Source organism: Hydractinia symbiolongicarpus, chromosome 6 (genome assembly GCF_029227915.1).
Source record: "Hydractinia symbiolongicarpus strain clone_291-10 chromosome 6, HSymV2.1, whole genome shotgun sequence".
NCBI classification, from domain to species: Eukaryota; Metazoa; Cnidaria; class Hydrozoa; order Anthoathecata; family Hydractiniidae; genus Hydractinia; species Hydractinia symbiolongicarpus.
Window position 1 is genome coordinate 17948383 of NC_079880.1, and position 56210 is coordinate 18004592.

The window sequence follows — 56210 nt, forward strand, 5'->3', positions numbered from 1 at the left end:
ATGGTTGAAACCTTATATCGATTTTAATACCGATCTGCGTACCAAATCAACGAATGACTTCGAAAAGGACTTTTTCAAGCTGATGAACAATTCAGTCTTTGGTAAAACTATGGAGAATCAACGTAGACACAAAGACATACGCTTGGCTACCAAGAAAGAACAATATGAGAAGGTGATGAAGCCCAACTTCAAGGGTGCTATCTGTTTCTCGGAAACACTGATGGGCATAGAGATGTCCAAGATCAAGATCAAACTGAACAAGCCAATCTACCTAGGCCCGGCGATCCTCCATCTATCGAAGATGGTTATTTATGAGTTTCACTATAATTACATGAGACCGAAATATGGTGGGGATGTAAAGCTTTGCTACGTGGATACAGATTCATTCGTTTATCATATCAAAACCAACGACTTTTACAAAGATATCGCCGACGATGTAGCTTTGAGATTTGACACATCAGGGTACGATAGGAGAGATTGTAGACCTCTACCATTAGGTTTGAATAAAAAGGTCATTGGGCTGATGAAGGATGAGTTAGGTGGTAAGGTAATGAAATTCTTCTATCGTTGATTTAACGGGTATGATCTATTCTTCTGACGTAAAATGGTAAAGTGCTAAGGGATTTTGTCCTAACATCGGCATATTCCTATCTCTGTTTAAGACGTTCTGCTGACGCCAGCATTGTAAATCCAAAAAATAGCCCGTTAAAACGCGAAAAATTTTTTTCAGAAATTTGTATCCCTGTTACCTTCCTCGTATAGAAGCGATGATCAAGAAAATGTATAGGATCATGTACTTTTGAGAAACAGTTGCAGAGATATTAGGGTGTGAAAGGTTTTTGATGACGTTTTGATCCCGTCTATTCCGAAACAGATTTGGGAACCCAGGTTTGTGAAAATAACCCAAATTGGTCCTAGGTGGTCCCTAGTTACCTACGCGGTGAATAATCATTGACGTCACCACCTCGTTTCCAAGTTATTTGGCCTCAAAGTTTCAAGTGCACTGCAATGGCTTCAGTAATTTAATATACTTTCCTTTGACGTTAATATTGTTTTAACGTTAAAAGTTTAGTAAGTTACAGAACAATTTTATGGGCGATGTTTTACAGACTTTATCAAAGAAAATGGTGTAGAATATAATCCACTTTGCAAAAGTCACAGACAGACAGAACTGGCGTATTATTATAGACTAGTCGATAAGGCCCGTGGAAAAATCCACTTAGGCAGAAGGACAATGGAAAAAAGGTTGTTTTACATTTTTTACTGACGTCAGCAGTGCAATTACAAAAATTTTTGGAGAAATTTAGTTTATTCGTTGCCTGTACTCTGCAGAGGTTTAAACGGTGACTAAGAAAATGTATATGATCATGTCTTTTTGATAAGCGGTTAATGAGATATAAAAGGGTTTTAAAATTTTGCTGACGTCAGCAATGGCCAGTCAAACCCCCAAAAGTTTTTTTTTAGAAATTTATATACCTGCTGCCTTCATTGCATAGGTCTTGAAACGCTGATCAAGAAAATGTATAGGATTTTTGACAAACGGTTGCAGAGATATTAGGGTTTAAAGGTTTTTGGTGACGTCATCAACCCGTCCATTCCGAAACGGATTCGGGAACCCAGGTTTGGGAAACTTACCCAAACTGGTCCCAGGTGGTCCCTAGTTACCTACGCAGGAGATGAAGTCAGTTATTTCCACCCGTTTCCAAGTTATTTAGCCTTAAATTTAAAAGTGCGAAGTAGTAGTAGGGAGTGATTATAGGTACTTTTCTTTCCTCCTACACCTTTACCCCCCAAAACCTCGCTTCCACCATTTCCACCACCACCTCCATCCAAAATCGGTAAACCCGACGTCATCCGAAAATAAAATCCGAGAAATACCGATTCCGATAATACGCATGCGCAATTTCTGGTTGGAATAAAATGTACCTATAATAAAGGGATGAATTTTTTCAAAAAGGCAATCAGTAAACTATATGATACAGTATCAGCACCAGTAGCGCCAACTCGCGAAGCTCTCGCTAACCAAATAAGGAGCGTGAAGGATACCGTTAGTTACTATTATAACAGGGTCAGGGATAAATTTTCAGGAACACCAACTCTCCACGATGAGGTTCAACGGGTCACCATCGAAGATGAATACAAGGAATTGAGGACCTCAAACATATGTTCGGGAAAGAATCTAAGCATGCCACCAATACTGATGTAATTGAGGATATCCATAATATTTTTGATGATGACGCGGAAATGATAGAAGACGGAAACCAAATCAAAATATGGCGATTTAATAATAACCTTAACCAGCCATTGACGGAGGCCAAAAAAAAATCACACCACACGTAGACATGCGTGTGAAGGTGGTATACAGCTTTAGCTGCGAAATTTACCGAGGCGGTGGAGATGTGGGCAATTACCACAAAACAGAAAGCTCCGGGTCACACTCAAGCATGGCTGAAATCGAGGCTTTTATGGATGAATGGGAGATGAAGCGCCTGGATCTGGAAGATGCCGAATTTTGGACGAAAGCCTACTTGCCACCAGATAGAACATACCAGGAGCATATGAAGGTAAAATAATATTCAAGCACGTTCAGATCAAGATAATTTCTACAAGGGAAACCCTACTTGGATGTGGACCTTTGCCAGGCTGGTTGCGCATCAAGAGGTGCATTTATAGTTTTGACAAGACAGACGAAAGAACGGACAGCCTATGCTTTTGGAGATGCTTGGCCGTTCATTCCCGCGAGAATCGAAAGCAACGTGAAAAACATATTACGCAAGAGGCCCTCAAATTAGCCCGGGAGTACTACGAGGACCATAATCTAAAGAGGGAGGATGTACGTGCTACGAGGCTCGTGGATTTGGAAGGCATCGCTAAAAGATTTGAAATTAATATCAGAGTCTTTGATCCAAAAACAAGCAACGACAAGGCCCCATGGCGTCTCGTCTATGGCCACAATCAATACAAAAAAGACTTAGACACGATCAATATTGGTATGCTGCAGGGTCATTGTTTCTATATCAAGAAGATGGATGTATTGACGCAGCATTGGGAATGCGAGGTTTGTACACAAAGATTTACCAGATCCGAAAATCTCACACGACACAAGAATAACGAATGCGAAGGCATCAAGACAAAGATCATTTGCAAAGGTGAAAAAATCGAGCGCATGCAGAGTAGCTCTGAAAAGGTATTCTATCCCGATAAGGGTTTCAGTTAAGCGGCATGCTAATGGATTGAGGCCATGTCAGAGCAAACAGGCCGACACATCCACCACGCGCTTTGTGGACATGGAGGAGAAAAAAAAACAACGAAATAAGTGTGTTGGCCTCAGAAAGAAAGCCATAAAAATGTATTTTATAGATTCTGGGATTGTAGAAAATAAAACTTTTTGGAAAACTATTAAGCCGTTTATAACCAAAAGAAGTGGTTTGAACAATGATAACATTATGATTATCAAAGATGGTGCTCAGATAACCAATGACAGTGAGCTTGCTGAATTATTTAATGATCACTATATAAACATTGTAGAAAAAAGCAGTGGAACCAACCCAATATCAATTTGTTATCGAAATTCCTTAGACAAATAGAGACTAATTAATGAGATAATTAAAACATACGAGAGTCATCCGAGTATTGTCAAAATTAAAGCCTGCAATGAAAATATAATTTTTTTTAACTCTGAGGAGGTAGATGACAACACAATCAAAAATCTTTTTACTAATTTAAACATAAATTCCTCTCCAGGTAGAGACAAAATACCCCCAAAGCTTGTGAAGTTAGCCAGTGAATATCTGATTGGCCCATCGAAAAATGCTATAAACGTCAGTATACGAATATCACGGCTGTAAATGGCATGGATGACCATGTCAACCACAGCGAACCAACGTAGATAAAAATAATTTCAATCGTACCAAATTTAAAAAAGACCACATTCAGAATTTAGGCTACAATCTTGTCACTTCATGGGAGTGTGAAAATCCGCCCAAAATTAAGAGGGTATTCAAGAAAAAATTTCGACCATATCCCCATTTTATAACATTTGATTTCGAGGCCCTCCTGGCACTATTGAATCAGCAGCAAACGCCTGATATAACATATATCTCCAAGCATATACCTGTAAGTGTAGCCATTCACGATAGTCTGCAAGAACATCCAACATTCATCATGAATGAAGACCCAAAGGTGCTTGTGCAAAAATTCGTTGAGAAACTGGAGCAAAGACAAATGAGGATTGTCCAAGAAGTCCCAAGCCAGATGATTTCGATATGCTCCCGGAACAATCTCAAAATGCTTGGCATGAATGGATAAATGGACAGTGATAGGCTTTAACAGTGGCAAGTACGATATCAACATGATAAAGCGGTATATTGTCGAACGAATTGCGGATGATGATAATATCAAAGTAGCGAAAAAGGATAATGATTACATGTTTCTAACCACCTCGAGGTTCAAATTCATCGATATAAAAAATTTCCTCGCGCCAGGTCTGAGTTATGAAAAATGGTGCAAGTCATTGGATTGTGATCTCAAAAAATTAGTGTTTCCGTACGAGTGGTTGTCCTGCTACGAAAAGTTGAACCATGTGGGCCCAGTCAATCATGAGGCGTTTTATAGCACACTCAGTGGTAAAAACACCCTCTCACCCGAAGATTACCAGACGTTCAGAAATGAGTTTTTAAAAGAGAATGCGTCACGATGCTGGATTGGTTAGCCGAATACAATATGGCGGACGTAATACCATTTATCGAGGCCGTCGACAAGACCCGCAATACATACTACGAGGATTAGATTGACATTCTAAAAGATGCAGTGAGCATTCCGGGTGTTTCGATGCGGTATGTACTGAATAAATCCTTGCAGTTGAACCATGATATACAGCTTTATGCCCCAGGTGATCCCTGTAAGCATAAATGTGAGGCTCGTTGCACCAAAGCCCGATGCGAGGATTGTAAACAGGTTCAAAAAGATTGTACATCTTGTACAAAGAACGAGGCATATGAGCTCCTGCAAACTGGCATGGTAGGTGGCCCCGCGATCGTATTCTGCCGATACCATGAGAGTGATGTGACGGGTATTCGCTCACATATTTATACTGAGCCAAACAAGTGCAAGACCATACTGGGCTATAATGCGAACATGCTCTACCCAAGCACCCTGCTGCAGGACTTCCCTTGTGGGAAAGAAAAGCTTATAAAAATGGCAGATCCTGCTGGAGAATTAGATAATCTGGCGCAGAGCATTATAGACGGAGATCTCTTCGGGTTTGCCCAAGTTGATAGAGAAGTCCCTACTGAGTTGTACGACAAGTTCAGTGAGATGTCACCGTTATTTGTAGTCAGGGAGATCGCTGACAATCAAATTCCGCAGCATATGCACGAGTATTTGACAAAAACCAAACGAAAACGTATCCCTGGCACTAGGAAGCTCCTAGGGGTTATGAAGCTGAGAAGATCCTGCTTTGTACGGACCTGCTTAAATGGTATATTAATCATGGGTTAAAGATTACGGCTTGCTATAAAATACTTAAATACTCACGGGGTAAACCATTCGCATGGTTCCCGGAAAATATCGCGGATGCGCGTCGTCAAGCTGATAAGGACCCTGATAAACGTATTGCGGGCGATACAGCAAAATTGAAAGGGAACTCGTTCTACGGGAAGATGATAGAGGATTTGGCGAGACATAACAATACCACTTTTACACAGGATGAAAAGGTAGTAGATGCAGCAATGAGAAACCCATATTTGGAGGATTTAGAATAAATTGGAGAGGCATACGAAGTAAGACGGAGTAAACAAGGCGTTTCCATTAATAGGGCGTACCAATGCGGGATATATGTATATCAATTGGCCAAGCTGCGGATGCTCGAATTTTACTATGACTTCCTGGATAAGTACGTAGATCGACAAAATTACGAGTACATTTATATGGATACGGACTCCGTGTATTTTGCAATCTCTGGCGATAATCCACGTGATGTTGTTCGCTCGGAGTTACTCAAGCAGTATGATGAGGATGTTAAAAACTGGCTCGTTACCGACAAGCATTCAAGCCGCACCGGAGGGTATTCAAAGAAGAATTCATAGGGTGCAGAATGATTGCATTGACCGCCAAGTGCTATTTTGTCGAAGAGTTAGAAGGCACTAAACTCTCCTGTAAAGGAATGTCGAAAAGGCAGAACGAAGTAACATGGTCAAGGTACATGGGAGCACTGAAAGGCGAGCTAGATACCGCTAAAAATGTAGGCTTCCGGGTGCATAACCAGGGGATGATCACGTATGAGCAAAACAAGCTGGGGCTATCGGCGTTCTATGATAAGAGAGTTGTACATGAGGATAACATGCACACCTCCCCGCTGACGCTGTAAATAGTGAGGTTTCCATGTCCAGAAGTTTTGTGAAGCACTACTACACAAAATGTAACAAAAAAACAAAATGGAGAAAACCAAGAAATGCACACAATGCAAAAAGTCTTTATCTTTTGATAATTTCAAGATCAACAAGCGTAATGGGCAACGGACAAAACAATGTATCAAATGTATCGATAGTAGGAGGGCGTCAGTGGAGCGGAACAAATGCCCGCATCAAAAACAGAGGGGTCGTTGTAAGGAATGTGATTTCCCGGGATATATGCATGACCTTATCATGACCAGGATTCACAGTGCCCTAAACCGTGACAGAGAGATTTATTCCACCGAGTATCTGGGGTGCGGTATTTGCACTTTCATTGGTCATATCCAAGCCCAATTCAAAGACGGTATGAACTGGGGCAACCGAGGGTCCTGGCCACAGAATCCCTATTAAATATAGAGATAATGGTGAATATCCAAGCGAAGAAGTTCAACTCGCACGACTCCATTACACCAACATGCAACCAATGTGGATCGCGGAGAATCAAAAGAAAGGTTATCGATATATATATGCTTAAAGTCGGTCGCGTTGAATAGGTTTTTTTTCTTCATAACTTCAAGTAACTCCTCTTCAGTATGAGTCGGTAAAAACAAGAACAAACTCATTTGCCTCATCCATTCAGAAATGTTTATCATTTCTGAATAATCAAGAGATTTTATGTATGATGAGCAAAAGACCTAACCGGTGATGCGTGAATTTTTAACACAGGTAATAATCAAGGTGATACTGAATAGCTATATACAAAGCTTGATATATAGTAAAATTGTGGTAGCAGGCTTGAGGCCGTTTTCCACTCAGCGGAAATTCCCGAGCGGGCAGGAAATTTGCAGCAAATGTGCCGAAAAAAAATCAATTCCGGCGGAAAAATTGTCTACGAGAAGGCGAAAATGAAAGTTCAAAATGTTGAACTTTTTCCGCCCGCCAAAAGAGACATTTGTTTTTTAACCAATCAGAATTCACCTCTGAGGAGAAGAAACTTCAAAATGGCGTCTGGATCTCTACCAAATGCTGTGACACGTTTCTACGAACAGCAGAAGCAGCAACAACAACAACAGCAAGATCGTCAACAACTGAGACGAGAAGAGGGGAATGCTTTTATTCCCAGAGCAGCTACAGCTAGCAGCTTACAACAAACTTGGTTGCTGCAGCAACAACAACAACAACTTCAGCAACAACAACTTCAGCAACAACAACAGCAACTTGATGAGCAACAAGAAGATGGCAACAATAATGCAGCTTTTCAGGAAGAAAGCTCCTACAACAGCGTCGAAACCGACCACTTGATAGAGAGCAACTTGAGATATGTTGAGCAATTACGCAGAGAGGCCCAAAATGTATAGCAGCCATATTTGTTCATATTCATTGCCGTGCTCAAAATTTCCCGCTCAATGGAAATTGAAACTGAGAATCGCGCGGGCGGAAATTTCCTGCCCGCCCTCGGGAATTTTCGCCGAGTGGAAAACGGCCTTTAGACCTGGCTGAAGGGTACGGATAGGCGGGCGAGACCATGCCTTACCTGGAGGCGGCCTTCTCGCCCCGGTTTCCACCACACACTGTGCCAGTCGGGAAAAATTGTGCCAGTCGGGAAAGAATTGTGCCAAAATGCCGGTTAAATGTCAGTGCTAGGAACGTCCTCTGAAAGTGCTCATTTAAAAGGTGGGTTTCGTTAATGCGTAGTACAAGCACGACATTCTGTATAGAGTATAAAGAGCAAGTACGCTAAGCCTGCAAAGCAGGACAGCACTGAAAAACACCTCGGATATGGAAAACCAAAGGCTCTGAGTGGTATACTCGCAGAATCAAAAGTCCTCTGGGTTCAAACAACAAAACACCCAGAGGGTTCCCTTACGAGGGTTTTGTTTTTATGCCTACTATGTTTTGCAATAATTCTTCCATACATCTTAATCATCCTCGGTTATTTGAAATATAGACGAGTACTAATAAAGATGTCTGAATTAGCTGATATTTTTGATGTTGTAGATACTCCAGCTGACGCGCTTGAAAAACCTGATAAGCGTCAGTTTTTAAAAGATGCTCGCAAATCCAAGCCCCATCATTTACCGAAAAAATATACCGATGCGTTTTTAGACAAAGCATCACCCGAGATTATCGAAAAAATATACAATGATTTTACTGAAAGAGAGCTTGTGGAAAAAGTGCAGAAGACTGCTAGAGCCCTACAAAGTCACGCGATAAACCTATATACGAAAGTAATAAGTAATGTTGTACCGCTCGATAGTCCCGAGGCTCCCCGTCATGACTTAGAAAACGACCCCGTTATTAAGGAAAACATGGTTGACTTGGGTATTCTCGTTTATACAGCCTTTGGTCGATTCCTCGCGCCTCTTTTAGTTGCTGCGCACACGATAAATCATACTCAGATCTCAAAGTCCAAGATGAATGAAGATAAGGTTGATGAAGAGCAAGAAAACAATGAGAAACAGTCTATCAAAGATACATATGGACAATCGTGAAGTGTTTGAAATGGGAAGTATCATAGCAGATTCATTAAATAATAGCAGAATAAAATCGCGGTACACGGATTGGTGTGGTATATATGGTGACTGTTTCGCACACGGTCTAAGGAATGGATTGAACGATTATCAAATATCCTCGCCGGTGAGAGCACACTCTTCATAGTTGATGACATGATCACGGATGAATCCATGGATAAAAAACGCCAGAGCCTGCTTGAATTAGCCATTAGCGGGAGGCACAGGAAGCATTCGTTATGGCTGTTGACTTAGAGTTATACCGCAATTCCCAAAAACCTGAGGAGACAGAAAAAGCAGTTGTTCATGTGGTACCCGCACGAAAGGAGTGACATGAAATTGGTGGATGAAGAGACAAACATAATTAACGACTGGGAAGCGATCAAGAATCAGTTAAAAAAATCCAAACATGCCTGTTTGTATATTAGGCTGGACCATCCCAGAGCCTGGAGTATATTAGAATAAATAAATATGTCATACATACATCAATTAGAAAAGCAACTGGATGCCTGCCACCAAGAAATGGATAGGATACCACATTTGGAGCGGAGCCTGGAGGCTCTTGATGAAGATCTTCGTGATGTACTGGAAAGGGTAAGGTATCAGAGGAACACCATGTATTTCTTCATATTAATGTCAACTGTTCTAATGACATACATCCTGGTTGGAATATAATTGGGAAAGTTAGATATTGACCGTTTCAAAATATTTCAATATATAATTAAGCGATAAAGAAAAATGGAAAAGTACGTACAGAGTCAGCAATTTACAAAGTATTACGATGTGACGGTACCGGTTTTGCGATGCTGTATCAATGCAGGTTCCACTACCGGTTATTGTTCACAGCGTTTGGAGAATTTTAGATTTAGAGATGACGAGTACTATGAAGGTTTTGTATATCCGGATGATGACGAGCTTTTAGACAGAATATATAGATGAGGATCTCGAGGTCGATATTGAGGACCGGGGTATGCATATTGTTTCAGCTGATGTGAACAAGTGGGGCATGCTCTGCTACGAGATCATCAAGGATAAGGACCTAAGGCTCTCGGATCTAGCAGACCTAATGAAAATTGGCGACATACTCAACATTCAAATCGAAGATAGGGCATTGGTTGACATCATTGACCTTGATAGCGAGTCAAATGTTATCAAGGGAAAGTCTATACGTCTTTTTGCTCCACCAAGCATCGGTCGCGCGTGTTTTAGCATCACCATGCTCCTCGCCGGGTTGCAGCAAGTACAAGTATAGGCCATCATCAGGTAGAGGCTTTTCTTCAAGATGGCCATCGCTTTTCAAAAGCGGGACTTCATCGAGCTTAATGGCTTTCGAAGATTTCATGTCGATCATGACTGTCTTGGTATTATTTATGCTTTTGACGATAGTGTACAAGTGTTTGACCCATGTGGTACTAGTTTCGTTAGAGGCAACTCTTGCGCATCTTGGGGTTTAAAGAGTCTCTCGGCGAGTACTTTGTTGCAGCTTTCGACAAATGCCGTGAAGGTATGATGGTACCGGGTGGTAGCCCGTTTATGCCTTATGTTTTAGCCTGTGAATACAGCTCATTGGGCTCACCCTCCACCGTGACAGAAATCTTCTTGATTTTGGGATTGTAGAATTGCTCATTGACACTCGTATAAGCCTTGGATACTCCGGGATCGACGAATAATAGTAATATACCCACCAAGGATTTAGCAGGGGTATCGACTTGGAGATTGTAGGATGTATCACTTTTCTTTATAGCCACCACTTTACTCTTCAATACTCGTTCGTATGGTAGGCCGAGGCGGCTGTATCGCGACATCATAGCGCTCGCCAGATCCTCATTTACTAATTTTTCCAACTCGAGCGAAATGTTAGAGATTTTGTATGTAGCGTCAGCTGCTTTGGCTGCGGTTGAGCCCGCGGCTGGTGTACCGGCATCCTTGATGACTTAATCGTATGAAGCGAAATGTAGAACGAACTGTAGCCTATCGTGGAATCCATGTTGATAAAACGGGAGATCTCTCGTCAACTCGAACATTTTCCCCAACGGAATACAAAAGGTGTTTCCATACGCCGCGGTTATAGCACGCTCCTCATTTGTTCCTACATGGTCAGACGCTTTTTACCTGTAAAGCGCGAATTGTCCCGTCATTTGGATTGATTCCCTCCAAAATCAGATTGTTCTCCCTATTAAATTTCGATATCCAGAGATTACGGTAGACACTGAATACATTATAATCCGCAATATGCTGGACCTCATTCCCATTCAAAGTAATACGTAGGTCACGCACCAGGGTCTTCCCAATATTGTTAACGATCGTTCTTTTCGTGTTGGTGCCGGTCAATTCCATATCAAATGGTAGTCTGATACTCCCAGGAAATATAACATCATCCCGACCCATGTTCGGTATTTTCACGTAGAGATCCTCATTTTGGCCAATCGTGGACGGTACATGACTCACTTTAACCCGTTGCCTCTTGCTTTTGACAGCGAGCATAGCCTTGACTTCCTGATAAGGGTTTAGTCTTCCAAAAACACTCATTTATTTAGGTAGGCTGATGGTTGAAATAAATGGCTGATAATCCGGGATATGAAGATGACTTTACGCCAGAACGAGATATAGAAGACGAACCCGAAGAACTTAGTAGCGAGAACGAGATCCTTAGACCTGAGGATATTCCCACTACACCTTCACGAGGTGACACCACGACGGCAAGGCATGCGTTGATGATGTCTAGAATTGATGACTTATATGAAGCCCTTGATGAGGAGCTAGGGCAACCGAATGCCAGGCATTACGATAGATTTAAAATAGAAGATAATCAGCTTACCTACGATGGTGTAGAGCTCACGAAACAAAATGGTGAAATTAGGAAAACTTCCGCGATAGTGAGGGATCTAGGCGTGGGACGATTGCGAGCCATTGGATTCCCCGACTATGTTACACCCAACAAAACCAGTAAAAATATGGCACAGGGACTTCTTAACGAGATTGTTCACGTTGAAGAAAAGGCTGATGACATCGAAATGTTGCCGCTACTCGAGAATGTTCTAGATGAAACGAAGAGCCGAATGAAGGAGGATACTTCATTTACTGAAGCCTTAGATGAACGTGAAAGAAAGGGGTTTAAACGCGAGCTTCAGACTCCCAGCGGGAAACTGAAGAGGTTAAAGACAAAGAAAGCTACACCAGGTGTATCCGAGGAGCAACAAAAAATTTGGGATAAGGATATACACAATCAGCTTAAAGCGATTAAGGAGTGCCTCATGAAAATAGCTGGAGATGACACATCGCTAAGGGAGAAGCTGACTATTCTCTTCAAAGAGCAAGGACCCGATCAGACGGTTACTCGAATTGAAATAATGAATGGGTTGTACAAGATCGAGGATTTAGCGAGTATCGTCAACAGTCAAGCACAGGGCAAGGTACAACTTTTTGTTCTGAAAAATGGACTCTGCATGTTACGTGTTAATGACGGGTACACGGTGGTGATTCATCGACAACTGCAAGAGCTCTTGGTCCTACCCTATGATCCCAGTAAAAAATACTATATGAAGGGTGACTACGATTCATTTTATGGGACTGATGTATACCAGCGACTGAGGCTTGTTTGCCCTCAGTTAGATGAGGATGATTGCTTGCTGGGTGGTAAAAAATCATAAATTCTAGCCGTACTTCCAACAAAAGAAAATGCATGGGGAGACATCTTTACGTGGACTTTTAATACACCGATATATCTTCCTTTGAATGGCTGCACCGATCGCCTTGAGTTCATGTTGACGGCTGAATATCATCACGATAAGAACATTTCGTTCATGGGTATAACGATGCATTTACTTATAGAATAAACATGACTGACATTACAAAGCTTTACCCGAGCCTACCTTCTGCACCTATGGAGGGGGAGGCTGATGAAAGTCAAGTGTATAGACTCAAAAAAATCGAAGAAGTGGATCAATATCTACGTAATGAGATTAAAGAGCGGGAGAAGCTCGCCAAAAAGTTCAAAATGCACGGTATGTGGGTTAGATACACCGATCATGGTCTGCTGGCCGTAAGTGTCATTATTTCGGGGGTCGGGATTGGTAGCATGCTATCCGGAATTGGTGTCCCATTGGCCGTAGCCATGGGTGGCATCACCTTAGCCGTGGGATTGGGCCAAGCAGGTCTGAAAAATGCTGGTAAGAGGTTAGATGTCAAAAGCAAGAAGCACGAGGGTATAAGATTGCTGGCGGAGACCAAACTCAACTCCGTTATCGACCTTATCAGTAGAGCTGTGGAAAATGGGGTTATTAGTGATTATGAATTTAGCTTAATTATGCAGGAAAAGCAACGCTATATGCTGCTCAAGGAGCAAATACGTCAGACAACCAGAAAAATCGTAGAATCGCTTAATGAACGAGAGAGACAACAGCTAGTTGAGAAAGGGCGTGAGGAGGGCAAACAAGAGTTTATGAAAAAACTTCAATCTGTTCAACATGTAAGCGGTATCTAGATGAGCCGCCGACTTATTCATAATTTAATGTTTTGTACAAAACACTAAATGACACCAAGTAATTCACCAGTAGTTGCATCAATCATAAAATCACCGTCGTATATTACAGTTCGTTTTTGTTTCGCTTCCAAGCCTCTGATGTACTCCTCTAGGATCTTCATTGATGCAATATCGACACATAGCTTGCAATAAGGACCATCGGTCTGCATTGCAGTATCTATATATTTTACTTTGTGAATAGCAGCGATAAGATCAGATTTCTTAAGGGTTGAATACCCACTTATCCCTAATTCTCTCGCTTCTCTTTTCAAATCGTTCATGTCTATTACACTACAGTGAACCATTCCTCATCATCTGAATCAAGGTGTCGCGTCCTGGATTGTTGAACCAGTTTATACTTACACTCTTCTAGCATAACCTACAGATGGTTCCTATTCCCTTGACGATAGATACTTGATAGCTTTAAAATGCAGATGCAGTCGCAGGCCTGCTTCAGCGGAACTGCTTGATCATGAAAATCAGTATTAATCTCCCTATTCCATTCCTTTACTTTGGTACTAACATAGCCTTTCTTAACTGGAGGGGTAGTGAATTCATTACCGTACAGTTTCTCTATCCATGTCAATATACTCTGATACCTTTTAAGCCATTCAGGATGATTGTGTAAGTTAAATGACATCGTAAATGAGGAACTATCATCATAGCGGGATGCTTCATTGCTATATAGCCCCCCCCCCCTGGTGTTCTGATTAGTAGGGCGGTAATTCTATTATCATTTTTATAACCAATCACAAATCTAGCATCCTTGCCTTTATTGGCTTGCATTGGATCGCTAAGTACAATGTTTTCGATCTTTATATCAAAGATGTTAAATGCAGCTAGGTTGCTATAAAAAGCCGTTGTTTCAATATCATTTCCATAAAATTTAAACATCCCGTTTATTTATGAAAATTAGACTCTAACTAGGGTTTTTACAAGGACAGCACCCACCATTGTACGCGATAAACATCATGTAATGCTGCCAACACAGGGTTTCCCCGCATATAATTAACCTCCGTCCACACTTGCATCTATCATAGTTATCGAGATCAATCCCACATTCATCACAATACTCAGTCATTTATTTGTAAAGGCTTCGGGTAACCATGGCTCTGAAACGATCTGGAACATACTCGAACATCAAGGGATTGCGTTCAACGGCTCTGATACACATTTCTAATGTCTTGAAATGGTTGGGGACATACTTGAGCAGCCATGAATCCTTCCTAGTAGCCTTGATACACATGTCTTTGTTTTGCAGTGATCTGGAATAGAACAGAGATACCAGGGGTAGCGCTCAATGTCTCTGATATTGAGCTCTTGATAAATATCCATATTTATTTTAGAATAATTCAGGGGACATGATAATTTTTACTCATGTTCTGTATAATATGAGTATATGCTATTGCGCATGCGTATTATCGGAATCGGTATTTCTCGGATTTTATTTTCGGATGACGTCGGGTTTACCGATTTTGGATGGAGGTGGTGGTGGAAGTGGTGGAAGCGAGGTTTTTGGGGGTAAAGGTGTAGGAGGAAAGAAAAGTACCTATAAGCACTCCCTACTACTACTTGCAATGCAATGGCTTCACTAATCTTAATATACTTTCCTTTGACGTCAATATTGAACGTCAAAGTTTGGTAATTTACAGAACAAATTTATAGACGATGTTTTATAGACTTCATCAAAGAAGTTTTATTCACTTTGCAAAAGTCACAGACAGACAGACAGAACTGGCGTATTATTATATAGATAGTCGTTGCCCGTGGAAAAATCCACGGAGTCGCCCGTCCTTTATATTTACCCGTCGCAACAAAGTGGATAAAAATATATCGCATTTGATATTCGTGTTTCCGTAACATCATTTTCTAACTCAGCGGGGGTCCGCGCAGAGACAGACAGACGATGGCTATTATTATAGAGACACTAGTCGATAAAGCCCGTGGAAAAATCCACTGAGGCAGGATAAAAATGGAAAAGAAGAGTCAATTGAATTTTGATGACGTCAGCAACCCATCTACAAAAAAATAAATAAGAACCATGTTTTCACGTTGCCTCTATTGTGTAGAGCTTAAACTGCTTATCAAAAAAATGTAAATGATCATGTGCTTTTGATGAGCGGTTAATGAGATATCAGGGTTTAAAAATTTTGCTGACGTCAGCAACGGTCCGTTAAAGCCCCAAATTTTTTTTAGAAATTTTTGCGGAGCGATTAAGCTTCGCAGGCGAAGCGAAATTGTGAAGCGCGTTTGCTACCCGCGAGGTATACTAAGAGAATTATTGAGATTCTCAATATTTCGATAGAAAAAAAATCATATAAAATCAGGGCAAAGAAATAGGACTGATATTTTTTCACGAAAAGGTAGGTTATTTTTTTGTCTACTAGAACAAATAAGTTTGGACCGAGCAGCTCTAATAAAAGTTAGCTAAAAATGCCAATATATTGGCTTTGTACCCCCTGCCTCCGTCTTTCGTACCCCTTTCCCCGTTATTTCCCGATTTTCCGTTTGCCGGGAGCGAAAGACTGGGAAGTACACTCAAGCAATCAGAAAACGACTATTGGCTAATTTTAATACATGGAATCTTTATTATTTACTTGCGCGCGCATCTAAGTGATTATGTAATGGCCAATGCGCGCGCAGAAACGGAGGTAAAAATGTAAACAAACCAAGCAATCGCGGAGGAAAACGTTCAAAACAAACAAAATTCACAATAAAAACGCAAAAAGGCAGAATTTCAGATTTCAACATTTATTCACTATATGTTTAAACCAGGCTATACTGGCACAATTTTATTTTAACATTCACACAAATAAAAATGCATTCAAAGCTTGACTTCTTTGGCGTACCGCTCCGAGCACAGCATCTATGCGCAATCTTTGATGTCACTTTTATGCTTGTTTAGCAAAGTAATTTTCAGAAAGGGATTATACAAGGTAGACATCTAATCTATGCTTTGAGAAAGCGATCGTTTAACTATAATTTGTTAAGTTTAACTAAATTAACGAATAAGTTTAACTAAATTAACGAATGGTGCTTTGCACGAGCACGAATGATGACATAAACCCTCGAGAATTGAGCATTCGTCTCTTTCCATTTTTCCATTTTAGTAACTATGATTTTTTCAAGGAGTATTGGCTATTCATGAATCCTACAACACAGCAGCTAGTCGATCTTTTTCCTTTTTTTCGCTTTGCTAGGCTTGTGTTTTTCTGCACTAATGTTTCGTTACTTCCATTTCTGCGCACGCACCTTTTTTGGATAGCATTACGTAATGTTATTTGATGCGCGCGCAGGAAAAACACGGCACTATGACTGAGTGTATTATCGTGTGTTTTACAGACCCAACACAAACACATAGTTTATACCAAGTCCTGATAATAACTGGCATAGCTGGCATGCTTTTTCTCTTAATATTTCGAGTTGGAAAGCTTGTACCTTTTCTTCGAATGCGCAAAAACGTATTATATTTATCGCTTCATTAAAAAGAAGATTTTAAAGTACCAAATGATCAGCTTGAATTGGCATGTTTGTGGTATCCTTTTCATGCAGCAGAAGAAAAGTGAGTTGCAAAGGTAGCTATGGATGATTTTAAAGTTAATTTACGTTTTTCCTTGGTTTGATGTAGCTAGCTAACTAAATTACTTTATAGTTCCTGAGGCCACCATGGAAAATATTTTTTGCTGTCATCCTTTAATCAAATCATTAGTTAGCTATCTCTAGCTACAGTCAGAAAAAGAAAATTCAATCCACAAGTATTAACAAAACTCTTTCTTTTTAAATTTTATTATATTTTTAAATATTTCCTAAAACTCACGTTGCTTCTTTTTTTTATTGCATCATGGAAATAAATTCAAGTCACCAATCTAAAACTAACAGGAAAATACACCTTTTTTTCTTTAAGGTATTTGCTCATTTCTGGTTAAAAACTTTTGTACTGTTGCTACTAGCGTCTTTTTACTGATATGTTCTTAATCTGAACTATTTTATCAAACAGTGCGTTTACCTGGAAATTATACTTTGTTTACCTATTTTTGCATGTTGTTAAATTCTTCAACAGTCGAACCTCGCAATAAATTTTTCAAGAAGTGAGCTATGTATAACGTGTGAAGTCACAAATTACCCAGTGGACTTTTGTTTGATAATGGTGGTGACCGTTAATGTAATTATTGTTTTCGGAGATTAAGTTTGGACATATATAAAAATATTTTAAAAGAAAAAAATTTAGGGCTTCATCATTTTCTTTACACATCTAAAAGTGGTTAGATAGATAGATAGATGTGCATATTTTACATGGCTAGCCTCACAAATATCGAGGGATATACCCTGTCTATTATTTCCAGGAGGGGCCATGGCTTAGATGAAGAGTCCTAGAGAATTTAATGCTCATTTTGAGCGACGCAGACCCAATTAGGGCCCGCGCTCTACTAGACAACTCCCGGCAACATCCAACGGCCCACACAGTGTGCCATCTTCCCAATTTCCCTCACATGGCTTGGGTTAACCCGGGGCTATGGTAACATTCACTCGCCCATGTGGAATCGCCGTCAAGAGGAATCGAACCACGGTCTCCCGCACAGAGTACGAGAGCTATAACCACTAATCTACGGCGCCACGGTGATACACGATCCGATTAATTTAATTCGATTTGTCGAAATTATATTTAGCGTTAAAATAAAATTGAAACTTCAACTAAAAATTTAAGAAAACGTTAGAAACGGAGTGTGTTATTTGTTACTAAACGAATTTTGGCTACGGCAAAAAGATTATTTTAATGCCTTCTGTTAATATGCTCCACAGAGCGCTTCTTCCAACATCCATTCACTGATAAAAATCTCGTTAAATTCTTTTTATCTTTTTTTGAAGACTTGATTTTTTTAAACGTCCTCTAGTACTGTTTATTTTTCCTATAGAAACTCACATTTTTCTGAACGCACATTTGATGTACATATTTAAAGCATTTTGATTGTTAAAAACCTTTCGAATAATTGAAAAATTTGAACCGGTCCGACTTTTTAAAAATTGAATTCGACAAGTCTGAACATGCCGAAAGCATACGATTTTTACATGATACACGATCCAATTTGTCGAATTCGACTAATCGAATTCGATTAATTGGATCGTGTATCATTGCCTTAACCTTATTTAGTATGGGCTTTTTTGACCCTTGTAAGTATGGGGGGAGGTGCATAAAGTGCCCGCGGGCTGTAACTTTTGTTCGGCAGGAGGCGGATCTAGGATTTTTTTCTGGTTATATTTTTTGGCAGAGTAATGTCAAGGGTTGTGGTGTTGTACGAGGTAAATCGGCCGTTTTGTGTTTTTGCTGTAAAAGGAGCTAATATTTTCCCAAAAGTAAGGTTTTTAGGTATTAAAAATCCTTCCTAGATTAGAAACTAAAATTTCTTTACAGCCAAATAAAAAACAGTAATCTCCGTAGTTTTAACACTTTATCCTTGTTAAAACATGCGGATGGAAAATGCGTCCGTTTAGCAAATTAGATTCGAAACAGGGTTAGCGTTTACATAGTTTCTTTGAATGACATACTGGTAATAAGTATCATCATCTAAGCATCTTTTTACGTTTTACGCACATAATACGAGTACAAGTAATAAGTAGGCTTTATTTCAAAATATGCAAGAAGTCTAATAACTAACAATACAACGAAAATTACATTACAAGACAATTTTAGGAATAGATAGTCGACAGTAGTGCAACATAGAAATATTGTTTGGAATACTATAGTCTGTGTTAACAACCTGCAAATGCAAAAAGAAAACAGCATATAAAAGTATGAAAACTTTCCAGTTGGACTGTGTAAGATAGCAACATAAAGAGTATATAGTAATCACCTCTTTATGAAGTTAAACAGTTCAATATTAAGGTTACTGGTGTAGTTTTGCACCAATTTCTATTAAGCAATAATTTTAATGTTATGAAATTCCCACAACAGTAAGGCAGTTTATTAAGCCAGAAAAGAGTTACAAATTAGAAAAATAACATCAAAACATTTACCATGTCTGTATATTATTTACCCTCGCAAGTCCCTGTCAACTATGTTTGAAAAATATCTTAATACTGGAAAATCTTTAGGAAAGTTTTAGTAACTATAGGCCAATTCTGAAGATTCTCATATAAAAAGCAACATAACAAATCCTACTCATAATCATATGTAAACATGACATTTTCATTAGTTTACAGTCTGTAACAGAGCGTTCTTTAACATGCAATTCTTGTTTCGATCTGTACTGTTTTATGTGAAAATTATTTCTATGATTTACTTGAATATTCACAAGTCATTTTGATTGATTTTTTCACCAATTTTGTTGATTATACCACATATATATCCATTGTTTACAGTTTTCCAATATATATTATAAGGATTCAGAACAAATCTTCTGTGTTCTTTAATTGATAGTGATTTTCGTTGTCAGAAGAATATTCATCATAGGTACTAGGGTGACATCAAAATATCTTATCCTAAAACAAAATTATATATGTTGTATTGCTCAACAAGATGAGAATAAGAAATATTATAAAACAAACTTTGACTATTCTTAGATTAGGTATTGCTTCATTCTTTTGTTTTTAGCAATTTTATTACAATTCAAAGTAACATGGAAATGTTAAAGAGATCTTCTCATGTTCTTAAATGTTTTGAAATAAGCATATGCTGTATATAAAATGCACTGTTTAAAAGTTCCCACAAAGTCAAAGTTCTTAGGGACAATCACAATAAAAAGTATATGCTAAACGTATAAATTTGGCGGTGGGACGATGTTGAGGCGTCACACGAGAGGGAAGTGTTTGTAACAACAAAAATTTTGATTTGAATTGATATCTTGATATACGTTCAAACTAAATAAATACAAAATTACGGTAAATATCCAGTTCAAATTTAAATAAAATATTTGACATAGAATAGCTAATACTTACCAGCTGCCCAGTGTAAAGTACTATGAAAATGTGTGACAAGTGTAAACTTATGTGAAATTGAAGAACAAGCTATATCACTCATAGAAATATTGTGTAAGTAAGATCATCATCATTGTTGTGCATTGAAATATTGTGCATTGAAACTCAAAAACTTGATGTTGACTAATCAAGAGCTGACTGAAGAATGACAAAAAAGGAGTGGCAAAACTTATATATACATCACACCAGGTAGGCATGGCAACCAAAAACAAATATGGTAGCCTGGATGCTGATGATTACCATGGTGTGTCACTCAAACTAAAATATCACTAAATAATTATAAATATAAATATAAACTTTTTTATAAATTTTGTACTTTTTGAATTTTAACTTTACATTCCCCGCCAAAAAGGGAAAAATTTATATTATTAATTTCATATCGATTTCATTCGCCATGGCTCCAAGTTCAGCAATAAAATCACACTCCTCGATCGAATGAATAACCACAAGGCCACGAACTGACCTATACGTCTCACGTAACATATTTTCGTTATCGTTTCTGTATTGAATCTTTGCTTTTCGAGGTAAGCCGTCCGATCCATATTTCAGATGCTTGATAATACTATACGTGTATCGATTTGATAAGGCTGAATCGTGTTTCGTGAATAATATAATGTCACCTACGTTGATCGAATCACTTTGAAACCATATAGATTGCTTCATTAACTTAGGTACATGCACTAGAAGCCATACTTCAAACCATGCGTTGAATATTTTTTCATTTTCCTTGATGATCTTCGTTGGGTTATCACAGAAAATTATTCCATCTGGACATTGCTCGTTGTTACGTCCCAGTAGTAATCTGTTAGGTGTAATGAGATCTATGCATTCAAAGTCTCCTGTGATATCTCCTACAGCAAAGGGTAAATTATTGATCTGATTAGCAATACTTGAAGCTAAAGTTTCCCACTGTAGTATCGACAATCTGTGATTTTGTAGATTCTTCTCAATTGATAAATTTATCTCTCTAATTTTCCGTTCCACCTTGCCATGCATATTGTGCCCTTGTACCAGACACATCAAATTCAACCCGAGCTTTTTTCATTAATTTTGATTTGAGGTTGATCCAATCCAGATGCATCTCTTTGCAGCCTTTTACAAGTTGGCTGCCTTCATCACAAAGCACACGTTTTGGGTACCCGTGGTCACAGGAAAATCTTGTGAATGCTTGAATGAAGGATGTCGTTGAATAATCATCCATAACTTTGATTTTCACAGCGGATGTGGCACAACAACAAAAGACAATTAACCATATCTTTGTGGTTGTACGCTTATGTTGTGGCGTATAAGACTGATATGGACCAGATAAATCTAATTGGGTAAAATAAAAGGCTAGAGCAATGGTCATGTTACACGAAGATATCGGTCCCATTGCCATTTCAACCGTTCGTTTGGCAAGATATCTGCAGCGAAGGCATGATCGTTTGATATGTTTGATGAGGATTCTTCCTTCAATGATATGTACCTTCTTGAGGACATATCGATGTGTTGTCTCAACACCAGAATGTTTTACTGTTGTGTTATTCCAGTGCACGTCTAACGATATACTGAACGCTATTGGTGAAAATCTTTCAAGTAAGGGAACGCAAAACGTAACTGAAGACAAATCTTTCATCACATCTGTAAATGTACCAGCAATTTTCACTTCTTTATCTGGTAGAATTCGCCCTGTATATAGCAGGATGTTATCCTTTTCTGTCGAGATTTTTTCATACTTTGATTTGCTTAAGAAATGGTAGACTTCTTTTGTCCCCTTTTCAAAGAAATATCTTTCGGCGGCTTTGATTTCTTCATCACGAAGCACAATTGAATGAGGCTTGGCTTTTTTGTTGACTTTGATATGATTAATGAGGATCTTGCAGAATCTGATCACGTATGCCATGATATTGATGACCATGGTGAATTTGTGCCTGAGGGGATCTAGTAGGTATTGTGAATACCGATAACGCCTTCTCATCTCTTCCAGCAGGGTCGCTGAAATGTTAGAGGCAGTCATGTGATGAACCCAAATGATCCTTTCCTTCTTCACCTCCGACATTTGATGCTCCGACAACCTCAATTCGGCCGTAGATTGCGCAGGAAACTTATCTGCTGGTAGATGCATCCAATTGAGACCATTTATCCATGTTGATGACTGATTTACATTTTCAATGGTGGCACCACGTCTTGTACCTATATCAGCTACCATATTCTTGGATTGTACGTAGCTCCATTGATCTTTCGATGTAAAACGATGTATCTCCAAAACACGGTTCCTCACCCACTGTTTTAACGGCTTCTCATCGTTACTGATCCAATGAAGAGTGATCTGACTGTCAGTAAACTTCTTAGTAGATTTGACAAGATTCTTGAATGAGCGTTTGACAATCTCTCCGGTATGAGTGTTCAGAAGTGCAGCATAAAGTTCTGCCCTGGGAAGTGATATATCCTTGGGTACAGTTCTTGTCCTTGATAACACTAACTGACATGAATAATTGCCATTCTTTCGTAAAATACGGGCATAAGTGCATACACAAACAAGATGTTGACTGGCATCTCCAAAGTCGAGTAATTCTATATCCATACTTACAGCATCTTGAGGAATAATTGTGCGTTTGAATCGAATGTTTCCAATTTCCTTCATCATTTCAAAATTTGACAACCAAATCTGACGAAGGTCATCAGGTAGAACATCATCCCAATGAAATTGCCGAAGACATAATTCACGTAAGTCTAACTTCAGTGAGGCTACGAGTGGAGCGATTTTTCCAGTTAGGTCATAGATTTCTGCAACCTTCAATATACAGTGTCTTCTGGTTAACTTTTTAGGGATGATATCAGTGGCACCTTCTGGCTTCTTTCCCCTTAACTTCTTTGCAAAATTGAGTTGAGATATATTCAATGATAGCTCATCAGTTTCCGGAAACCATTTCATTCCTCCAACCATGATTGATTCACCATCATCTGTAAGATTGGGAAGTGGTTTATCTCCAGAAAAGGTAACTCCTTTCAAGACAAAACCACCAGGTTGAATAACGTATTCCAATTGATCTGCTCGCGAATGTGCTGTATTGACCTCATCTTCCCCAGTAATACAGTCATCGACGTAGACGTCTTCATGAACAATTCTGTGTACTTCTGGGAATTTTTCCTTGAACGTATTTGCGATTTCTCTGAGTCCCTGCTCAGCTTGGTTACCGCTTGATCTTATCCCATAAATGAGCGTTTTGATAACTTTTTCACATGGTATTCTGTTTACATCGAGATTTTCCTGCCAAACATACCTTTGGTAGCACCAATGTTTCTCGTGAAGTCGTATCGTATTGTACATTTTACGAATGTCTGTGTGAATACCGATCTTGTGGGTTGACCAGCGAACGAGAATCTCTTGAAGTTTGTTCAGATTGTTACTACCTTTTGCAAGTATGTCATTGAGGCTGAAACCAGAGGCTGTAGGGAATGATCCATCAAAAACTATACGACATGGTGTGGTTACTGATGTCATCTTCCAGACAACTCTCCATGGTATAAAATTTTGAATAATGTTATTATTGAGAGCAAACTGCGATTCTTCAGAAAGATTATGAACATATTCCACAAATCCAAGCTGTTGCAGTTTTGACTCTGAATCTATGATGTCAGCTTTATCTGTGGGATTCTTTTCCAACTTTCTTAACTGTTGATAGTAAGTCTTGACTGCGATATCCTTATTTGGAGCCAATTTGAGCTCGGGATTGTCGATGAATGGTAAAGTAGCTGTAATCATTTGACTTTTCAGATCGATGTCAATGGACTCGTTGATGATACTCTGCTCCATTTCTTCTCTAATGCTGATGGTTTGTTGATGTGATGAATTCTTGCATTCTTTACAGTTTCGACAGTTAATGCATCTATAGGTTATCTCTGAGCCAGTGGTCTCAACGTCCTCGAAATGTTTCTGTATCTTGGATGGAAGAGTTGGAAAAGATAGATCAGGATTGACTTGAACACCCATCCTAAATAGCTTGTACTGATTGCTGAAGAAGGAAGATACTTCAGACTCCGTGAAGAAACTTTGATGAATGCAAGTAAAAACAGAGTGCGGTCCACCAATGATTCCACGTCCTCCACTTGCATTGAAAAATGGTGACTCATAAATTGCTAGACCAGAGTGGAGCTGATAGACCAACTTTGGATGGTAGCGTAGGTATTTGATGCCTATCATAAAATGAACGTCACCACCTACAGTTGATGATGGTTTAGGAAGTAATGATGGATCTCTACCAGACGTCTTGTATGAGGAGCAGATATCGTTGTATGGTTCTTCTAACGGATATTGTGGAAAGGTACCAGCGATATTATCCAAGCAAGTACCAGATAATGAAGCCATTTGACCTTTAAACAAAGGAATTTTGACATTATATATTCCATGTGTGGATTGAGTTGTTGCAGTACCAATGCCACTGATTTTTATTGACTGAGATGATTCCTGCTGGACATTTGAAGAACCAAGTGACTTGACTGCCGAGTACTTTACAATAAAATCACTACATCCATTATCGAAGAATATAGTATATTGTTGGTTATTGATGATGATTGATTGCAGAAGAAATATGCCATGATTTAGTGCTTTCTCTTCACCAGATACACCATTTGATTTGAAACACTGATTTATGAAGGACAAACTGATATTTCGAGCAAATGTTGGAAGACTTGAATTTCGTACACATCGGCTTTTGAATTTCTCTAGGAGATCTTTGTTGGCTTGGTTATCCTTGTGCTCGTCACATACAAGAACATGTTTTCGTACAGTATACTTCTCATGTGAGTCGTGCTTACAAACGAAATCGTGTTGGCAGCGCCTTTCCTTGTGTTTTCCTGATGAGACATCTGCTCCGGGATAAAGACACTGATAACAGTATCCCTTTTCCCTGAGCAATGCAAATCGATTAGCAGGAGTGAGCTCAGCAAATTTCTTGCATGTGTAGTATTGAATAATACGACTACCATTTGGACCTGAAGTTGATACATGATCGAATTCACCATCATGAGCTTCACAAATCGAACAGGTGACTACAGATGAAGATGAGTTGAAAGCTTTCTTCCTGTCTTTTTGATGATCTTGTGTCCTTGAAGCTTTGGATGATGAATTGCTGTTAGGTCCAATAAGATTGATCTTCTGTTGTTGAATTCGTTGTTCTTTCTCGAGGAATTCTACCAGTTTGCACCATGTGTCTTTTGGAGGTACATCTTCATTGATTGCTAACCATCGCGACAAACGAGAGTCACCAAGAAGTGAAGAGATCTGTTGAATTCCATTACCATAATAGAGATATTCCTCGACGTGATGTTCTTCAGCCAATGACATGAGCTCTTTCATAAGATTAACAATGTTGCTTAACGCAAGTGCAAGATTGTCTGCATTTTTTGAACGGGAGAGATGTTCCATGTAAGTAAGTTGATTCAATTTTTTTGATAGCATGTGTTTAACGTTACCATATGCAAATTGAAGTCTCTTCCAAATCTCGTTAATGTCTGCAAGGCTTTTGACCATGCTGTATGCTGGATCCTTGAGATAATTATTTTTCAGCAGATCAGGTAACAGATGTTTTGGTGTGGATTCTTGATGCAGCTTATTAAAGTTGGGTTTAAAAGTGTAAAAATCTGATGAGTCTGATGTGCCAGAAAATTTTTCCAAGTGTATATTTAATTTTGATGCAGTGAACAATTTTTGCTTGTACACATCACGACTTTGCAGTAATGAATGTAACTTTCTTGCATAATTTGATTTGATTTGAATCAACTTTTCGTAACTATGACCAATATTTTGAACATCGAGCAATACTTCAGCTGTGTTGAATGATGTCTGAAGTATCAGTTCATATTTTTGTGCAATTTTATTGACAAGTTCATTTTTAGATGACAAATCTGTTTTCATTTGTAACAATTCAGGATCAGTTAAGTCACCAAGGTTAATAGAAAAATCAGTGATGAGTTCAGATAAAATTCTTTGTAGATCAGCAATGACAAACAGCTTTGAACATTCTTTACGAGAAGCTTCATCGTTTTTTTTCTTTATTTGCTGAAGGTCGAGTTTGGATTTGCAGTCCTTTGAGTTCTTTATGTACTCCTTGACGTTGATAAGTGTACAGGCAATTTGACGGACTAGATCTTGGGTCTGATTTTCAGCTTTGAGAAGAATATCATATCGCCTAAGTGATGTTCGTAATTCCTGTAACTTGACAACTGCAGCATTAACATCTACTGTACTATCAGGTGTTATGGGATTCTCGTCAATTATGTCTTCAATCTCCTGAATCAAAATATTAGCTTCAACTTCGTTGTTGGAAGGCATTTCTATAATTGAGAGTTGGTCAAGTTGTAGTGAAATATTGGCTTTCTCGAGCGCAGATAACTGAGAATTGTAAGTTTCTGGGATGTGAGTTTCTGGAACGTAAACTTCTTCTTCGCGACGAATAACACGTCCAGTTGAATTGAGTTCACGATAATCAATTCGATTAAGGTTACGTCTTGTAGATTGATTTCTTGAGTTGTCCAGTTTGAACAATTACATCAATGACAACTTTAATTGATAAATAATGAATATTGATGATTACACAGAATGATTGACAACTATCTCAAACGATGATTGAAGAAGTGATTAATAATTATGTTGAATATGAAATTGTACATAGTAACTTCAGCTTTTAAAATCTGTTTGAATGTTGAGGCGTCACACGAGAGGGAAGTGTTTGTAACAACAAAAATTTTGATTTGAATTGATATCTTGATATACGTTCAAACTAAATAAATACAAAATTACGGTAAATATCCAGTTCAAATTTAAATAAAATATTTGACATAGAATAGCTAATACTTACCAGCTGCCCAGTGTAAAGTACTATGAAAATGTGTGACAAGTGTAAACTTATGTGAAATTGAAGAACAAGCTATATCACTCATAGAAATATTGTGTAAGTAAGATCATCATCATTGTTGTGCATTGAAATATTGTGCATTGAAACTCAAAAACTTGATGTTGACTAATCAAGAGCTGACTGAAGAATGACAAAAAAGGAGTGGCAAAACTTATATATACATCACACCAGGTAGGCATGGCAACCAAAAACAAATATGGTAGCCTGGATGCTGATGATTACCCTGGTGTTTCACTCAAACTAAAATATCACTAAATAATTATAAATATAAATATAAACTTTTTTATAAATTTTGTACTTTTTGAATTTTAACTTTACAAACGAAATAGAATCCTTTGACGTTTAAGTATATCTCATACAATGAGAAAATGAGTAGGTCGGATTTTTCCTAGGGATTTTCAGATAGGAGCAATTAAATTTGTTCCCTGGACTAAAAAACAGTATAACGCTACTCAACATTGTTTGCAGACCCTTTTATACCACATAAGCCAACTGATGGCTTGTTCTCTTTTTTTTTAATTTCCAATCAATTATAAAGCACATCAATTAAATATGATTGGATAGATAAAAAGATATCACGGCATCCAAAGGAAAGGAAAAAAAAATCCCGTTTTTTTTTCTTCGACTTGTCGACTCGGGTTTTTATCACCGCAAGCAAGTCAGTCGGAGGACGCAAACATAACGTATTTTAATGGCAGCCTTACTGTACTGTGCGTGGCTACCATGTGATGTTAGATAGATAGATGTGCATATTTTACATGGCTAGCCTCACAAATATCGAGGGATATATCCTGTCTATTATTTCCAGGAGGGGCCATGGGGTAGATGGAGAGTCCTAGAGTATTAATGCTCATTTTGAGCTACGCAAACCCAATTAGAGCCCGCGCTCTACTAGACAACTCCCAGCAACATCCAACGGCCCACACAGTGTGCCATCTTCCCAATTTCCCTCACATGGCTTGGGTTAACCCGGGGCTATGGTAACATTCACTCGCCCATGTTAAATCGCCGTCAAGAGGAATCGAACCCCGGTCTCCCGCACAGAGTACGAGAGCTATAACCACTAATCTACGGCGCCACATAACCACTAATCTAATTTCTAAAATTTATTATAATGGAATTAGATGATAGCAAATATGGCTACTTCGGGTATTTCAAAATTTTTTGGCTACCTTTGAGCTATAATAGTGCTCACAAAAAAAAGTACACCAACATCACTCCAATCAAAATAAGTTCTCCAAACAATACTCTATCAAAAAAAATTTACCTGATATTCCTAGTTTGGGTAGAACTTGAAATATCGTGTTCGATTTCCTTGCAACCACATTTCCAAGACGAATCCAGGTTGTCTTTTTCAGCCATGTGTCACCGCAGCTTATCGCCAAAGGAACTTGCTATTTTGGGCTTTCGTTCATCCGGCATGGTTTATTTCTCTAAAAAAAACTGACCAAGCTCCCTCTCTTTTCCACGGGGCCTAAAATTTCATGTTTTTTAAAGATATTCTTCGCCGCGTCCGCATCCCTTGAGCGCAGGAAGCCATTATGGAATTCGGAAACCACGCGTGATTTTTAAAAAACCCGGCGCATGCGCACACTTTCCTTCCATCGACAGATGGCCGTGCATCACAGGAAGTGATGACGTCAAAACGAGACAATGGTAGAAGAAAATATATCTTTCTTGGAAATTCTCTTTTTTTATCTTTTTTAAAACTATTTACAGTACTAGTCATTAAGGTGGTGCTCCTAAAAAATTGTGGTTTTAATATTTTGGGCGTATTTTATGCAGAATTTCCTGTTCTTTCAGATGGTGTATGCATTAATTGCCTTTTTTAACGGAAAACGCTGCAAAAACTTTTTTACCTTAGCAACGTCCCTAGCAACCATATTTTAGACAGAAATTGACCTTTTTAAGTCTCTTTCTCTGTACCTTTTTGGGCGCTTTTATTAGGGTTTATCTTATTTGCTTTTCGGATAGTTTAGCAATACTCTGTAACCACATTTCGGCTGTTTCTGATGACACGAGCAGTTCTAGCGTTGTTACTAGCTAGCTGACTGTTTGGTTGTGAAAATATTTACTTGTCCAGAAAGTTGTATAGTTTTTATCACTAGAAATTAAAAAAAGGTTGCGAAGCATTACGCAAGTTGCAAGCAAAATCGAAACTAGCCAATAGTTGACCCTAGTGCTTTTGTTTCTCTTTGATATAATACGACGAGGTGCTTACATCTTACTGCAGCTGATATCTGGGAAATACACCAAAACTGAATATCATAGACGTAGAAAACCCTGGCGACGAGGTTGTAAAATAAACTCTCCGCGGAACAACAACAACTCGTTGTGCAAAAGTAGTGATTTTTTGGCAAAAATACAATATATATATGCGGAATATTTCTTTTAAGAAGGTACGAGAAATTTAGATCGCGCGAAACTAAACATAAACGATAACTAAGAAATTTCGTAAAACCTCTTTTTCACAGAATTATAAGATTAAATATTGACAATAATCACAATATTGTCAGTGGTGGCCGACGTAAATCCAACATTGATGAAGCTTTTAGCACTAAAAATCCATGCAAAGTTATACTTTTATAAAGTTAAAACCCTTATTTTGAAAGAAATGCAATACATCGAGTTGTACAATCCGTAGTGTGCAAAAATGTCACGAATTAAGGGGATGCGCATCGTAAGGTACTCTTTTAACCGGAAAATAATACTCGGAACACAGATAATAATAGAGACTTTCAGAGACAAGAAGGCGCACGAAGCAGCATGTGTTTTTTTTCACTTAAAAATAACGGCACTAGTTATGAAAACCGATTTCTTGAAGCCAATGAATCTGTTGCAATAAATTTTGTAAACTCACGAGAAACAATAAACAAAAACAAACATCTATAGAAACGAAAACAATTTATTAACTTTATCAAGATTTATAAAACAGCTTCAAGTTTTTGACAGAAAAACAATAACAACGCGGGATGAGGTTTCGCTTTCTTCTTTTTATCTCACATATTGAAAGATAACATCTCTCGCTCATTGTACGCAATCTAAAAAGAAACAGAAAACATTCTTATATAGTATATTATATTATATATATAGTAAAGTCTTTAAATACATTAAAATCCAGTGCCTTTGAGAGACGATATTTAGAGCTAAATTTCTAAACTACAAATATATATCTTTTTTTGGGAAAGAGTGCTCAAATATTATTTACTAAATACAATATGATTGATACATGCTTGATAGAATTAATAAAGTCATGCAACTCTGTTTACTTTGGGGGTTGTCTTCTTTTGGGGATTGGTAGTTCAGTCGGTAGAGTGTTCACTTCATATTCATATGGGTTCAATCCCATATAACAGCTGTTCCTTAATGAACAGAAATTTAAAGGGTTTTTGTAGCTCAAATGGAAGCTTTTTAGCATTCTAGAATCGTCATGTTGTCCCTCCTGGAACAATTGACAGGGTAAATTTATTGCAATTAACGAGGCTAACCACATAAAATATAGATCACTACTTTTTGTGGCCAAGACAACAGAATTGAAGGCACTGTTTTCCATTTGGAAAGTACAAATTGTACTTAACAATTTGCTCAAGGTTGCCCTCACACTTATGGCTTTTTTGGCCAGTTTTTTTTTTTATCTTTTTTAAATATTTTATATATGTCCAAACTAAATCTCACAAAAACAATAATTACATTAACGGTTGCCACCATTATCGAACAAAAGTCCAACTGGTCATTTGTGACTTCACACATCGTACATAAGCTAACTTCTTGAAAAATTTATTGCTATAGGTTTGACTGTTGAAGAATTTAACAAGATGTGAAAGTAGGTAAACAAAGTAGAATTTCCAGGTAAGGGCACCATTTGATAAAATAGTTCAGATTTAGAACATATATCAGTAAAAAGACCCTAGTAGCAAAAGTACAAAAGTTTTTAACCACAAATGAGCAAATACCTTAAAGAATAAAGAGGTATTTTCCCGTTAGTTTTGGATTGGTGACTTAAATTTATTTCCACAATGCAACAAAAAAAAGAAGCAACTTGAGTTTTAGGAAATATTTAAAAATCGTGTAATAAAATTTAAAAAAAAAGAGTTTTGTTAATCATTATGAATTGAATTTTCTTCTTCTGACTGTAGCTAGAGGTAGCTATCTAGCTAGCTAGCTAATGATTCGATTGAAGGATGACAGCAAAAATAATTTTCCATGGTGGCCATACGCACCAAAAAGTAATTTAGTTAGCTAGCTACATCAAACCAAGGAACGTAAATATAACTTTCAAATCATCCATACCTTCGCAACTCACTTTTCTTCTGCTGTATGAAAAGAATACCACAAACATGCCAATTCAAGCTGATAATTTGGTACTTTAAAATCTTCTTTTTAATGAAGCCATAAATATAACACGTTTTTGCGCATTAAACGTTCAAATTAATATAATGTGCCTTCAAAAGGTAAATACAAGCTTTCCAAGTGCAAATATTAAGAGAAATAGCATGCCAGCTAAGCCAATTATTATCAGGACTTGGTATAAACTATGTATTTGTCTTAGGTCTGTAAAATACACGATAATTCAATTTAGCCGATAGCCGTTTTCTGATTGCTTGAGTTTACTTCCCAGCCTTTCGCTTCCGGCAAACGGAAAATCGGGAAATAACGGGGGGGGGGGGGGGGTTACGAAAGACGGGGGGTAGGGGGGTACAAAGCCTATTTACTGGCATTTTTAGCTAACATTTATAAGATCTGCTTGGTCCAAACTTATTTGTTCTATTAGACAAAAAAATAACCTACCTTTTCGAGAAAAAATATCAGTCATATCTCCTTAAGCTGATTTTATATGATTTTTTTTCTATCAAAATTTTGAGAATCTCAATAATTCTCTTGGTATACTTCGCGTAGCAAACGTGCTCCGCAATTTCGCTTCGCTTGCGAAGCTCAATTGCTTCGCAAAAACTTCACACTCTTAGCAGTTCTTCTTAGATACTTTCAAAGTATATATATTTCGTAACAAATTGCTGGGGAGATGTCTTGTAATAAACAAAATTCTCAAAGAAAGAGGCAAAGAAAGCCCCCTCAAAATAGACACTCAAAAAATGTATGTGCAATGGAAATTGTTACAGAAGTTACTCCAGAGTTAGAATGTTCTAGTTCTAAGAAACTAAATACAAATGATAAGAGCATGGATGTACCTGATGATAATATACAAAACACAGACTATTTCATCCTTTTTAATTACTCAATTAATTACTCAAGTTTTATTACGCCACTGTTAGTTTGTCCCGAATGTAAACGTCATCAACAGTTATATTTGATAACTCTGAAAAGCGAATGGGACTGGTTCATCACTTGGAGTTTATGTGTATGACATGTGAATGGAAGGGCTCGTTATATTCTTCACCTCAATGTAAAAGGCAAACTCGCACTCAAGGTCGTCAAATATATGAGGCTAACGCAAGAGCGGTTATTGCGTTTCGAGAAATTGGACGCGGCCACCATGGAATGCAAACTTTCGCACATTGTATGAACATGCATAGCATTGGAAATGCATCATTCCATAGCTTAAACAATGGAGAAATTTATCATGCTTATGATAAGGCAGCTAAAGCTAGCATGAAAAGAGCAGCAAATGAACTTCAAGGTGAAAACATTAATGGTCCAGCGAGAAAGCGAGTAAAAATTGACGGCGCTTGGCAAAAACGGGGGCATGCCTCTCTAAACGGGGTTGTAACCGCTTTTGTAGATGACAAAGTTGTAAATGTGGAAGCATTTTCGAAATATTGTCAAGGTTGTAGGATGTGGGAAAACAAAAAGGATACACCAGAATACAACCGGTGGAAAGCCGATCATGTGTGTCACATAAACCATACCAAATCATCCCGTGCTATGGAGGCAGCTGGTGCAACAAATATGTTTTAGATAGATAGATAGATGTGCATATTTTACATGGCTAGCCTCACAAATATCGAGGGATATACCCTGTCTATTATTTCCAGGAGGGGCCATGGCGTAGATGGAGAGTCCTAGAGTATTTAATGCTCATTTTGAGCTACGCAGGCCCAATTAAAGCCCGCGCTCTACTAGACAACTCCCGGCAACATCCAACGGCCCACACAGTGTGCCATCTTCCCAATTTCCCTCACATGGCTTGGGTTAACCCGGGGCTATGGTAACATTCACTCGCCCATGTTGAATCGCCGTCAAGAGGAATCGAACCCCGGTCTCCCGCACAGAGTACAAGAGCTATAACCACTAAACTACGGCGCCCCCGTTTTTTAATCGTTCTGTGGAGAAAAATAATTTAATCTACTCAGAATATTTAGGAGATGGAGATACATCTTCTTTTAAAGAAGTTATAGATCAGGATCCTTATCAAAATTACAACGTTCAACCAATAAAACTTGAATGCATTGGACATGTCCAAAAAAGACTCGGAACTCGGCTGCGGAATATGGTGAAGTCGCACAAAGGGACAAAAAAAATAGTGTTAGTACCTGTTATGGAATAAAACTTTGTATATCTATTAGCACTTACGTTAGTAGCTACTCAATAAAGACAATTTGGATTGACATTGGACAAAATGACCTATGACGTTATCATATGACAATAGAAATAAAGAAATAGGAAATTACAAATATTCTGGTCTGTAAATTACCAATATTTTGGTCTGCAAATTACACAGTATGCATGTCAATATTGTATGATGACTTTTTGTCACTATCACATACATAATCCCATATTCACACAACTGGTTAGTTTAGAAAGCATTTATTTTTAGCACTACCATAAAAAAGTTGATACCACCTGTCAAAAAGGACAAAGTGACATTGACAGGACAATTTTTGGAAATATTTTTTTTTATTTTCCAAAAGTCCAATAAAATTTAGGAAAAGTCACAAAATTTCAGGTAATTTCATAATCCAATATTTTATACCCCCCCCCCTCCCCCATACCAAATAGGGTTAACCCTATGTTTTTGCATTGTGTTTTTGGGAGATTAAGTTTGGACATATATAAAAATATTTAAAAAGAAAAAAAATTAGGGCTTCATCATTTTTTTACACATCTAACCCTATGTTTTTGCATTGTGTTTCATGAGCTTACAATAATATGGTATAGCTAAGTTATGATACGTAAAAACTACTCTTGAATGACCCTTTAAGGATGTGAAAAGACATAATAGACATTAACCAAATTTCGTGTTGTTTCGTAACTTTTGTGTTCAGTATGGTACATTAGTATGCGTGTGAGTTTTACAGTCTCAGGAAATCTTTTTGTGGTGCATTATTATTACTGTCAAATGTTGAATATTTTGAGTTTTTTTTATATTGTGGCAGGGGTTAATTTAAAAATTTCGAATTTTCGGAACAAAATAAATAAATGAACTTGGGAAGAGTTCATTTATTATTTTTTGCAATAAAATAAACATACTAGACTTATTAATAAATTTATAAAAAGAATGGCACTTGCCACCTATACTACTCAGTAAATAAACTTATAGACAAATTTTCCTCCTCTAAAAGGAATAGACCTATTTCAATATCCATTTCCATTCCGCAAAATACATAGCCGGAATAGACATACTAACATAAAAACGAGGTTAGTTTAGAGACAATTTTAATTTTCAAGCGAACATCACACATATAGTCTGTTTACCTTTATTATTTCTCAAATTAACTTGTCAAATGGTCAAATTATAAACTTTTAGTAAAAAATAGAACATGGCACTTATTTTATACCCCTTGGGCTTATTAAAATTACTGGTTTATATTTTTTTCTAGTGTTTACCTAGCTAGCTATTGTTTTTCTTATGACTGTGGTTTGGATTTTTTGAAAAATCTGTAAATAACGTTATTACTTGGCTATCCCTTTCCTCCAAAGTCTATTCTAAGCATGTTGGGTATTAGACTAAATATTGGGCAATACAATAACCCAAGATAGTACTTATAAGTATCCTTGAGCTTTGATTATTTAAAAATCATGGTCTGTGAGAATGTTACGGTTGCAGCTACAGGTAATTGTTGTAGTTTTTTAAATTCACAAAATGTTCTGTCAATAGGTAGTATTGCCAGTATTATTATATTTATAAGTTTTGCCAGATTGTTATTCCACGTCAAGTATAACTATGGGTATTGTAATTTATTTGTATGTAAAAGCAAAGATAAAAAATTTATGTATATAAAAATAATTTTCTTAAGGGGTGCTCTTCTTAGACAAATCTGATAGAATTAACATAAAAACTTTTCTGTATTAACTTGTTGAGTTTCTGAATTTAATAATAATAGATAATTGTTGTAGTTTTTTAAATTCACAAAATGTTCTGTCAATAGGTAGTATTTCTATAAGTATTGCCAGTATTATTATATTTATAAGTTTTGCCAGATTGTTATTCCACGTCAAGTATAACTATGGGTATTGTAATTTATTTGTACGTAAAAGCAAAGATAAAAAACTTATGTATATAAAAATAATTTTCTTAAGGGGTGCTCTTCTTAGACAAATCTGATAGAATTAACATAAAAACTTTTCTGTATTATACTTGTTGAGTTTCTGAATTTAAGGTACTGTAAGGGGGCAATAGATTTTTTATACAGAAAACTATGTATTTTAATGAAATGATAATCAATAGGCATTTTTGGGGGGAGAGGGTGATTCCTTCAAAAGCTAAGAGAATTGTAGATGAACAAACCGCTCACGGTTTGTTTCAAGTCACATCTTGTGTCAGTGCAATAATGTTTAGCCAGGTAAGCTGGGCAGCTCTACCTTAGATATGTTTAGTACTTGATCGATTTACCACAATAACTTATAACCTATAAGTTATATGGCCTAAGAAAGTTAAGAAATTTTTAAATAAAATAAACAGCCTTACATGTTCAAGAAATGATAAACCTACAATACTAATATGAATCTGAACAGACAAACCAAAACAATAAACAATTTGTGATTACTGAGTACACTGGGTTGAGCCAAAATATGTTTATTATAAATGTATATTAAATGGAAAGGTTAAAGTGTATTAGCAGGGGAGTGTGACAATAATAACGATACATAGCTGGGCAGCACATCATTTGAGTACAAGCTAGCTATAACATTCAACCTATAATATCTAGCTATGAAAAGCTGGGTAACTTTTTTAGGAAAATAATTATAACCTATACAATTATAATATATATAAATTATAATTATATAAGTTATATGAAGTTTGAGTAAACTAGGTAAACATTTTATAATTTACAGTATAGAATATATAAGCTTTTTGTAGGAGTAAGAAACAAGAAGTTTGTTGGCTAGCTAGCTATAGCTAGCCAACATTAAAGTTGCCATAAATACACACTTAACATCAATAAATATTCATAATTTTTGTCACACTACCACTACTAATACCCTCAATATACTTTTATCCACTACGATCCTTTCAATATGGCAGTTGAAAATTATAAAACCAACATTTGTTTATAGCTAAGGTCAGGACAGCTAGTAAACAACTTGGCGTCCTTAACTTTATCTAAACTAACCTCGTTTTCATGCAATGTTTTGATTTTTTGTCACCACGGCTAATCATGAAAATGCGATATTGAAATAGGTCTATTGTGAAAACGATTGATAATTTTGTCAGAGGAACATTGGATTGTAAACCTTAAAATACTTTTCAGCCAAAACCAGTGTATTTATTAATTTGTTTTTTATTAAGTTACAGTTAAAAGTTCTCGTAATATCAGCCTGTTGTTTCTTATGATCATGTTTCTTATTATAAAAACACGTTTTTTTGTTTACAATAAGTCAGACAAACTGATATTTATTAGAATGAAACTAGGCCTTGTGTGTGCACTTCTATGTAAAAAGGCGATTGTTGTAACATGTAAAATTTCGGTGTGATTATGCCTGTAACATTAATGATGTTTTGAAATAATTTTTGTCATTTTCTTATGGGTTCTTATGGTTTTTTTTTGTTTTTTAGGTCATCTAGCTACACCTCGGAAGGCTGGAAGTTTAATGTATAGACAAGAATGTAATCTAACTACGTGCAAGACGTGATTAAACAAACAAATTAAACCCTATATGATGTTGCCATTATTATTTTGTAAATTTTTAGATTTTTAGATTGGATTCAAAATCACATTTTTTATTTACAAAAAGTGGAAGTTAATTTTAAATGTTTTGTATTGTTAGATTGCTTTCAGAAATGTTCAAAATCCACGCAATTAAAATTTCCAAAAGATATATTTTGTTTTATTGCACCCGTTTTCGTCTGATTTGTTCTTGCGTTGTTTTAGTGCCTACACAACTTCCGAATTAAGTCCTACTTTGTTCTCACTCATGAAACTTTACGGTAGTGTAAAAAGAAGTGCAAAAAAATTCAGATTCTGGTTTGTCCTTTTTTTCTAACAAAATTCTGACTTAGGTTGTTAGTTGTAAAAACAGTTTTGTTCCTATTCATCGAGAAATATTTGAGTTCTGTCCTTATAGAGTTGTTCTTACAAAAAGAGCGCGTAGTCCTGTCACATTCCCTAAAAAATTCTAAAAAATATACCAGAACAGGTTATTTAAATTGCTCAATTAGTTCTTGCAATTTTCCCGAATGTGGATGGCTCCCGAAATTAAATTCATCCTGGCTACAGCAGGGAGGGGGAGGGTGCTACTAGCTTCAAGGCCCATATCCCCGCGAACATTGCCGCCTCTGGTTCTTGATGAACAAATTTTGCTTGCAACTTGCGAGAATGCTTCGCAACCTATTTTTAATTTCTAGGTATAACTGCTGCCTTCATTGTATAGATCTTGAAACGCTGATCAAGAATGTATAGGATCATGTAGTTTTAACAAACGGTTGCCAGAGATATTAAGGTTTAAAAGTTTTTTGATGACGTCATCAACCCGTATATTTCGAAACAGATTTAGGCACCCGGGTTTGGGATTACCCAAATTAGTCCTAGGTAGTCCCTAGTTACCCACGCGGTGAAAAATCATTGACGTTATCACCTTGTTTCCAAGTTATTTGGCCTTAAAGCTTTAAGTCCACTGTAATGGCTTCATTAATTTAATATAGGATATGGACGTTAAAGTAGTGTTATTGACGTGTTATTAAAATTTAACATTTGAGACATACTTTTTTCGGCGACATCAAAGGAAAACGACGATATCCACTATGACCGTCACATACACTCCGTATTATTATATAAGATAAAAAATAAAAAAATTTACACTGCACTTAAAACTTTGAGGGTAAATAACTTGGAAAAGAGAGGTGGTGACGTCAGTTATTTTTCACCGCATGTGTAACTAGGACCTACCTGGGACCAACTTAAGTTTCCAAAGCCTGGGTTCCTGAATCCCACTCGGATGAACGGGTTGATGACGTCACCAAAAAACCTTTTAACCACAATATTTTTGTAATCGTTTGCCAAAAGTATATGATCCTATACATTTTCTTGATCGGTGTTTCAAGATCTATACGATAAAGGCGACAGCTATACGAATTTCAAAAGAAACTAGAAATTAAAAAAGGGTTGCGAAGCATTACGCAAGTTGCAAGCAAAATTGAAACTAGCCAATAGTTGACCCTAGTGCTTTTTGTTTTTCTTTTATATAATACGGCGAGGTGCTAACATCTTACTGCAGCTGATATCTGGGAAATACACCAAAACTGAATATCATAGACGTAAAAACCCTGGGGACGAGGTTGCAGAACAAACTCACCGCGGAACAACAACAACTCGTTGTGCAAAAGTAGTGATTTTTTGGCAAAAACACAATGTATATATATATATATATGCGGAATATTTCTTTTCAGAAGGTACGACAAATTTAGATCGCGCAAAAATAAACAAAAACGATAACTAAGAAATTTCATAAAACCTCTTTTTCACAGAATTATAAAATTAAATATTCATAATAATCATAATATTATCAGTGTTGGACGACGTAAATCCAACATTGATGAAGCTTTTAGCGCCAAAAACCCATGCAAAGTTATACTTTTATAAAGTTATTTTGAAAGAAATGCAATACATCGAGTTGTACAATCCGTAGTGTGCGAAAATGTCACGAATTAAGGGGATGACCGTCGTAAGGTACACTCTTTCAACCGGAAAATAATACTCGGAACGCAGATAATAATAGAGACTTTCGCGTTAACGATTTCGGAGATAAGAAGGCGAACAAAGCAGCTTGTGGCTTTTTTTTCACGTAAAAATAACGGCACTAGTTATGAAAACCGATTTCTGCTGCAATGAATTTCGAAAACTCACGGGAAACAATAAACAAAAACAAACAATCTACAGAAACGAAAACAATTTATTAACTTTATCAAGATTTATAAAACAACTTCAAATTTTTGACAGAAAACATCTCTCGCTCTCATTATACGCAATCTAAAAAGAAACAGAAAACATTTTTATATAGTATATTATATTATATATATAGTAAAGTCTCTAAATACATTAAATTCCAGTACCTTTGAGGGACGATATTTAGAGCTAAATTTCTAAACTACAAATATATATCATTTTTTGGGACAGAGTGCTAAAAAAGTGTTTACTAAATACAATATGCTTGATATAATTAATAAACTTTGTTTACTTTGAGGGTTGTCTTCTTTTGGGGATTGGTAGTTCAGTCGGTAGAGCGTTCACTTCATATTCATATGGGTTCAATCCCACATAACAGTTGTTCCTTATTGAACAGAACTTTAAATGGTTTCTGTAGCTCAAATAGAAGCTTTTTAACACTCAAGAACCGTCTATGTTGTCCCTCCTGGAAAAAAATTGCCAGGCTAAATTTATTGGAATTAATGAGGCTTACCACATAAAATATAGATCACTACTTTTTGTAGCCAAGACAACAGAATTGAAAGCACTGTTTTCCATTTGGAAAGTTGTATTTAACAATTTGTTCAAAGTTGCCCTCATACTTATAGCTTTTTTGGCCAGTTGACACGCATACTAATCTACCATACTGAACACAAAAGTTACGAAAAACATGAAATTTGATTAAGGTGTATTATGTGGTTTTACATTCTTAAAGGGTCATTCAAGAGTAGTTTTTACGTATCATAACTTAGCTATACCACATTATTGTAAGCTCATTAAACACAATGCAAAAACATAGGGTCGTAAAGAAAATGATGAAGCCCTAAATTCTTTTTATCTTTTTTAAATATTATATATATATGTCCAAACTTAATCTCCCAAAAAAAAACAATTACATTAACGGTCGCCACCATTATCGAATGGATTGGTGACTTAAATTTATTTCCACGATGCAACAAAAAAAGAAGCAACTTGAGTTTTAGGAAATATTTAAAAATTGTATAATAAAATTTAAAAAGAAAGAGTTTTGTTAATACTTTATGAATTGAATTTTCTTCTAGACAGGACTTGGTATAAACTATGTATTTGTGTTCGGTCTGTAAAATACACGATAATTCAAATTAGCCGATAGCCGTTCTCCGATTGCTTGAGTGTACTTCCCAGTCTTTCACTTCCGGCAAACGGAAAATCGGGAAATATCGGGGGGGGGGGGGGTACGAAAGACGGGGGGTAGGGGGTACAAAGCCTATTTATTGGCATTTTTAGCTAACATTTATAACAACTGCTCGGTCCAATATCAGTCACATCTCCTTAAGCTGATTTTATATGATTTTTTTTCTATCGAAATTTTGAGAATCTCAATAATTCTCTTGGTATACTTCGCGTAGTAAATTATAGTAAATCTTCGCGTAGTAAATAATTTTCTCTTCGCTCGCAAAAATTTTTGTAGTTTAAAAAAAATTTGCTGACGTCAACAAAAATTTTAAACCTTTGCATCTCCTTAACCGTTCGTCAAAAGTACATGATCCGATACATTTTGTTAATCAGCCTTTTGAGCTGTGCATAACAGAGGCAATTTGTAAACAAATTTTCGAAAAAATGTTTTTGTGTATTGACAGGTTTTCTTAGGAATTGTAAACATTTCTTATACCAAATAAACAATAACACAGTTTTTACGTGCGTAATGTTTTCCTGACACCCTTTCTAAACTGTACTAACAATACAAAACTTTTGCCGTAGTATTACATCAAAACGTGTGTTTTTGGTATCTCAACATTACTAATTTTGCAGCAACTACAGTAACATTGTCCAACAGAGCAACTTTGAATTTTATATTCCTATCAAATCCATTGTCCTTCAATGCTTTTTTGATGCCATATTTTGTACGCTTTTAATTCAGGATCGGTGGTATTTTATATTCCCAGAGGAGTCTAAAATACGGTTTACAAACTTTAAAACTTAATCTTTATTTGAGAAAATTTGGATGATTGGTTTTCAGACGAATGTGATAACAAACTTATAACAGAATAAATACAGTATAGGAGAGCTCAAGGCATTCCTTTCTTCCAAAAGAAAGTTTATCAACGTTCCAACCCTTTATTTATACTTGCTACTCTTTTAATTCTAAAAGTCGGAGCCCATTCTTCTGAAAAAAAAAGGTTTTCAACTACGCACAGTATAAAAGGCCTGGTGCCTAAATATCCACCTTTCCTCGTCAGAAATGTGTAACAAAAGGTAACAAGGTGAAGTAAGATTTACCTAAAAGGACCAACTGGTCACAAGATATTTGCATTGATGTCCAGTTTCCTTCGCTCTCTTTGTACAGTATAAAGGTCTGGTGGTCACGTCGGCAAGTATTTTTCAACGTGGCTTTTTTTAAAGCTAGATGTAACTTGAACTTACACGGGGGTTTGTTTTCATATTCTCCCTTAATTTTACTGTTATTCGTTTATGGGAGCTTGCGATCGCAAACAACATATATATTGCCCACATAAGACACAAGTTTGTCAACGTAAGACAGGTAAATTGCATTTCACGTGAGCAATTTTTTGCTTGTGAAGTTAATTACAAAAGCTAAAGGAGACGTTTTTTTTGTGGTGCATTCAGCCTCGTGTAAACAACTTTTGAATTTCTTGAGAATTCTTTAACTTGTCCAAACTAAGAGTAATAAAATATTTTCCGTACTTGAACAATTCCATTAGACCAGAATATATATTGCACTTTTGAATCTCACCAAATGGGCTTGAGAAAGTGCAACCATGTCTGCTACAATAAGGTGAATTTGATTTTTTCTCTCATTTTAAAACAGGGGATACGCAATCCATTTTGTTGAATTGAATTTATATAAATTCAAAAAATGTGATAGCTTTTTCCTTTCTTTTTTGTTTCAACTTGCTGAATCCAATTATTCGAATTCGATTTTTCAAAAGTTAGACATTTGGACGCCTAACAACTTTTTGGATTTGTCAAATCAGTTTCTTCACAATACATCTAAAAATTGCAACTTTAACTTTCAAAATCACACTTTTCAAAATGAAATTCAAGTTTGAGGAATTTACTCAAAAGTAAATAATTAAATAATCAACAACAGATTAATTCAGTTTGTGCTAAAATTGTTTTCCTAGTACAAGAGCTCCCAATGGATCACACTTAACAATAAGGAACAACAATTTCTTGACCGAAATTGATATGCATGCTACATCATTTTAAGCTTGGTCAACTAGTCTGCTTCCGTGGCTATAAGAAACAAATGAACCAACCAAGTAGCCTGAAATAGCCCTTAAATTCACCCATGGAGAACAAGTTAGAAAATTTGAGGCAAAACAAATAAATGTATTAACAACCAAAAAGGAGAGAACTAACTGAAATTTACGGAGACTTCGCTGAGTCAGCTAAACCCTAAATGTTCCCAAATTGACTCACAAACTTACCCATGGAGAACAAAATTAAAATTTTGCAGGGCAGTCTTATAACATTTGAGGAGTCAAACCACGCAAAAACTTACATTAAAAATCAGGGCTCACCCATGGTCAGCCGACCTCTTTGGTCCTGATCTCAGAAGCTCTAGAGTGGGTCACAAAATCACTCATTAGGACCATGGCTAAAATTTGTCACACGTGTCCCTACAGCTGTTGTGAATTAGAATACGCAAAATGTACCTTAAAAATCGAGGCTTTCCCCTAGTCAGCTGCCTTTTTTGGTCCTGGTCTTTAAAGCGCTATAGTGAATCGCTAAACCTTGGCCGGAAAATTATTGCATTAAACCTTACAATTTTATTATTTATAATCATATTTTCTATAACAGGGGCGACGGGTGCATTAGAAACAGTCAGTTTTCATTTCCGTTAAAAAAAAAATTCAAAAAGACATTAATTGGAGTTAGCAGGATTTATGTGAATATTTTCGTTTTATAAACACAATTCTGATGTTAGTTATGATTACAAATTCTGGATATGGAACCATTATTTGTATGGCATAATGGTTTTATTTATTTGTTGATGGTGAGATTGTTTAGTTTTATCTAATCTTTGTTGATGTTATCTCATTTAAATTTGGAACCGTGGAAATTTGGAAATTTAAAATTGAAATTGAGATTTCAATATTTTGATTTATATATTTCGCTATATTTAGCAACGTGAACAATTGTTAGAGGCGGAAAAAAGCATCAGCAAGAAAAGAAATCAAGGTGGAGACGACAATAAGATGAACGTGTTTTTTCTTTTAGAAATTTTTCAAGCTAATTTTAAATTCAAATTTTGCAATAACACTTATTTATGTAGATAACGAGGAGACAAGCAACGTGGAAATAAAGAAAGTCGTCAATACTGTGTCTGTAGGTTGGTTAACTTTTTTTGCATTCCATTTCAGGGTATTTACAAGGAAATAAACGTCGTAGGAAGGAGATAAAAGGTTCATTCCTAAATAGTTTGCATTGTCTTTAGATGTAATCTTCGAAGTTAATTTCTTTAATCGGTGTTTACAAGACAGACTTTAGTGAAAGTCGATAGCATAATCTAAGATTTTACGTTACAACTTTTGAGAGAGAAAATGCTGCCTGCAATTTTAAACCGTTGAACCAATCATTTCATTTAGCAAAAAAAGTCTTGTGAGATGCCGTAATGCTTTAGAAAAAGGATGCGAATCTAAAACATGGAGACAAAATATTGAAAAGCGTAGTCCACAACAAAAGTAGTTATCATATGAACTGCTATCGAAAATTTGTTTCTCTACCAAAAAACACAGATGTGAGGAAGAAGAAGAAGAGCACGTCACCACGAAGCCGGTATCAATGTCAAGAAGAAGTTGTCAAAGAAGCTCTATTATATCATCCTCAAACGGTGTCTTTAAGCCTGTATGTATTTTTCGTAACCAATCCAGAAAGAGATCAGGTGGTAAGACGCTCGATTTAAAAACTGCAGCATCCAATGAGATAGAAAACAATATCGAGAAATTTACACAATGGAAAATAATGAGGCGATACTGAGGAAAATAACTTACGTGCACTTTGTTTTAAAAGAAGTTAGGCATCAAGACCCTTGCAGAGTCAAATACCAAAAAGAGGCCGAATGCATCAGATTGGCTGATAAGAAGTGCAGGGAGTACTAAAGAACGAGAAAGATAGATCTTGATAGTCACACAAACGAGGCAATCATAATTAGCAAGCAAGTATATATTTTAAAAGATATACTACAAATGTATCAGTTTCTTATCCGAGATGGAGAAGAGGAGTTTAAGTATTCTACTTCAACGGCGACTAACTTACAAGAGAAACTGATAAAGCATTTTGGAAAAACGCCTAAAATGGATAAGATCAACAATGTGCAAAAAACACTTGTTTTTCATTTGTGCTTTCCGTGTTAGAGGAATTAAAAAAAAAAAAAAATCGTCATACAAGACATTGTTTTTAATGCAACATCTGGAAAAAAGAAAGCAAGGAAGCATCTAGAGCTTGAAAACTCCTTAAAAATGTCTTACAGGTAGTCGATAAAATCGTTGAAATCATGAACAGACTTGGTTACTGCGCAAGTTACCATACGATAGCGGAGGTTTAAACAGCGTTAATAATTGGAGCAAAGAGAAAAGGCAAAATATTGCAATATGGGTTGAAACCATTTAGAGGATCAGGACTTGGTGCAGCGTGGAATAATTTCGATAGGTTTGTTAAAACGTTGAATAGGAAAGACACCCTCCACGATACAGTTGGTATTATTTTTCAAAGAAAACCTAAAGATCCTTCGTTTTTACATACAGAAAAAGAAATTTCTTTTTACATTCTACCGAATCTTAAGCGTAAACGGGCATATGACTCAATTGGAATTCGAGTCGAGCCTTATCGAAAAAAGGTTATAGAACTGCCCAGCAAAATTTTAATTTTGTTCTCCGTAGGTAAGTTTGTAAGCCCATTTGGGGACATTTAGGGTATAGCTGACTTGTGAAGTCTCTGCAAATTTCAGTAGGTTCATTTTGTTTTGTCTTAAATGTTCTATCTTGTTATCCATGGGTGAATATGAGGGCCATTTTGATGTACCTAGCTTGGTCATTTGTTCCTTATAACCCCAGGGGGCAGAGCAGCTGACCAAACTAAAAATAATGTAGCAAGTATATACAAATCAAATTTATGGGTAAGTGTAATCCGTTGAGAGCTCCTGTACATTTTTTAAATGTTATTTTTTTCAGGTCGGCCGTTATACATAACACAAAGTTTTATGAAAAAGCCAAAAATGGGCAAAAACTAATCACATTAGTTTCAGTGCCTATATTCGGTATTCCTGAAAAAATACGAAATAAGGTAATATATAGGTAGCAAATGTTTTCTTAATCTTCTTTTTGTTTAAGCTGCTTTTGCTGGCTGTACGTAAAACAAACTTTTGTATTATACGCCAGTATAAATAGGGTTAGAAAAAGGGGTTTTTTCAATCAAGAGAAGGACTAATTTCAGTTGGCTAACCATTACATAGAAAGAACCATCTGTCTGTTGAATGTTCTGATAGTTATAACTCCTCACTAAAATATTGAGACAATGGCACTCGGTCATTTTACATAAAAACATTAACTCACGCCATGGGTAAGCAGCGCTTAAATATCTTTTTAAGGAAATTCTCCACGTCAGAGTCCACAGAGGATCGGAAGTTGAACAAATGGTCATACTTTTGTAAGCAATAGTTAGCGAACTCTGAGAGTTTGGACAAAAAAACATCTATTGACAGGTCAACTTTGACACGTTTAAATTACGGGAACCTGGCACCATATTTATTGTAGCGTTGAACTGGAAATTTGCCACCCTATCTCAACGTATTCTATGGAGGATTGTAGCTGCTAGCTTTTCTATAACTAGCTAGTAAGTAACAGCTCAACACAACATAATTTTTCACTATTATCAATCTGACTGGTTAAAGGTATCAAAAAAGCTATTTCTTACCTTATATTTTTTTGCTGTAGTTTATTGATTACTTTCAAAGATTTAACACGTAGAGCAGGACTTTTTTTACCGACCACCGTTTTCATCGACTCTAATTTTTGTCAAGATTTTAAGTTTTGATATTTCGGTTCATGTTGAAAGTGTTATACATAGCAGAACTTTTGGTGCTATCAATTTTTGTGCACAAATAAAAGTGTCCGCTATTTTGAGGTCCTCGTTTTCTCGCTTTAGTTTGGCCCACGGTCCATTTATCTGAGAACATGGGGAAAAATGATGCCATAAATATAACTGTGTATATATAATTTTATTTATAAAAATCTTTTTTTCCTATTCGCTAATTTGAGAGAATTCCCGGTAGCAAAGTTCGTTTCGTGTAACAAGACTGACCACTATTTGCTGTCTGTTATTTAGAGTGTCTTTTATCAGAATTTGAATACGTCCGCTTTTTGAAGTGTCTTTTTATTACAAAGTCGACTGTGCACACAAACAAGAATTGTTAATTCCTTTACATATATATTTTTTATACAGTTGACAAGTATTTTCGAAAAAAGCCGCAAAAAATGTCAGTGAATGTTAGTGACTTTAAAATTTGTATCAAACTTTTTTGTCAATTTTTTACCAACAAGGTAAGCCTCCGCCCGATGATGTATTAATGGTAAGAGGAATAATACTGACTTATAATGTATACACAAATGGCTGCAACAAAAGTGATCCTTTTTTTTCTGAGGTAACACAAACGTTTTTTTAGGACCCGGTAAGACCCTAAAGGTGATTCCTAAATATCAATTACTAAAAATATTAGCACTTAAAAAATTTCCTTCGGAAATTAAACAGGCATGAAAATTTTGACTTATTCAATGTTCTTAATTTTAGACATTTTAAAACACTTGAATAAATATAAAATATATTCTACAAATCTTTATCAGTATAAATAATAACGTTTAGTTCAATGTGCGTCGAAATATCAATTTAAAGCTTCCACTTCTTTGTCGGGTAAAAAAATCACAAATTGTCCATAAGAAAATGATAAACAAAAAGTCGAACATAGGTAAAATTTCTAATCATAGGTTTCCAGTTTCTCATGAATGATAATCTACAGCTCTACTTTTCCATCCTTCTTTTTCTCGTTGCTGATATCGTAGGGATCGATAGCAAATTTCACCAGCGGTGTTACTGCTAGATTGCCTTCGTATAACAGGAAATCCTTTTCATCTTGCATGATGTACATAATGGAAGGAAATGATGTAATCTAAATATATAAAACAACTGTGGATCATTTTATGATATCACCTTTTATAAAGGTAACATCTTAAATATTTTCGTTAACGCGGTAGAGCAAGCCGGACCTTAAAGCTTTTACACAAAAAATCCTAAAAAATCAGCACTTTTTTTGGATATTAACTCCTAAGTCAGCCGTGAACATTATCAAGTTTGGAGACAGAAACTGCGTTCTTAATCGCTTGCGGTTAATATCTTTAAAATTCCGCCGTCTTTTTCAATCTATTATGCCCGAGGTTAAAGCTAATACTTAATTTTACCACCGATAAACAAATACATTATTATCGCTACAGCAACTATTACATCTGGATTACATATTTTCAAAAATTACCTTATACTTTGAACAGAATTCGGAATCTAATACGCAATCAACCTAAAACAAAAGGACGATGAACAAACACTTCAAATCAAGTTATTCAATTCACAACCATCACGTTCTTCAACTTTTGTCTTGTTTTTGATTTTTTTGTGTAACTAAAATTTGTAAGCCTGCATTGTGGAGCTCAAATACAGAATTAAAGTAATTTTTTACTCATTAAGTTTAAATAAACAAAATTTACCCTATTTATGTGAATATTTCTTTATAGCTCCTAAAAATCCATTTCAACATCTATCAAAATTTATCAACTTTCCACATGTTCTACTTACAACATCTATCAAAATTCATCAACTTTCCACATGTTCTACTTACAACATCTATCAAAATTCATCAACTTTCAACATGTTCTACTTACAACATCTATCAAAATTCATCAACTTTCAACATGTTCTACTTACAACATCTATCAAAATTCATCAACTTTCCACATGTTCTACTTACAACATCTATCAAAATTCATCAACTTTCAACATGTTCTACTTACAACATCTATCAAAATTCATCAACTTTCAACATTTCTACTTACAACATCTATCAAAATTCATCAACTTTCAACATGTTCTACTTACAACATCTATCAAAATTATTCAACTTTCAACATGTTCTACTTACAACTGTTGATCAAAATTATTCAACTTTCAACATGTTCTACTTACAACATCTATCAAAATTCACCAACTTTCCACATGTTCTACTTACAACATCTATCAAAATTCATCAACTTTCAACATGTTCTACTTACAACATCTATCAAAATTCATCAACTTTCAACATGTTCTACTTACAATATCTATCAAAATTCATCAACTTTCAACATGTTCTGCTTACAACATCTATCAAAATTCATCAACTTTCCACATGTTCTACTTACAACATCTATCAAAATTCATCAACTTTCCACATGTTCTACTTACAACATCTATCAAAATTCATCAACTTTCAACATGTTCTACTTACAACATCTATCAAAATTCATCAACTTTCAACATGTTCTACTTACAACTGTTGATCAAAATTCATCACTTGTCAACATGTTCTACTTACAACAGCTGTGTCATCAACTGTCAACATGTTCTACTTACAACAGCTGTGTCATCAACTGTCAATATGTTCTACTTACAACAGCTGTGTTGACATTGGAATCCCATTGTTTTAATGACTTTGATACTTTACTAAACGTTTCCAAATGATCATTGGATGTTTGAAACCTATAAAATAGAACATATTACTGAAATAAACGAATATAATACCAATATCATTTTTTGACTCGGCAGCTTTCTTATGCATCAATGCAAACAGGTTAACTTAAAATACAGACTGTTAGCAGAGGGAGCGTATATTTGTTTTGTTTTACTCTGGCTGATCCCAGAAAGATTTCTTCTTGTGACTCTCCAATCTTAGAGAAATAAGATGCAGATAGAAAAAGAGGATAATAAATAACATAATTTAAGAATACTCTCTTTATTCAGAAATAAAAATCTCTTATAATAATACAGAGACTGTGTCTGTTTGTAACAGGCAAAGTGGATGTGTTCATTTTCCTTTGATGTTGCCGAAAAATGCATGTCTAATATGTTAAATTACGGCGCGACGTCAATAACACTACTTTAACGCCAATATCCTATCTTAAATTAATGAAGCCATTACAGTGCATATAAAACTTTGAGGCCAAATAACTTGGAGACGAGGTGGTGACGTCAATGATTTTTCACCGCGTGGTTAACTAGGATCACTTAGGACCAATTTGGGTAAGTTTACCAAACCTGGGTCCCCAAATCCGTTTCGAAATGGACGGATTGATGACGTCATCAAAAAACCTTCAAACCTTAATATGTCTGCAACCGTTTGTCAAAAGTACATGATCCTATACATTTTCTTGATCAGCGTTTCAAGATCAATACAATGAAGGCAAAAGGTATACAAATTTCTCAAAAAAAATTTCGGTTTTGACGGGGTTATCCATTGCTGACGTTAGCAAAATTTTCAAACCCTTATATCTTCTTAACCGTTCGTCAATAGCACATGATCATATACATTTTCTTGATCAGCGCTTTAAGCTCTACACAATATAGTCAACGTGAAAACAAGGTTCTAATTTATTTTTTGTGAATGGGTTGCTGACGTCATCAAAATTCAAATAACGCTTCTTATTACAAGCTCGTGAGCTTGTATTAAAACGCAAATTTGTCCTACAAGAATGGAAATTTTTGCCTCTCTGAGCACCGACACGGGAGTAGTCGTGTGTTCGAATCTCATCTTGGTCACTATTTTTACTTTTTTTTTCTTTTTACTATCTTGCCTGCGAGGGTGTGTTTCCAACTCGTAACTAACTAACCAAATGGTCAATCGCAACGTCACAGATTTAAACTTCGTAACTAAACTCTCTAAGTACTTGGAATTCATCTAAATGACATTTCAGGCCAAAATTGGTATTATTTTCGACAAAATTTGGCACAGTTAACAAAAAAATTATGATTGTGACATCATAATTTGGATTTTTGTCACCTAAATGTCATTTTAGGCCAAAATTTGTCTGAAAATTAAAACTACTTTATTTTCGACAAAGTTAAAAAAAAAGTATGCCGAACATGATGGTGCCATCAAAGTTTTGCTTAATGTCATTTAGGCCAAAGTTGGTCCGAAAATTAAAACTGCTTTATTTTCGACAAAATATAGCACAGTTGACAAAAAAAGTATGCTGAACATGATGGTGACATCAAGACTTTGATTTTTATCACCTAAATGTCATTATAGGCCAAAATTGGTCCAAAAATTAAAATTACTTTATTTTCGACAAAATTTGGCACAGTTAACAAAAAAAGTATGCTGAACATGATAGTGACATCAAAATGTTAATTTTTTGTCAACTAAATGCCGTTTAAGGCCATAAACGTTTCAATCGCGCAACTTTCAGCCATGAATGATAGGCTGTATTTTTTGTTAGCAGAAATTGTAGAATTGGGTTGCATTTTCGATGTTTCATAGTTGTGCATTTTTAATAGCGAGATTGCTTAAGCACCTCCTGCATCTTGTATATTGTTTAAAAAGATAAGTGTTGAAAAGATGTATTTAACTAACTGGTAAAGTAAAGGTGTTTCCAACAAAGTTTTCCAAAGTGAATGTAGGCAGAGTTGAGGTCTCCCCAAATGCCTGGAAAGTAGTCTGCAAAAAATAAAATTTCCACAAAAATACGTAAGAGAAAAACGAAGACGCTACACCTTATATAATTAATGACAAGAGCGAAATTCTTTTCGCTACGCTAATGACACGCCAACATAGTGAAATATGATTTCGGAAACACTCCGGAAAACGTAAATTTTTCGATTCCCTGCCTCTTATTTGTCTCCGCGTCATAAGCGTACAGGAGTGACAGTTCTGGTAATATATTTTTTTAACTAAAGCCATTTCTTTTTTTAAACAATTAAGATCGTATATTATTTTTCTTTATTTTTCTTTTTCTCACTGAGTGACTTTCTTATACCCGGTCCTTTTTTTTGAGGGGGGGGGGGGATTACTGAATTTCGAAAATTTTAGGTGCAGCTTGTGGTCTTTCTTCTTCCTGTCAGTCGGTTAACTCCAGGCTGACCCAACGAAAATTAAAATTTTGAGGAATTTTTCGTTCAAGAAGATCTCACAAATCAATTTTGCAAAATAACTGCGTAGTGCGTAACAAATATTATTGCCTGTCCGAATAGCAAAATATGTCGTGTCTAACTTCGTAACAGAAATCACAATTTGATAGACAGCTTTTTATAAACTTTCTTCGCGAGGTTGTTTACGTGTATCATACGTCTTGTTCATTTTTATTTTGCCTCAGTGGATTTTTCCACGGGATTTATCGACTAGTAATAATAATAATAAAAAAATTCAAAGTTACTCATCTTAAGTAAGCTCTGAGCTAAGATTTTCTAAGTCCGTACGTAGAAATGATTTTTCGGTGGTTAAGACTAATCAATGACAACTTATTGCTGCATGATAAAATCAAAGGCTGGCCGGCGTCAATGTGCAACAATCAATACATCCTATAAAAACGCTGTGCTATGTACGTTAGATATGTGGTTCTTACAGAACGTACAGAAAACTAGGTTGGAATGCTACACAGGAAGACTAGTTCTTTTCACTAGATTGTGCTTCACAATTGTGGTTCCAGTAAAGGTAAACCATACTTTTGGCAAAGCAACCAGCGGAATAGGTTAAGCTTGTGTAGGAGTACGCCGGGAAAAGTTTGCTCTTTCCATTTCATCCAATTTTTCACATGTGACTGTAAAATTGTGTCAAATAACAATACGTCTTTTCTTACCATTCATTGTGAAAATACACCAGATGTGGATTCAGCTGAATCTTGTTGGAGAAAATGTGACCGTCAATGTATTGCACCTAAAATTAATGTTGTGCGCTAAGTAACTAGTTGTAAATGCGACAAGTAGAGTTGCTACCCCAACACTGATCTTACATCTATATACACTTTTTGTAAAAACCATCTAGCAAAAGTTGTAGTCAAACATTAAGAACTATAAGAGCATTCCAGGATTCTTCAAACACATCTAGAAACAGTTATTTGATTTTTTTGTTATTTCATCTGATGACATTTTACAAATAAGATGGGGACAAAATTAGACTTTTTTGAGAGTTGTTGCCTATTCCGCAAATGTTCGCTCAAAATTATTCCACAAATCATCATTCATCATCATTCTCGGCTTAACGTCCGTTTTCCATGCTAGCATGGGTTGGACGGGGTATATTAATGACCCTCTTCCAATCTGATCTAGACTGTGTTAGATCTAAACTCAACTTCCTCTGTATCAAGTCTGTCCTTATAACCTCCTGCCAAGTCTTTCTCGGTCTGCCTCTGGGCTTTGCCCCAGGAACTATCAAGTCACTACACTTTCTTATCCAATTATCCTCCTCCATTCTTTCCAAGTGCCCCAACCAATTCAATCTTCTTATATGGATAACATCTTTAATACTACGGAGACTTAGCCTGCTTCTTAGCTCATCTGAACTCTTTCTGTCTCTCAGACTGGCGTTACACATCCACCTAACCATTCTCATATCATTCCTTTTTAAACGGTCAAGATCTTCCTGCTTCACTGCCCATGTCTCACTACCGTACAACATAACACTTCTTGCACAGGCCTCATACAACCTACCTTTTACCTCAATTGACAGGACTCTTCTAGTCAACAAAGGAAGTAACTCTCTGAACTTTTTCCAAGCAGAACCTATCCTGTAAGTAACACTTCTTCCAACACCCCCTTCACTGCCCAACATATCACCTAAGTAACAGAAGTTCTCAACTATCTCCAACGAGCCACTGTTGTACACCATTAAAGCTGGAAATACTTCATTCTCCATAATCTTACCTTTGTAACGCTTGCATACAAACTGAATGTCAGCTCTCAACCTTCCACTAATACTACTGCACTTTTTATGTACCCAATGCTTGCAAGTCTGACAAAAAATTGAGTTACTACCAACCCCTTACCTGCAAACTCTACAAGGCCACTTTCCAACTACAAGGTCACACTTGGCTGTAATGCTACTAATCATGACTTTAGACTTTGCTGTGTTTACCTTTAGCCCTTTCTCTTCTAGTCCTTTCTTCCACTTCTCAAACTTTTCAACAATTCTTCCATCGACTCTGCTATGAGAACCAAATCATCTGCATACAATAACTCCCATGGACAACCTGTTCTGAACATCTCCATCGACAGCGCTTCTAAGACTAGAACAAACAACAAAGGACTAAGTACAGAACCCTGATGTACACCAACATTTACACTAAATTCATCACTAAGTGAATCGTTAATCCTGACACGACTTCTAGCATTGCTGTACATAGACTGTACCATCGTAACTGGCCACTCATGTACACCTAATTTTCTCATAGCCCACCAAATAACTTTACGTGGTACTCTATCAAAAGCTTTCTCTAAATCTACAAAGGCAAAATAGAGATTCTTTCTCTTTCCTAAATACTTTTCCTGAAGCTGTCTGACTAAAAATCTGTAGTGCTACGCCCTGGAACAAAACCAAATTGCATCTTATCTATATTAATTCTTTCTCTAAGTAACTTATCAATCACTTTTCAATAACTTTCATTACTTGATCAACCAACTTCAAACCTCTATAGTTACCCCTTTCTAATGCATCACCCTTGCCCTTGAAACAATTCACTATTACACTCGACTGCCACTCACTCGGAATAGCACCATCCTTTATAATCTGGTTAGCAAGACTTGTAATAAGCTTAACTCCAATATATCCAGATGCTTTTACCATCTCTGCAACAATACCTGATACTCCTGCAGCCTTGCCAATCTTCAATTTCCTTATAGCCTCCACTACCCATTCTGTCTTGATCTGCATAGCTGTCCCTTCTACAACATCATATCAGACAAATTATCCTCATCCCAATCAAACTCAGTGTTAAGCAACCTCTGATAATAATTCTTCCAAGCTACCCTTTTTTCCTCCTCTGTGCTAGCCAAAACACCTTCATCATTACGTATACACTTCTCACCTACAACATCTTGGTTAGTCTTCTTCATTTGCTTTGCTATCTTGAATACCTCATTGCGCTGGTCTTCCCTTCTTAACACATCTGCAAATCTGTTTCTCTCTGCTTCTGATTTTGCCTTATACACTGCTGTACGAGCACGACGCTTAGCTTCTAAGTAAATATTTTTACTACCACCCGACTTCCACTCTTTCCAAAGTTTCCTCTTTTCCTTTATACACTGGTCAACCTCATTATTCCACCACCAGGTCTGTCTATGTCTAGCTGGTCCTTTCGTCCACCCACAGGTATCATCAGAAGTTTCTAGAAGACAATTCTTCAAAGTAGTCCAAGTACTTTCAACATTGTCACTATCACATTGACCATTGTGGGCTAACTGCTGAACTTTTGCACTAAATTGTCTTGCTACAATCTCTTCCTTCAGCTTCCAGACTTTACGACGGAACCTGTACTTTCCCTTGGCTTCTTTAACACTCTTCAAGATATTATCACAAACCAGCAACCTATGCTGGGAAACAAACTCTTCCCCTGATATAACTTTCACGTCCTTCACCACTTTCTTGTCTGATTTTCTAACCAGGAAGTAATCTATCTGTGTCTTACAACCACCTGACACATATGTTATCAGCCTACTTTGTCTCTTACGGAATGATGTGTTGCAAACCACCATGACCGTTGCCATTCTAAACTCAAGCAATCTCTCCCCTTCCCTATTTCTGCTCCCAAATCCATAGCTTCCATGCACACCTCTATAACCTTCAGATGACTTCCCAACATGACCATTAAAGTCGCCGTCCACCATGACAAGTTCAGTGTCTCCAAACTTTGATGTGACTGCTATTAACTCATCATAAAACTTATCTTAATCTTCCTCACTGAGTCCACACTGTGGAACATAAACTGACAGAAAAGTGACAATCCTATTACCTATCAAAAACTTTATCACTATAATACGACTATTAACACGCATAACATCTATTACTTTTCTACCCACTTCTCTGCAACGAATATGCCAACTCCTCCATATCCATCACTATTATCAATCCAAAAAAGCTTATACCTTGCCCTCCTACCTTCCACAAATCTCACTGAAGCTCCTCTCCACCTGACTTCCTGAACACAACACATATCAACAGATCTACGTTCTAACATTTCAACTACTTTACCTGCTCTACCTCTCAGAGTACCAACATTTACACTAGCCATTCTCAACCTAGTGTTATCTACCTTGTGATGTGATAGCTGGGGAGCATCTGTCCTACCGTGCGCGACACCTTCACTCCTTAGAGTTCCAGCCCCGTTTACGCAGTTTGTCTGATCAACTATTCTTACGACCATTAATAAAGAGTTTTGGCATTGTTTTACAGCTGGATGCCCTTCCTAGCGCCAACTGTTCACAGACCGGACTGGGTGTTTTTTAAAGTGACACCATCACTATGTGGCATTTCATGGGACTTCCACAATCGCCCCTTTAAACTAAGGTATGGTGGAGGACGTTCAACTCCTCTCTTGTCTTTTAATGAG

General features: G+C 36.6%; 1 protein-coding gene and 2 long non-coding RNA genes across 3 annotated transcripts; 1 reads left to right on the forward strand and 2 right to left on the reverse strand.

Annotated features, from left to right (window-relative positions):
* Positions 1-19944: 19944 nt before the first annotated feature.
* On the reverse strand, positions 19945-27500 carry LOC130647290 (uncharacterized). The gene is made up of 2 exons (XM_057453088.1): positions 27236-27500; positions 19945-27157 (listed from the first exon to the last, which is right to left on the reverse strand). Exon 2 carries the CDS (start codon positions 26707-26709, stop codon positions 21364-21366), a length of 5346 nt encoding a protein of 1781 aa, XP_057309071.1. The 5' UTR covers positions 26710-27157; positions 27236-27500; the 3' UTR covers positions 19945-21363.
* Positions 27501-30179: 2679 nt separating this feature from the next.
* Positions 30180-31900, reverse strand: LOC130647291 (uncharacterized). Its single transcript, XR_008982841.1, has 2 exons — positions 31583-31900; positions 30180-30333 (listed from the first exon to the last, which is right to left on the reverse strand). It is a non-coding gene; the product is annotated as an uncharacterized LOC130647291 (long non-coding RNA).
* A 2363-nt stretch (positions 31901-34263) lies between these two features.
* LOC130647901 (uncharacterized) lies at positions 34264-37707 on the forward strand. The gene is made up of 2 exons (XR_008982901.1): positions 34264-35300; positions 37245-37707. It is a non-coding gene; the product is annotated as an uncharacterized LOC130647901 (long non-coding RNA).
* Positions 37708-56210: the final 18503 nt, after the last annotated feature.

Coding starts and splice junctions, on each gene's coding strand:
- LOC130647290 (XM_057453088.1), bottom strand. CDS start 26,709: ATGCCTTCCAACAACGAAGTTGAAGCTAATATTTTGATTCAGGAGATT.